Source organism: Nicotiana sylvestris, chromosome 1, assembly GCF_000393655.2.
Source record: "Nicotiana sylvestris chromosome 1, ASM39365v2, whole genome shotgun sequence".
Classification (NCBI taxonomy): Eukaryota; Viridiplantae; Streptophyta; class Magnoliopsida; order Solanales; family Solanaceae; genus Nicotiana; species Nicotiana sylvestris.
In genome coordinates this window covers 148529512-148601600 of record NC_091057.1, presented here as the reverse complement: position 1 = coordinate 148601600, position 72089 = coordinate 148529512, and the positions used below count along the sequence as shown (strand labels likewise).

Here is a 72089-nt window from a genome sequence, read left to right as displayed (position 1 = left end):
CTCTCATCACCATTCTAGACTCTGTGCCTCTCATCCCCCTTCTCTCTATCTATGTACTTTCTATTCTAGTTTTGTTGCTGTTATCTGTAATCACTAGCATTTTGAGTTGAGTTGTAATTCGATGAATTATCCGATTGGTTTAAAGATGCTATTCAGGAGCCAAATGCTATGCAGGAACCACATAAGGAGCTTATGCTGAGAACAGAGACTACTGAGACCCATTTCCCTAATGATTTAATGTATCATGGCGCTTCGACTGATGCGGCAAATGATAGTGCTAACATCATTGAAAATTCCATTTCCCTAATGATTCAATGTATCATGGCACTTCGACTGATGCGGCAAATGATAGTGCTAACATCGTTGAAAATGAAGGCAAGGATAATGAAGAGAAACTTGTTACTACAATCATAGAGAAGGCTCCAATATGGGTTGGTTCTGCGTTCTCTATTTCCAGTAACCTATTCATGATTGATGATCAATATGGACGTGAGCTAGCCCAAAACTTTGAGGCAATGTCTTGTATGCTTTCAGCTTGCACTTACGACCAACTTCTAAACAGAGGTATATTTAGTCACTTAAATAACTTTGGTCTTGCTGATCTTGTCTTGCCTTTGTATCCATTTCCACCTGATCATTTTGGATTAGACTTTCCTTTTGATCCTGGATCGAATTTTCTTACCACATACCTTGTAATTACAAGAAATTATATAGTGAATATGGGTCTTGTTCTTAGTAGAGATCTGGGGTCGAAGAGTGAATCTTGTCGGAATACCACTCTTCTTCTTGGAAACTATGGGCTTCCTTTTGTCTTTAACGAAGGTGAAGGTACAGTAATAACATACGGGGATGAGGAGAACTCCAGAATTGTCGTGGTTCAGGGGTTTTCTTATTGTTCTGAAAGAGCAGGGCACAATTTGATTGAAAATGAAATGAATAAATTATTGTGGAATAGTAATGATATCTTCATTATGGCTGGAATCAGATTGATGCATAAGAATATATTCCCTCTTTTTGATCCCAGTGAATTTAGCTATCGCAGAGAGAGAAATAATATGAAGGAAGTAACTAGAAACATTCATCCTTGGCCTCCAAAACTCCTGAAACCGCCTTTCTCTGCCTTCCTATTGGTTTTGCTAAACAAAGTCGTGTACTCTGTTGAACTGCAAACAAGTCTGGAGCATTGCGCTATGGATTCACGAATTGACAAATTGAACAATGCTGTTACGAGCCAAATGGTTCCAACAACTGAAGATAATTTGAACTCGATAATTATCCAGCGTGATTGTGGGAAGATCGCGAATGGACTAGCAATTGTTGGTGCTCTAAGGTGCGACTTTCTTGATGCGTTGGCAACTAGATTTAAGCATCACTCAAACGCCTATGACTCGTACCATCGGATTCATGTTCATGAGGGACATTCTCTCAAGTGTGAGCCTCATGCGGCATTGCAGAAGCTCAGTTTTCCACAAGGATGCCGATTCATCAACTTTGCTCAAGCACAAGGAGTTAGTTTATTGGCTTTGGCAGGAGAAGCACCTTTGCCATTCCTGGGTATGTATCAGATACTAGTGAAACTTTAAAGTTGCATCGTTCGAGTAATCATTTGGTTTTATATGATAAACCAGAAAGCTGTGAGGGCATAGAGGCAGTTTGTTTTTATTTCAGTGACTCGGACATCGCAACTCTGCAGCAAGATTTTGATCCAGGTGGAGTTCACCAAGAAATGAAATGTTATCTCTTTCAGGACAATGATGATAATAAAGCCAACCCGCTACAATGTAACACAAGAAGCAGTGCCCAACAAGCTCTTCCTTCTGGATATTTTTTTGTTGGTCAAGCTTCAACATGGTGTTGTGATGAGTTCTCCATTTTGCTTCCACGTACAACTAAAGTGAAGTGCCTAAGCGATGATGGTTGTTGGATCACTTTTTCTCTATTGGATGTTCCACTTTATCATGCTTGAATAGTTGGGGATCATGATAGTGCCATTGCTTTTAACTCAAAATCTGATACCACATTGATGGCCACGGAAGATTACATATGGGAATCCTTTTCAATGGTGCAAGCCAACACAAATGCTTTCTTTCATTAGAAATTTCTATCTTGAACCTTGAGGACAAGGTTTTTATTGGGATGAGAGTATTGTTATGAACCAGCCTAACTTGGTAAGGGATTATGGGCCAGAAGTGTGGAACGAGTCAAATCTAGTTGGGACCATTGGGCCAAGAGCTAAAGGCCCAACGAGTAAACATTCAAGTAGAATACTAGTATTATTTGACTCAAAAGATGTTAAGATCTTTTCGAACAAATCAATCAAAGATGAAGGAGTAAATCATAGTCAAACTTAATTGATTCCAGATCGAGAGATTTCATAATAATACATGTATAAGGGATGAAGAAAATATCAATGATCTCATTAAGATTCAATATCGCCTTCTTTCTCAGTCTTTGAGGAAAAGGGATTACAATTGCTTTTTCTCTAGGATACAGGGATGGAGCTTTTGCTTTTTTTTTCCTAGGTAAAACCCCTCAGCCCCGTTATGAAAGCCTTTGTGGGCTATATATATAGTCGAAACCTCTTCACCCTCACCGTGACTTGGCGCACTTGGGTCAGTGGTGCGTTCTGGTCGTGACTCTAGGCATTGCTCTTTTCGATGTGTCGGATATCTTAGAGGAGAAATGAAGCAGACTCTATTGACTTTCACTACCCGATTGCTAAAAAAAAGGGATGTGGGCAACCTAGTCGTGGCGGTCAGATTTTTACTAATACAGTTTGTCTCTCCGTCCGTCGGGGTCGTCCTTTGTCGGGCTCGACGGACGGATCATGTTTGCAGCGTAGTCGAGAGGAATCTGACCCCCAATTTTCCGTTCCTTAGTCGTGTTCAGTGAATTTTTTGGCGGAGTGGAGGTGTTCTTTCGATACTCATGGACCGTTGCGATGGTTTCGGAATCGAAACTCCGGTTGGCAATGAAGCGTTGGTTCGCGTATGCCACTATTATGACACACGTTCCTGGGAAACTGAAATGTTTCGTGCCCCATCAGATTCAAATGGCGACTCTTGGGTTTCGTGCTCGGGGAGTTTATGTCTCTTATAAATAGGGGAACTTGTCATTTGATTGATACACTTCATCATTCATTTGAGAGGGTTCTTCAGATATCGCTTTTTTTGATACCTCGAATTTTGGCTTACCTTCTTGCTCACCGAAACCTTTTATCTTTTCTTCATATCGCTTCTCTTGGAGAGTTTTCTGCTAAGAATGGCCGGCGATTCCTCTCGTGATAATCTCCACACCGCTAATCCGGTACCAGAGAGTTCTGTTCAGATCACCGGAGAAGTGGATGCGATGGAGGAAGAGGAAGTTCCCTCGGCAGATGAGATTCTGCCTCGCCCCGGGAGGGACGCGACTGACTTTAGTTTCGGCGGTGGAGCGGAGCCGGAACTCGTCGCCTCCGTTGTGAGAGAAAGGGGGATTGTAGATTTGAGGGAATGGTGGGGAATCCCTAATTTCGACGAGATGCGGCCAGCGGAGGGGGACGATAGAGTTCACTTCGACCGCCCCGGATATTGTGTGTTCTACTCCTACCCTTTATTGTAGGGTACACACTTCCTCTTCCCATGTTGGTGGAGATTTCTGCCATTACTACGAGGTGTGTCCTACTCAGTTTTCGCCTTATTTGTACAAGTTGTTTCTTATGCTGCTCAAGTATGTGGAACTTGCCGGTCGTGTGGTCACTTTGGGCCACATCCTTAGCATTTTTGCTCCACAACTGATTCGAGGTACGATGATTCACGTGCATCCTCGGGGATCGAGGGGTCTGGTGGTGAAGATGGACGACAGAACCAACCATCGTTTCTATGAAAATTAATTTTATGTGCGGACCAAGCATATTGTGGTGGACTCGATGAGATTCCCCAAGAGATGGAACTTTGTCCGTAAGTTTGCGTCTTTAATTAATGAAATGTTCAACCATTTTCTGTGGATGCTAAACTGCTCTATTTTTCTGCAGTTGAGAGATTGCCCCCGTCGCCTGTCGATGGGATTCATGAATGGGTGGAGGCCATTCTTCCCCACACAGTGGGAATTCGCACCTGGTCGACTTTTCACGAGAGGTTTGGACGCAGGCCTCTTTCAGGTGAGATGACGTCCTTATCTACTATTTTTCCTCTCTTCTTTTTTTTATTTAGCCTCTTATGTGTCATTCATCGTTGTGAGGGATGGTGCGAAGAGCAAGGTCCCCTCAGCTAGACTTTCGCAAACCGGCCGCATCTGCTTGTCTTGTCGTTGTACCCACTGTACGACCTTCGTCGAGGGCTGTTTCGGTCGAATCTGCGGCATTGGCTACTCCAGCGAGGGCTGTTTCTCAGGACGAGGTCCCGACCAATATCGTCTATCCTACGAACGAGTCACCGTCGACTGGAGAGGAAGAGGAGCCGTCGAAGAGACGGAGAGTAGAGTTTCAGACGGCACCCCCGACAGTGATTCACCTGGACGACTCTCCCCCGACGAGCTTGGGAGAAGGTGTTATTGCGGCTCCTCCCGTAGGGGAGGACCCAACTGTTGAAGTTGTTGGCGCCCGTGATCAGCGATCAGAAACTCCAGCCGCCACCTTGGCTCAACCAGAAGTCCCTGTTGTTACTGATGATCAACACCTTGTCGTGGTAGAGAACCAGACTTCTGGCGCTATTGTTGTGACTTCAGACGTGCCCTCATCTTCCGCAGTAGATCGTGCTCCTCCTTCAGTAGCGGAAAGGGGAAAAGGTGTGGTGGTTGATGAGTATGAATCTGAGTCAGACCTGGATCCTGATAATATTAGGATGTTCGAGGAGGGCCTCACTCATTCGGTAGTTCATGCGGGGGGCTCAGCCTGTATTCTTTAGATCCCTTCAAGCGTTAACCTCTTGGCAGAATGGGAGGATCTGGTGCCGTAGTTCAGCCTGTTATGTTCAGAAGTTGAGAATGAGTCCCTTCCGAATACCCCTGATGCCGAGTTGAGGGATGAGGTGGCCGTCATGGGCTTGAGGATACGTTGCCTTTGGTTCTTGCTTTAATCTTTTCCCTTGTTCGAAAGCATTAGCTTAACCCCGTCTTTATGATTTTCAGACATACATGGTGGAAGTGGAAAGCATTCGTAGGGTCAACGTCCGGGCAAGGATCTTCTTGAAGATGCTGGAGAAGTACCGTCGCTGCCGTGACAGATGTCACGAGATGCACGAGCGGTTGAGGACGGATCCCCGCAACCGGGCTCTTGGTGAGGAGTTGGAGAAAAAGGATCAGGAATTGATGCAGATGATCCGTAGCAAGAGCGAACTTGAGGAGCAACTCCGCATCAAAGACGAGGAGCTTGAATTGGGTAAGGGGATTGTTGCAGAGTGTGAGCATTTGCAGGGCAAGTTGAGGTCTATGCAGTCGGAGATGGACCAAAACTTGGTCCGAGTCGAGGCGATGAGCGTAGAGTGGAGAGGGAAGTTGACTGCGATGGAGAGCAAGGTTGCTGGTTTGGAGAATATTGAGAGAGCCTGGTCTAAGGCTTTGGCGAGGGTGGCGGCCCTAGAGGACATTATCCGCGTTCTCCAATCTGAATAGGAGTCGGAGAAAGCGACAACTACTCTTATGGAGGCGAGGCTCGAGGAACGGATTAGCACGATTGATCAGGAGGCTTCGGTTCTAGGTGATCGGGTCGCGGCCCTGGAGGCAGAGAATGAGCGACTAAAGGCTTAGGTTGAATCGTCTCCCGCTGTCATTCCCCGCCAAGTGCATGAGCTCTGGGTTTATGCCGAAGTCCAGTGGGACATTAATAAGGGTTTCTGGGAAGTAGGCACCGTGGCTGAGGCTGCTTATGAAGAAGTGCGAGCGAAAGCTCGTGAGGCTCGCATCAACTGTGGATACGACGCGGCGACACCTGAAGCTAATGGGGGTGCGGATGGTGATGATGATGAACCTCGTGGAGATGGTGGTGACAGTGGCAATGATGACGGCGGTGATGACGCCGAATGAAGAATGTTGTCTTTTGTTTTTATTTTTGTTTTGTTCGTTGTTTGTCGTTTGTTCGTTTCCCCCTTTTTTTCTTTTTTTATTGGTTGGCCTAGGACACATGTAGGCAGCGGTAGCCCGTGATATAACTTTGCATAAATGAAAGTTCTCTCATTCTATATTTTCCTTGTACCTTTTTTGTTTATCTCAACTGTTCATGGTTGTGGTGCAAGATAGAGATTCGCCTGACGAGTCCCGGTTTTAAAGGGTGTTATTTCAAACTTTTTGAAATAACAGCCCGTCGTCATTCGATCGAGGTCGAACCTTCCTTTTTCTGATGGCGAAGGCCCTTGGCCTTAAAGGGTGTTATTTTGAACTTATCGAAATAAAAACCCATTGTTGTTCGATCGAGGTCGAACCTTCCTTTTCCGGATGGAGAAGGCCCTTGGCCTTAAAGGGTATTATTTTGAACTTATCGAAATAACAACCCGTCATTGTTCGATCGAGGTTGAACCTTTCTTTTTCTCTGATGGCGAAGGCCCTTGGCCTGAAAGGGTGTTATTTCTAACTTATCAAAATAACAACCCGTTGTCGTTCGATCGAGGTCGAACCTTTTTTCTTCCGATGGCGAAGGCCCTTGGCCTTAAAGGGTGTTATTTTGAACTTATCGAAATAACAACCCATCGTTATTTGATCGAGGTTGAACCTTTCTTTTCCTGATGGTGAAGGCCCTTGGCCTTAAAAGGTGTTATTTCGAACTTATCGAAATAACAACCCGTCGTTGTTCGATCGAGGTCGAACCTTTCTTTTCCTGATGGCGAAGGCCCTTGGCCTTAAAGGGTGTTATTTAGAACTTATCGAAATAACAACCCGTCGTCGTTCGATCGAGGTCGAACCTTTCTTTTTCTCTGATGGCGAAGGCCCTTGGCCTTAAAGAGTGTTATTTCGAACTTATCGAATAACAACCCGCCGTCGTTCTATCGAGGTCGAGCCTTTCTTTTTCTAATGGATAAGGCCCTTCGCCTTAAAGGGTGTTATTTCGAACTTATCGAAATAACAACCTGTCGTTGTTCGATCGAGGTCGAACCTTTCTTTTTCTTTGATGGCGAAGCCCTTGGCCTTAAAGGGTGTTATGTGAAACTTGTCGAAATAACAACCCGTCATTGTTCGATCAAGGTCAAACCTTTCTTTTCCTGATGGCGAAGGCCCTTGGCCTTAAAGGGTGTTATTTCGAACTTATCGAAATAATAACCCGTCATCGTTCGATCGAGGTCGAACCTTTCTTTTCCTGATGGTGAAGGCCCTTGGCCTTAAAGGGTGTTATTTCGAACTTATCGAAATAACAACCCGTCGTCGTTCGATCAAGGTCAAACCTTCCTTTTCCTGATGGCGAAGGCCCTTGGCCTTAAAGGGTGTTATTTTGAACTTATCGAAATAACAACCCGTCATTGTTTGATCGAGGTCGAACCTTTATTTTTCTCTGATGGCGAAAGCCCTTGGCCTTAAAGGGTGTTATTTCGAACTTATCGAAATAACAACCTGTCGTTGTTCGATCGAGGTCGAACCTTTCTTTTCCTGATGGTGAAGGCCCTTGGACTTAAAGGGTGTTATTTCGAACTTATCGAAATAATAACTCATCGTTGTTCGATCGAGATTGAACCTTTGTTTTCCTGATGGCGAAGGCCCATTGCCTTAAAGGGTGTTATTTCGAACTTATCGAAATAACAACCCGTCGTCGTTCGATCGAGGCCGAACCTTTATTTTTCTGATGGCGAAGGCCCTTGGCCTTAAAGGGTGTTATTTCGAACTTATCGAAATAACAACCTGTCATTGTTCGATCGAGGTCGAACCTTTCTATTTCTCTGATGGCGAAGGCCCTTGGCCTTAAAAGGGTGTTATTTCGAACTTATCGAAATAACAAGCCATCGTTAGTCCCAGTTTCTGGAGAGTTGGGCATCCTCCGTTGGAATCCTAGTTTGTTTGGCGTTGCTTGCATCGGAGGGTGCAGCGTTGATGGACAGAAGGTGTCAACGTTTCATATAGGCTTGTGTTGTATGTGCATTATAGCTTTCTTGCCTGACTCCGGCTGTTCATCTGGGAGATGCTGTCGGCTGGGAGGGCTTCAGCTGTATCGTAGTACTTTTTGTTTTTCCATCTAGATTCCCTTGTGTTCGTTCGTTCGTGATCACGCCCAACTATGCCTTACAAAAGGACAATGCGGACGTTGCAAATATAACCTGAGTATTTATACCCAGAGTCGAATCCACAGAGAATTAACCTATCAATTACTTTCGTTAGACTTACTAAATTCTTTAGAATCAACTTCCCCAAACGTTGTGAATAACAGTTGATGGTATATTTAATAACTAAGATTGAAAGTCAATAAACAGTTGTAAACTAAATATGCTTAAGTTGTGAACAATAATGAGAAGGTTCTAAGGTAGTGATTTCCCCTATTGATTGAATCCCTTCTGTTTATGTTTTATATAGATTTACCAACACATCTCTATCAACCATGAACACTCAAATTATCGTGAATCTCTCCCGAGTAATCACGATAATTTACTAGACGCACTCTCCCGAGATACGCTAGCTGGCTTTGTTTATTACAGTTCACTTTAGATTGCACCCAAGACTTCGTTATCCCTAATCCCGCCTTTAAACCCGCAGTTATAGATCCCTCTTATACTTTGGGAGTGATGTTGTTCAACAATTACCTACATATGCACTCTCTCCCGAGTTATGCATACTAAATAGGCACAGCTAATTGAGGATCCTGTCAATTAACTACAACAAACACGTAGTTGAACAAATAGAGATTAAACTGGCAAACTATATTAACATAATCAAGAAGTTCATCCTTCAATAGGTTCCATCAAAACCCTAGACAAAGGATTTAGCTACTCATGATAATGGGTAAATAAACTATGAAAATATTCATGATCAAAATTGCAAGAAAAATAAAAAGAAGAAGAAAATATGATGTTTTGGGTTATCTCTCACACTTGTTTTTCTTGCCAAAGTACTTTCTAAAACATTGTCTGCTTTCCTTGGACGAGTTCTATTTTTTAATATAGGGTTTGGGGTTAAAAATCCCGTGTTTTGCACTTCAGTCCCTCAACTTTCCGCTTCTTGCCGCGGTCCTATCGCGGTTACGCCAGGACCGTGGCCAACTAGCCTCTCAGAATCCACAACAGCCTTCTGCCGTGGTCCGACAGCGGTTACGCCGGAACCACGGAAGTCCATCTCCAGTTCTGGTTTTGCTACCTTCGCGTGGTGCACTTAGCGGATATTGTAAGATTGGCCTCTTTTTCTCCGTAATTGATCCCAAAAGTACTCCATAGACTTCTTTTATTGTATATAGCCTGCAAAGCATAAAAAACACTAATCAGAGCATTTTGTTATCACTTTTTACCATAAAAATTATACAAGAAGGTGGTTCTTTAAGGCCTAATTATAGTCCAATTCACCTATTATCAGTTCGCGAGGGCTTTATGTGCTTGCCCTAGCGGAGGGTAGGAGGTGATGGTGAGGTTTTCTTCGCTCCCGTTCGGTGGTTCAGTGGGGGAGAGCTGGTTCCGGAGCACCGTTTGTCTAATTTAGAAGATTTACGTTGATGGGGCGAAGAGTTCTGGGTTCGATGGACTCACTCGGATTTCCTTCTCTTAACGCTCTGTATTCGTGTCTCGCGTGAGTTAGATTCTTCCTTCGTACTTCTTTCGGTGAATGATCGTGTTTCTCAGCTTTGATCTGGGAAAAACTAGGAGTTTTCACTAGGAAATCTCCACAGACAACGCCAAATTGTTTGACTCAAAAGATGTTAAGATCTTTTCGAACAAATTAATCAAAGATGAAGGGGTAAATCATAACCAAACTTAATTGATTCCAGATCGAGAGATTTCATAATAATACATGTATAAGGGATGAAGAAAATATCAATGATCTCATTAAGATTCAATATCGCCTTCTTTCTCTGTCTTTGAGGAAAAGGGATTACAATTGCTCTTTCTCTAGGATACAGGGATGGAGCTTTTGCTTCCTTTTTTCCCTAAGTAAAACCCCTCAGCCCCGTTATGAAAGCCTTCATGGGCTCTATATATAGTCGACACCTCTTCACCCCCACCGTGACTTGGCGCGCTTGGGTCAGTGGTGCGTTCTGGTCATGACTCTGGGCATTGCTCTTTTCGATGTGTCGGATATCTTGGAGGAGAAATGAAGCAGACTCTATTAACTTTCACTACCCGATTGCTAAAAAAAAGGGTCGTGGGCAACCTGGTCGTGGCGGTCAGATTTTGACCAATACAAGTACGCTATAATTGGGATTCATGGGGAGATGCGAGGCATGCACATTGTGAGTAAAATGTATGTTTCCTCTCATCACCATTCTAGACTTTGTGCCTCTCATCCCCCTTCTCTCCATCTATGTACTTTCTATTATAGTTCTGTTGATGTTATCTATAATCACTAGCATTTTGAGTTGAGTTGTAATTCGTATTTTGCTTGTGCGAGTAATAGAAAAGGGAATAGAATTGAGTTTGTTACACATTCAAAGCCACTAAAGCTCTTGCAAGACGTATTGCAGAAATGTAAAAGGCTTTGTGTGAAATGGAAATTCATGGGTCAATGATCTAGTTTCATTTATAAAAGTCAAATCAAATCAACTTGCTAGGAAGAAGGATGTGTATTTCGTAAAACTTAAAATAAAAGATTAGTTGATCTCGTTAACTAAATCATATAAACAAATAATGCATATAGAGATATGATTATTAAACCGACCTATTGGATAATTCCTAATAGTTAGAATTACAATAAATTGTCAATAGGATATTCTCTTGAAGAATGTGATGTAAGAGTTTCTTTTGACCTAAGATCATCATAGTAAGCGACAAGTTATTTTTTTTGCTTTGATAGTAGACACATATGGCCCTAGGGCGATAGTTGAAAGGATATTGGGTATGATTAAATACTTGTAGAATTAGTGATTGATCAAGATGGAATTTGTCAACTTTTGGTATGAATTTAAGCTCCATATTGTCATGAATTATAAACGACCAAACTAAGACCTTGGTCTGGGCAATTGAATGAAAGAACAAAAGAATTTCATAGATCATTCAATGGCCGATTATATTTTACATGAACACATAGTTGGTCGCCTATTAGAATTTGACAGTTGAACCATATCCTATGGTGACTCAGAGCTATAAGGACAGAAGAAATTAATACATTATTCTTCTACAGATCCGTGAGAGTAAATTGTATACTTCATGCTATCTGGTCGTTAAGGAGTGTTGCTAGACGCCGCCCATGAATTAGTATATTGATGTGATCAATTTACTACCGACTTAGTATTGGACCTATGGGTCGCACACTAACTAGTGTACTGATTTTTGCTAAAGGATTAATTACTTTATTATTTGATAATTAAATTAAAGAATTTAATTAGTCAAATAAATTTAGTTATCAGTTTAAATAAAATATTATTATATTATTTGCTAGCACATAAGATATAATTAATATTATGGACAAGTTGAAGTTTTCTATTTGGAATAGAAATTTAAATTATATCCCTTGGTTAAAATATATATGTGATATATATATATATATATATATATATATATATATATATATATATATATATATATATATATATATAATTAATGACTTAATTGTGAAATTCAATTAGGAATTGAATTTCTAAAGAGTTCGGCAAATTCAACCCATTGGGATGAGATTTGAATTTTATAATAGGAAAATATTTCTAAATTAGAATCCAAGTTTGAATTGGATTAGTAACGTGAATTTTTCAGAAAATGAGGATTCTGTGAAGTCCTAATTGAAATGGACTTTGAAAGAAAAAGAAAAGGAAGTCGTCGCCATCTTTTATTTGCCCTATTAGAAAAGTGTTTTCACTTCATGTATATATACACATATTTGTGAACATGAAGAAGGGATGATTGTGAAAAATTACTAGGTGTATGAACCGCAGGAAATTCTAAAAGAAATACATTCTTCACAAGAAAATAGTTTTCTTTGTTCTTCTTGGCTGAAAGTTTTTAGAAAATTTTCAGCACACAATTTCATTCAATTTGTTCACGAGTTTCTTTGATCAAAGAGTTGATAGCAAAGATCGGTCTCTTTGCACTATCGAAGAAATTTTTGAAACCAGATTCTCTTCACCAAGTACGTCTTAGATCCGATCTTTGATATGTAAATAAATTTTAAACACGAAAAGATCTGCCTAAAATTGTTAATGTCTTCCGTTGCATGTTACGAATACCTATATACAATTCTACACTAAGTCTAGACACGAGCATTGAATTATCGAGATCACTTCAAACACATAAAAGCTTAGCTAGCAATCGACAATGTACTTGGTTTAATGAGAATCAAATACCAACTAATATTTCACGATAATATTATTGACCTACTATACAAGAGAATCGCGCTGTAAACCTAATAAGATAACAATTCATGCATAAAACAAGTTTTAAAGTTATTTTTACTTATTTGCACTTACAGGAAATAATGCTATTGGAATAAATTCAACAAAATGAATGAAAGTATAGCAATTCGTGTTATGTTGTTGCCTATTGTTTTCTAGTTTTAGTCGTCTTATACATCATTCATGGAAAATACTCATTTTTCTCTCGGTACATGAACCAATCAATTAGTGACATATATCTTTTACATAAGGACTATTACTTAATTATGGTTAATATAATATGTTGGGTTTTTATGTATTTAATATATTAAATACATAAAAGAGAGTGAATGGGAAATGGAGGAAAATGAAATTTTTTTGAGTGAAATTTTAAGTTCCCTCCTTGGCAAATGGACATTGTCCCATATTGAAAGAGGAAGAGGTTTTTTATGGGTATATAAGCAATTGCTCTTCTTCTAGCTCTTAAAAAGTTGAGAAGAAGGCAAGCCTCGCGCCGTCGTCGTCGTCGTCGCTCGGCTCGGCTTCGGCTTAATTGATTAAAACATTAATTGATTAACTTGTTTTAATAACAGAATATTAATATTAAAATAAATATTAATATTAAATTCTCCAATCCTTTTTTTTCTGTTTTTGTAACAGAAAATTAACTACTCTCTTCAATTTTCCCTCTTTATTGTTGAGTAAATAGTAATTTATGTAATGACATTTATGTTGTGGCCGTTTTGCATAAACAGTCATTCTGAAGAGTTGCACCTCTTCAGATTTCAGCCCAACTTTGGCTATAAATATAAGGCTATTCTGCTCAGAATTTTCATACGAATTTTTTGAGTTTTTCTCCTTTCTTCTGCATATTTTAACTTCAAAGAAAGCAATAGTAAGTGTGATTTGCTACCAAACTTTGTGTTCGTTGAAACACTGGGGTTTGAAGTACCACTACACCAGTGTGTCATTCGTTCTATCCTGGGAGAAAATAATCCATAACCTTGGGTACGGAGGGGATTAAATTCCTTAAGGAAACACTATGAATTCAGTGGGCTCGAATTGGTTTTTGTTATTTCGTTTACTATTCTATTTATATATTATTCTGCTTTGTTTTTCCAGAATTAGTTTATAAATACAGTTTACTAACAAGCTTAAGGAATTTAATATATTTTTTGTAATTGTACTCACTGTTTCTGGAGAGTAAAACCTTTGTGGTTTTGTACTCTATTGAAGATTAAAATCTATGTGATTTTAACGTTTGTGTCATTCTTTTACAGAAATAACTAATGATAACGGAAACCAAGCTGTTTTGATGGTGACTTCCAATGCCTCAACGAGCCGAACAACACCGGCAGCATTGGCACCGGCGGAGAAACCTAAAAAAAATTTCGGGATTGATTTCAAGCGCTGGCAGCAAAAGATGTTCTTCTACTTGACTACTCTAAGTCTCCAGAAGTTCATCAAGGAAGATGTTCCTGTGCTGTCCGATAAAACTCCAGAAACTGAACGTTTTCTCGTGATTGAGGTATGGAAGCATTCAGATTTTTTGTGTAAGAATTATATTCTAAGCGGGCTGGAGGATGATTTGTATAACGTCTACAGTGGCTTGGAAACATCAAAAGAATTGTGGACTGCGCTTGAAAAGAAATACAAAATCGAAGATGCCGGGTTGAAGAAGTTCGTTGCTGCAAAGTTTTTGGACTACAAAATGGTAGATAGCAAGGCTGTTATTACCCAAGTCTAGGAATTGCAAGTGATTATTCACGATCTCCTTGCTGAAGGTATAAATAAAACTAATATTGATGTTGAAAGTAGTAATCTTAGTATTTTTACTAACAGAAATTTCATTGAAGGTCTTGTCATCAATGAAGCATTCCAAGTAGCAGTGATGATTGAGAAGTTGCCTCCTTTGTGGAAGGACTTCAAAAACTACTTGAAACACAAACGCAAGGAGATGTCCCTTGAAGATCTCATTGTTCGGTTGAGAATCAAAGAGGACAACAAAGCTGCTAAAAAGAGAGGCTGTGGAAACTCAACAATAATGGGAGCAAATATTGTTGAAAAGAACAAAAAGAGGAAGAAGGTTTCTGGACCGAAATACAACCCAAGCAAGAAGCGGTTCAGTGGAAACTGCTACAACTGTGGAAAAAACTGGACACAATTTACGGAGTGTCGTGCTCCGAAGAAAGACAAGAAGAAGGTTCAAGCAAACATGGTTGAAAAGCATGATGATGTTGATGACTTATGTGTCATGCTTTCCGAATGCAATTTGGTGGGCAATCCTAAAGAGTGGTGAATTGATTCTGGAGCCACTCGCCATGTTTGTGCTGTTAGAGAAGCTTTTGCTACTTATGCTCTTGTTGGACCTGATGAGATGATTTCTATAGGAAATGCTGCAAAGGCCAAGATTGAAGGATGTGGGAAGATATTTCTCAAAATGACTTTCCGGCAAAGTGGTGACTTTGAACAACGTCCTTCATGTTCTTAAGATTAGGAAGAATTTAGTCTCTACTGGACTTCTTGTTAAGAATGATTTTAAATGTGTATTTGTATCCGATAAGGTTGTAATAAGTAAGAACGAGTTGTTTGTAGGAAAAGGTTACCTCACTGAGGGCCTTTTCAAGTTGAATGTAATGGTTGTTGAAAATAATAATAAAATTTCAGCTTTGTCTTACTTACTTGAGTCAAATGAATTATGGCATATACATTTGGGTCATGTTAATTATAAAACCTTGCGGAAAATGATTAATTTGGAAGTATTGCCTAAGTTTGAATGTGACAACTCAAAATGTCAAGTATGTGTGGAATCTAAGTATGTTAAACATCCTTATAAGTCAGTTGAAAGGAATTCAAATCCTTTAGACTTAATTCACACAGATATTTGTGACATGAAGTCAATATCATCTCGTGGTGGAAAGAAGTATTTCATAACTTTTATTGACGTACTCAATATTGCTATGTTTACTTACTTAATAGTAAAGATGAAGCAATAAACGCATTCAAGCAATACAAAAATGAAGTTGAAACGCAACTTAACAAGAAAATCAAAATGATAAGAAGTGATAGGGGTGGTGAATATGAATCTCCTTTTGAAAAAATATGTTTAGAATATGGAATTATTCATCAAGCAACGGCCCCTTACACGCCCTAATCCAATGGGATTTCAGAAAGAAAGAATCGTTCATTAAAGGAGATGATGAACGTATTATTGATAAGTTCTGGTTTGCCACAGAACTTGTGAGGGGAAGCCATTATTACGGCTAGCCGAATACTAAATCGAGTACCCCATAGCAAAACACAATCCATTCCATATGAAAAATGGAAAGGAAAGGAAGCCCAACTTGAATTATTGTAAAGTGTGGGAGTGTTTGGCTAAAGTGCAAGTTCCTAAACCCAAAAGGGTAAAAATATGACCGAAAATTGTGTTTTCATAGGATATACGACTAATAGTAAACCATATCGATTTCTGGTTCATAAATCAGAAAATCCCGACATTCATAATAATACGGTTATAAAATCAGATATTGCTGAGTTCTTTGAAAATATATATCCGTATAAAAAGGAATTGTGAGTCGATTGGTGAAGGATCTAAACGACCTCGGGAAGAAACAAAAGAAAGTACACTTAACCAGGAGGATCCAAGACGTAGTAAACGTCAAAGAACGTCTACTTCATTTAGACCAGATTTTGTGACTTTCTTATTGGAAAATGAGCCTCAAACATTTAAAGAAGCTATGTCTTCTTCGGAATCATTGTTATGGAAAATGACAATCTATAGTGAAATAGAATCCATATTGAACAACCATACATGGGAATTGGTTATCTTCCTCCTGTAAATAAACCGTTGGGTTCTAAATGGATCTTTACGAGGAAAATGAAAGATGATAGCACTATTGACAAATATAAAGCAAGACTTGTGGTCAAAGGGTATAGACAACGAGAAAGTCTTGACTATTTTGATACATACTCTCCAGTTACAAGAATTACGTCCATACAAACGTTAGTAGCGTTAGCTGCAGTTTATGGTCTTGAAATTCATCAAATGGATGTTAAGAAGACCTTCTTAAGTGGAGAGTTGGAGGAAGAAATCTACATGGAACAACCTGAAGGGTTTGTGGTTCCAGGTAAAGAAAAAAAGGTCTGTAGACTTGTTAAGTCCCTTTACGGATTAAAACAAGCACCCAAATAATGGCATGCAAAATTTGACCAAACAGTGTTGTCAAATGGATTTAAGATAAATGTGTGTACATTAAAAATGTTCCAAACACATAATCATTGTTTGCTTATATGTGGATGATATGCTTATAATGAGTAATGACATTGCCAACATAAATGTTACTAAGCGTATGCTAACTAGCAAGTTTGATATGAAAGGCTTGGGAGTTGCTGATTTAATTCTGGGAATTAAGATCCATAAGACTTCTCAAGGTCTGGCATTGTCACAATCTCATTATATTAAGACAGTACTTAAAAAATTTAAGCACTTGGGCTTTAAAGTTGCAAAGACTCCAATTGACGTGAATCTTGCATTAGCAAAAAACAAAGGCCAAAGCATATCACAATTGGATTATGCTCATGTGTTGGGTTACTTAATGTACATCATGAATTGTACACGACCAGATATAGCTTATGCTATAAGTAAATTGAGTCAATATACGAGCAATCCAGGTCAATCTCATTGGATGGCCATGAAACGAGTTTTGGGGTATTTAGTACATACCCAGGACTTTGCTTTACACTACAGTAAATATCCTGCGGTCATTGAGGGATACTGTGATGCAAATTAGATCACTAGATCAACTGATTCCAAGTCCACAAGTGGATATATATATTGGTGTAGGAGCGGTATCTTGAAAGTCGTCCAAACAAACTTGTATTGCCCGCTCTACAATGGAAGCTGAATTCATAGCCTTAGATAAAGCTGGTGAAGAAGCTGAATGACTCCAGAATTTCTTGGAAGATACTCCATTTTGGCCCAAACTGTTGGCACCAATATGCATACATTGCTATAGTCAAGCGGCAATTGGAAGGGCTGAGAGTACGGGTGTCAATGGATATTCGAAAACCGACTAAATCGACCGAACCGTACCGCACCAAACCGATTTTTAGGTTTCTTTTTAAGAAACCGTAGGTTTTTATATAAATTTATAACCGCACCGATAATTAGGGTAGGCTTTTTATTTTATAAAAGTAAACCGAAAAAATACCGAACCGTACCGAATAAATTTTACATGTGAAAAATATATTTATCTAGTAAGTATAAAAATAATAATGCATTAAATTTTTCTTTGGGCCTTGGAATTATAAAAAAATTTATAAGCCAACAAGTAATTAAACTCAAAATACTAATTCCTAAAGCTTATTATGGTACTTCTATTTAAACTAAGTTATTTCAAGTATCTTTATTAGCAAGTCACAAAATATTATAGCGATTACGAGTAGCAATTTACAATGTATTGAATATGTTTCATTTCATATAATTTAAATTTATCTTTTTGAATATTTAATCTTCTATAGACTTTATTCTTGAGTCCTAACTTGGTTAATATCTTTCTACTTGTGTGATTTATATTTTCTTTGACTTTGCTTGATTTCTTTTACGTTGTTGTACAATAGTTGATGGATCTATACTCTAGTCATCTTTCATTTTTTTTTAATTCATCATCCTTTAAATAGTAAAAATATCTAAAGAGTGGTGCTAAGTCCTATAAAAGAATGTATGTTATTGCATTTTACTTCTATCGGTGAATTTTACATGATATTTAAAAAAATATCGAAAATTAACCAAACCATACCGATATCGAAGAGAAACCGGCATGATTGGTATGGTTTCGAAAAGTCTAATTTTGGTTATACATAATAGAATAACCGAAAAATTGGTATGATACAAATTTTATAAAATAATCGGCCGAACCGAACCATTGACACCCCTAGCTGGGAGCGTTATGTATACCAGTAAATCTCGTCATATATGACGAAGACATAAAACCGTTAGGCAATTACTCTCTAGAGGAATTACCACAATTAATTATGTAAAGTCAAGTGATAATGTGTCGGATCCACTTACAAAAGCCCTAACTAGAGAGGTAGTTGAGAAATCATCAAGGAGAATGGGACTGTGGCCGAGAACAAGTCGTAGTGGCGGTAACTCTACCTAGAAGACTGGAGATCCCAAGATATAGGTTCAAGGAGATCAAACAAAGTCATTAATGACGGTTCAACATTATCAACTAAACTTTTGGTCCATTCTCGTGATGAGACAATGTTCAGTACCAAGAATAAAGCATTAAGGCTTTTTAATGATTTCTAAATTTGATACGGGGTATATCAAATAGCGTATATACGGGATGACACGTTTAGGAATCACCTATGTAAGTGTGAAGTGTTAGCCACTTTAAGGAGAACTTTGTAAGACCAGTTCTCTACGAACTTATGAAACCAGGCGGTATTCATGGCTGAAACGAACACAACAATGAGAACCAAAGATGGTTAAGGGTTGGTTGTGTGACTTGTGGTTGTATAGGTATACACCAAAGTTCGACAGTTCAAAGATATCAAATCTACCGATTGATCGAGTATATCTGACATAAGTTCACTACGGAAAGTTCAAAGGAAAATCTACTTATCCAGATGCAATTAATTCTTGCTTGCGAATCACACAGTTTTCCTGCATACTTCCGTGATATAGCCATTCCCCATTCATGTGGGGGATTGTTGGGTTTTTATGTATTTAATATATTAAATACATAAAAGAGGGTGAATGGAAAATGGAGGGAAATGAAATTTTTGAGTGAAATTTTAAGTTCCCCCCCTTGGCAAATGGACATTGTCCCATATTGGAAGAGGAAGAGGTTTTTTATGGGTATATAAGCAATTGCTCTTCTTCTAGCTCTTAACGAGTTGAGAAAAAGACAAGCCTCGCGCCGTAGTCGTCGCTCGCTCGGCTTCGGCTTCTGCTTCGAATTTGGTCAATTGATTGATTAACTTTTTGGACCAAATTTATTTGTTAATAATAAAATATTAATAGAAATGTTATTAAATATTTGTTTTAATTACAGAATATTAATATTAATATTAAATCCTTCAATCCTTTTTTCTGTTTTGGTAACAGAAAATTAACTATCGTCTTCAATTTTCCCTCTTTATTTTTGAGTAAATAGTCACTTATGTAATGACATTTATGTTGTGGCCGTTTTGCATAAACAGCCGCTCTGAAGAGTTGTACCTCTTTAGATTTCAGCCCAACTTTGGCTAAATACAAGGCTATTCTGCTCAGAATTTCCATACGAATTTTCTGAGTTCTTCTCCTTTCTTCTGCATATTTTAACTTTAAAGAAAACAACAGTAAGTGTGATTTGCTATCGAACTTTGTGTTCGCTGAAACATTGAGGTTTGAAGTACCACTACACCAATGTGTAATTCGTTTTATCCTGGGAGGAAATAATCCATAACCTTGGGTACTAGGAGAGGATTAAATTCCTTAAGGAAACACTGTGAATTTAGTGGGCTCGAATTGATTTTTATTATTTCGTTTACTATTCTGTTTATATATTATTCTGCTTTGTTTTTTCAGAATTAGTTTGCAAATACAGTTTACTAAAATAATATGCATAAATTTCTTAATTAACCACACTTTATTGCATGCTCCGAGTAAAAAATTGCCTGTAATTTTCTCTAAGTTATCAAAATTTTCCTTCCATAAATATACTATATTACAACTTTGTGGATGAATAAAGTTCCGCATCCTACACAAACATAAAAAGAACCTCTAACCTCAAAACAAATGACATATATTCAAAAGATACAAAGAGAACTAATTAATGAAAAAGACCAATAAGCTCTCTACTATGTATTTTGTGTTTCAACTAAGAATGGTTTGAATGTCATCAACACACCAATTGCCTCAATCACATTCAGCACAAAGAAAACCACCTGATCACCTGCATTTGAGATGACACAAATTTACTTATATGGAGTCAAACATAAATAAAGGAGAGAGCAAACAACTTGAAAGCGAAAATTTGGCAATATAATTCTTTGAAAGGAAGCTGAATAAATTACTATGTGCAGTATAAACGAGTATCTGTCTTATGTAATATGGAATTAAGAAGGGGCAAGAGAAGTGACAGAGTTAGCATTTTGCAGTCAGCGCAAAACCAGTACAACGCTACAAAACTACTAGTGTCACATTAGAAAATCTCTTTCTTTGTATCTCTTCATCGCTGACAGCTGACAGGACAAAGGTTCCAGGATTCAGAGGTCAACGATCCTGGCCTCAGCGATACATTGAAAAGATTCTAACAGTTAAAAATATGCTCTCTGAATAAATATTTGGATAAAGATCTTGAAATATTCAAAGCTATACTCATACAGTTCACACCATTGCTGATCTGCAGTGTGTAATATTATCCACCCATGACAGTTTTATGCTTCTAGCAAAAGCCACCACCCCTCATTCCACCAAGCAGAGGCAAAAACTCTAGGTACTGTAGAAATATGATTTTAGCAATGAGTCATTACCTGGAAGAATGGAAGCGTCAAGCCTTTTTTGTGCCCAAGAAAAGCTGCACAAATCAAGAAAAAAGGCGACAATTTTAGCTGCAAGCAAATAGATGAGGCGTTCCTATTTCTAAAGCAAAACCAGGTAATCTGAAAGTTTCCAAAGCAAATAAGTAAAACACATTCTGATTTTCCAACCCCCGGTATTATCACCGGAAAAAGAAGATAGTCTGTCTTAGACAACAAGATCTATCACTATACTACGTTCTTAAGTCCAATTTGCATCTTATTCTTAAATGTCATAGTTGTGTCTTCGAGGATCGGAATCAAACTGTTCAGTAAACCTTCCACTGCTTTCGGCCGATCTCTTTGAGGTGAAATCTTAGAGGTGCTTTTTCTTCTTGGATATTTATTTTTACCATGTAGATCATATGAATAAGTTTATATAGATTGCAGATTCCAATTTTAATGATCTTACAACGACGGAAATAAAAGCAGGTGGTTGCTACAATTTAGTTGTTTCGATACACGATGCTTCAATATTGGCCACTACAACTTGCCATGATCACAATAACTTGAGCTATTGCATTAATATGGTTCTACTAGTTAAATGATTATTAAACCATAGCAAATCTGGAGAATAATTTTGTAGTAAAAATTTTTTGTCGCATCCTCAACCATATGCTACAGTATGTATTAACACCATTTGAAAAGGTTCCATCTTTATTAATGTCTTCACAAGACTAAAATGGAAAAGCATCTTTTCATCCACATCATAAATAATAGAATTTTTTTTAATCTAATCAATTAGAACTAATACAATTTATAATTAGCAGAAACAAATGCTGATTGATAAAACAAGTAAACTCACAGTGCTCCTCCCCCTGCAGGACCGAGAGCTTTAAAAATTGACATTGCTGTCATGGCAATTCCATTAGCAGCTCCCCTTTGTCGCTGGTTCTGTGGTTGTTAATCATTTAACATCAGATCGAGACCAAGCGAAGCATATTGCATAATGACACAGTGCTTCTGCAATTGACAGTTAATCTTTTAAAGGAGAGAGCAAAGAAGAATTTACCACAGCTTTGTTTTGCAATATGAACAACCCTGTTATGATAGAGATCTGGAGACAATTCAAAGTCAATGTTAGAACTTGAGGTTATGAATTTCAACACTAGGATGTAGAATATAGTTCAAGTATAGTAATTTTGCTTCCTTATGAGTGGTGTACCATATACTCGTGATAATAGAGAGGTCTACTTCTCTAAGAATATCACATTCACTTCCATATTTCATTCATCATCTCATTTTTAGTCTTGCACAAAGTAAATTACAGAAACCAGAAAATCACTTACAGACAAAGCATTCTTCATTACGGATGCAAAATTTATTGCCAAAGAGAGAGCGATCCCAGACAGCATAGCGATATAAGGGTAACTTGTCAACAAGGGAATTGACAAAACCTGATCATATCAGGGAAATTAAGTTAACCTTTCAAGATTTTCTGGAAGCCTGGATAGAACTCACAAGTTATCAGATTGTACAAGTCAAGTGCTTACTCCTGCAACTCGAGCAGCGATGATAGGGCCAACATACCTCTCAACCAACGGATATAGAGTTAGTTGGAAAACTAGAAGGCCAAACCCTGAAACACCACCATCAATCCAGTATCCAGTATCGTATAATTATATGAAACGAAATATATTAATAGGGCAGCAGATAATTCAGATGCTTTAAATAACTTTCTGCCTGAGCTAATTCAACAGATCACCAATATAAAAATAAAATCCCTAATTGTAATTGACCTTATAGTGAATGATAATACACTAACATTATGGAAACACAATTGTGGTCTAGTATTCGTTTCAAGAACAAAAATGTTAGCATAAATAACTGATAACTATGAAAACTAATCATGTGTGTTGCAATCACAGCCTACATTGAATTAGTTCTCATTTAAGTGAAAAGACCTTGACATAGACAAATCTTACAACAGGGGGCTTAAAGAGAGAGGAACTAACAAGTTATTTTGTACTATCATAGAATTTGACTAGCTATATTCATAGATAATTTGGAAAAAGAAGACAGAAACCTAAAAGAATTAGTAAGAGTGCTTCTGAATTTCTTACCAATCTATGTACTTTAGCCACATTTGATGGATCAAATGTTACTTTGGTGAAATACATAACACAAACTCATTTCTTTTAAACTTTTGATTAGATATGACAAGCATAAACAAATAATTTTAGCGGTTACAACATCTATAGGGGTGAATGTTGGAAGAGATTGGTTGGAAAAAGAAAAGCAAGCAAGGTTCATATATCTGTAAAAGAATATGAATTACTAGAAAATCAGCATGTACCTGAGATTGATAATACTTCACCAACATCAGCAGTTGAATAGCTTAAGCCCCCAAACTTTCTGGGGCTCACAGCCCATAATGAGAAAATCTGCAGAAGCAAGTATGTTTGGGATGATAGAATAAATTAGTTATGTAATGTCCCCGGTGCCAGAAGATTGAAAGACAATCATGATAACAATCATGATATACGTATTAATTAAGTTTACACGGGTGGAATCTCAAAAACCTACAAACAAATTGAACAGGATCTTTGTATTTTGCAACTCATGATAAATGATACACAAAGATGTTCTTAGAAGTCGTAAATCCTCTTGATATGATCATTTTGTTGTTTGCTTTCGTCATATACCCCTAGAGTTGCAAATAGCATAAAAAGGGCAGCCCGGTGCACTAAGCTCCCGCTATGCACGGGGTCCGTGGAAAGGCCGGACCACAAGGTCTATCTTACGCAGCCTTAAATCAATGAACAAAACAATGACTACACAGCACCAGGAATTTGCAATCTTCAACAGATTAAAACTTGAACGTCAGAACTCAGCACTCATAATATCTTCATAGATATGGAAAAAGCACTTTACTAAAAAAGTTTACAGTGGAATGTTGGGGCCAAAAACTTTATACTGGTAGAATATTGGTAATGGAACATTGCCCATTGCTGTTGCTCACCTATCCTCAGAATGAGTAGTAAGTAGAATGTTTATTAAGCTTCTGAAAGCTAATGAACCTAGGCTTTCTACGCAGAAGACAGAGCTGCAGAATTGTAAAAGAGACGGTTCTTTTGTCGTCAAAAAGAGAAACCCTTTACTTTCATAGTATTACTGTGCAGCAGAAAAAAATTTGGCACATAAATAACATGTACGCCTCAATCCCAAACAAGTTGGGGTCGACTAATATGTTTATAAAATTTGAAGAACAATTTACACATCCGAACAACCGAACCCCGGTCAGTACTGTCGGAGGGTTCTATGATACAACCCACCAGATCAGCATAAAACATAAACCAACATTGTCCCTTAGGAATATCTAATGCATTGCCTAAGGATGAAAGTACAATGTGTTTACAACAAAGTCATTGCATGAAAACATGCAACCAATGGGCTTTCGGACCAGAGATATGCATAGCTTTATCTTTCTTATAAAAGAAGATGCCTACCATAATCTGTTAATGCAATGATTTATCCTACAGTAACTTAATTTGGGTGAGAAAATATAGTATACCTCATTATAAGCCATATCATGAAGAGAGAAGACACAGTATAGTATGATAGATGACATCAATGGCCAGTTCTTAAAAAGGTTTTCTTTTGGGGCTGATTCATTTCCTTCTTTTGTATCAGGTGCAGCCTCCAGAGCCTCATATGAATCTTGAGGTGGCACGCTCGATTCATGAATGTGTAATGTTTCCTGCAATTCATGAGCATTAGGGATGAAATTCTATGATTTAACACAGTTCAACTAAAACTGGGAAAACCAGAAAAGATACTGAACAAAGTAATGAGAAACAGAAAAGGGAGAGAGAGACACAGATATTAATGTGGTTAGAGAAATTCAGAAACCTATATACATAGGTAAGATGAAGAAATGTTCCATTATGATTAAAGAGCTTCTCATCATTGAAACACCAGAAATACACCCTATTACAGCAACTCCTTACCCTACACAACACAATGCCACATATGTAGAGGCTGAAAATGAAACTCCCGACACATTCCTCCACTTCACCCTATTACAGCAACTCCTTACCCTACACAACACAATGCCACATATGTAGAGGCGGAAAATGAAACTCCCGACTCATTCCTCCACTCCACCACCCTATTAGAGGTATATAACGCATATTGAACATCCTAATTATTTTCACTTCTTTTAAATTTGAACACCCTTGGGGAAATTCTTAGTTTCGTCACTCCTTTCAACATGTTGTAGACTCCCAGCACAACAAGAAAAAGAACTAAGGCAAACCTTGATCTGTCTCAGGGGAAGTTTAAATCAGAAATGGAATTGCAACTAGAACAAGTCCTTCCCCACCCGCCTCACGAATGTACAGAAGCCAAAAATAACTCGAAATATTAAAAGGAAACAGATGTCTAGACGATTCTCATTCTCACCAACACTGGAAAATAAAGTAATATGGTTATCTGAAATGATATGTGATGATTGTCCATTAAGAGTTTATGCAAAATCCAAGTTAGTTTAGGAGGTGAAATACAAATTGTCTGACTGCTAACACGATTAAACAGTATGTGCCATAGACCCAGAAATTATTAACGTAATCATGTAGATTTACCGGCAGCCAAAATGAAGCAATAGCCACGACCAAGGAAAACAGTGATATGATTAAGCAAGGCAAGAAGTAGGGAAATCTGCAGAAAAATATCATATGTTGGAGTCAAGGAGCAATTCAAGCAGCAAAAGAAGATATACAATTGTGAAAAGAAAGAAGCATAATACCTCCCAAATATAGAATCCTTAGCGAATATTGACGGATATTTCTCTGCAGGCTTTGGTAAACAGGACATTTAGAGAGCATGTATATATGCTAAGATTTGCGGAGATACTTACAAGTAGAAACACAAAGAATTTTAGGCTATGAAATTTCTCTTACAATTGATCATAAAATGACTAAACTCTCTTTCCCCAACAGGAGGAAGGAATACAAAAAGAAAATAGCTAAGGAAAAGAAAGTACCTGGGCAAGGAAGCCTCCTAAAGCCGGGCCAATAATCAATCCGATTCCCCATGCAGTACTAATCTGAAACAATTCAAACATACAAGAAAAATAAAACAAAATTCCATAAAATCCACTGTCTAAATGGTCACTCAGAATTGCATTCTTGCCATTTCTTGTCTCTATAAAGTTGTCTACAATCCTCTCATTTGTTAGAAATTATTTGTATAACTGAAAATTAAGGGCATATTACCGTAGACATTCCCAGTGCTTGATATTCTTCACGGAATATTTCAGCAGCATATGCCTAAGAAGGTAAGCATCTTAAGAGAATAGCTTAGGATGCAGTACAGAATCGTATGATGGTATTAAACAGATAGAATACCTTTATTGGTCCAATCAAACCATTTAAAGAACCAAGAAGAAATCGTGTAATGATTGCCATCCAAAAGTTGACACTAAGACCAAAGAGAGTATTGAAAATAACCCTGAAGCACAATTATAGTAAGAAGGTATAAACTTCTCGTCATTTAAGTGAATGAAAAGAGAACATTTTCAATAACGATTGGTCATACACTACAAAAGTGCCGAAGATTATAACTGGTTTTCGGCCATATCGATCAGCCACTAGTCCCCAAAAGACAGATGTCAAAGCTCTTCCAAGCATATATGAAGAACCTTCAGTATTTCAGGAAATTGATAAGCAGTTTTTCGACAGACCTCTGTATGATCACATATCAACAAACAAATTATGGCATGAAATAAGCTTACCTACATAACCTGCATAGTAACTGATATCTTCCTCTCTCTTTGCAATGTGAAAGTCCCTTATCTGTAGGGAAAGCGAAAATTAGTAGTTTTATGCAATCAAGAAAATAACAAAGGGGACCAATTGCAATTCTGCTTCTTAAATAAAGATATCTTGTTTTACTTAGTTCTATGTATTCGACAAAACTTGAACTCAACGACAGGCCAAAAAGGTTGATTGATCTTACCATGAAATAAAGAAATGGAAAGAGAGATGATATTGGAAGTGCTGAAGTGTTGAATCCCATGAAACAGACAAAAAACAAAATGAGTCGGAATATCAACAGATAAAATCAAAGGAAGGATCCCCAAAGGAAGCTTTTAGCAATAACTATCAAAAACTTGTCTTCAAGTACAGCAATGAAGCAAACTTGCTAGCTAATATATGAACATACAAAGAAAAGCTCTAAGAAGCTAACCTAGAATTTTTGCATACAACGAAACACTTTGAAAAGGTAATATATGTTTTACACCGCGCTACCAAGGGACAGCTGAATATTAGCGGCAGACTACCATCAAACTAGACTAAAAATTCTTTCTTAATATTAGTATGAAACTACCACTGTTATTTCGAAATGTATTATACAAGTTAAGACGCAGCAGTTCTCTCTTCATATTAGTGGCAGACTACCATCGGATATAGACCAAAAATAAATGCATCCATCAAGAATGAGATCCATGGAGTAAAAAGGAATGGAATAAAACATGTGACGCATTATATCAGATAGTTTGATATGAGGATACCTTAGCATCTTATATTGTCATTGCTCCACCCATTGCCTTAAGATTGTGAGCTTGATGTTCATATTCTTTCATATAATATAACAATCAATATTTGATGAGACTATTTGAAAAGGTAATATAGGCTTCGCACTTCCAAGGGACAGCTAAAAAAGGCAGCCCGGTGCACTAAGCTCCCGCTATGCGCGAGGTCCGGGGAAGGGCCGGAACACAAGGGTCTATTGTACGTAGTCTTACCCTGCATTTCTACAAGAGTTTGTTTCCATGGCTTGACCTGTGACCTCTTGGTTATATAGCAGCAACTTTACTAGTTACGCCAAAGCTCCTTCCAAGGGACAACTACCCATCAAAATAGACCAAAAAGTCATTCTTAATATTAGTATGAAAACTACCACTGATATTTCAAAATGAATTACACAAGTTAAGAAAACAGCAATTCTCTCTTCATATTAGTGGCGGACTACTATACGAGTAGACCAAAAATAATTGCATCCGTCAAGAATGAAATCAGTGGAGTAAAACGGAATGCAATAAATCGTGTGAAACATTATATCAGATAACTTGATGTGAGGGACAACATAGATTCCTAATTAAGAGCTTAAATTGTTTCGCTATTCGATTTGAACATACTCATTACCACCCATTCTGGACTTTTAGAACATGAACTCATATTTAATTCCTAATAATATCAGATTTTCGACTAAGTAACTGTTACATAAAACAGTAACATGCTAAACATTGCGCAAACTCTACAAAATGTTACTGCACCCATGTCAGATCCTTCAAAATACATTACTTTTGGAGGATATGACATGCCCGGTGTACTAAACCCCTGCTATGCGCGGGATCAGGGGAAGGGCTAGACCACAAGGGTTTATTTTACGCACCCTTACCCTGCATTTCTGCAAGAGGCTATTTCCACAGCAATTTTACCAGTTAGGTCAAGGCTCCCCTTTACTTGGAGGATTGCACCTGGCTATATTTGGGAGAGTCCGAGCAACATAGGTAACATGGCGTCTGATACAAGAATTTCCAGAAACTGATGAATAAATCAGAACTTTTTCTATGTCAAGTGGTGTAAATAACAACATGGCAAGTAAAAATTATTAGAACTTTCGGATAATCAGAGCAATTGCTCGAGTTTTAGACAATTTTTGCTTATGCGATAGACATAGTACTCCAAAGCAAACAGTTGGATTTTGTGGCACTCAAAACTTGATAATTAACCACAAAATATCGGTCATTTCTGAGTTTGCATAAATATATCAATCGGTTTCCTTCTGGAAAAGTTTCTAAAAGGTCATGTTGACGTGTAACTGGTTGATTTGATTTGAAATATATTAAACAAAAAATAATCCAGGTTGACATATAAATATATTTAATTAGATAAAATAAATTGGTAGTTTTAATTTTCTTTAGAAGCTTGTCATTCGTAATTCTTGCTTTGGAGATGTTACTCCTTTTTATATTTAGCAATCTTCTTTCTGTAGTTTTAACGAGGGAAAACATTTAGAATTTAGAAGTAGCAATTTTAAATCTTCGAAATTCAAGAGAATGAATTTGGACTTGCGAAGTGATATATACCAATCAGATTAGAATAAAGCCTTCATTTAGAACGCGATATCATAATCATGATTAATAATAATGATTTTAATAACGAGTTAAATAAAGAGGATTAAAAAGAAAACTGATGATCGGAAAACATTATACAACACAAGCGGCATATGATAAAAGTTTTCTTAAGTGACCGAATAATACTACGTAGTAATTTTTTTGTCCGCATGAAAACGAATTACTTTGAAATGGTAAACTTTTGCTTGCTTTCTCCACCACATAAAACTAAATTCCCAGCAAAACAAAGAACAGAAAAAACACAAAGGACATGCTACTATACGATAAAAACTTACTCCTGTATGTATGTCAAATCAAATCAAATAATTTATGCTTAACATTTAAAGATTAAAGTGAGAAATATCACTCATAAAAAAGGAATATCACTCCTGACTTTTTTTTTTTGGTTGCTATTTCATGACTCTCACTCAACCATGATCAAGTCATAAATGTAAGTAAGAAAACAACATTATCTTGTATTTTTTATTCGAGTACATTTTGAGAAAATGATACAACTACTAAAAGCTTGGCCACTTTCTTCTTTTTCAGCTCACCGCAAAGCATGGTAAGGGAGCTGATGAAGTAACCAATGACGATATACTAGGTTATTTTCTTTTTATTTATATCTAAGTCTTGGTGGATAGAGTTATTATATATTTTATTGATAAATTAATCGAGATGTGTGCAAGCCGTCATTATATTAAAAAAATGATGATGAAATGAATGGCTATTGATTACCTGTGCCAAGTATCACAATCCATATAGTGAAGAGCTCCTTAATGGGCAAGCCACGTTGCCCAGCTTTGTGCAGATCCACTTTACAACCTGGGCAATTCTCGTAGTACTCTTTCTTATTCAGCAGCGTCTCCTTAACTCCCTCTAATTTGCCCGCCATTTTTGATGAGAGGAGAGAGGCAAAAGAAGAAGCGTTATTCTCTTCGTCTCTCATGCACCAATATATATCCACGCTGATATTTTGGAGAGAGAGAAGTATGCTAATACTTCCAATTCATTTTAACTATATTTAAATACTTACTCTCACCAAATATTTATGTCATAAAAATGAATATAAAACATGAAGGGGAGGCTTGACATATGTGATCAAGAGGTCATGGATTCGAGCCGTGGAAACAGCCTCTTGCAGAGATGCAGGGTAAGGTTGTGTACGATAGACCCTTGTAATCCGGCCCTTCCCCGAACCCCGCGCATAGTGGGAGCTTAGTGCACCGGACTGCCCTTTTTAATAAATGTAAAACATGTCTTAACTCCTATATATGTAACTTTATCACTTAACTATGGTTAATTAATATGCAGATTCACTTTAATTTTTAACTGCTAAAATTAACTTACTTGAGTTGATATAAGCTCTTGTGAGGTTTTGATATATTCATTATATGGCATTTTTTGTCTCCCCTAAAAATGATTATTGAACCATTAAGAGAAGAAAAAGAAAAAAGAAGGCAGTGTGGTGCACGAAACATTTCATGTTCACGCAATTCGAGAGGACCTCACCCCAAAAAGTGTGATATAAATAATCTACCCTAATACAAGTATCAGTGGTTGATTTCACTGTTTGAACCCATAACCTATAAAGTATACGGAGATAACTTTACCGTTCTAAGACTCCCCTTCTATTGAACTATTAAGAGATTACTTAGAAAATTGTACAATCAATTATTAAAGTACTGGTTGACTTGAAGAAAAACAACAAATGCTTTTTTAGTTTCTTAAAAGGATACTAGTGCACTTATTTTGGACCTATGTGAAGAGTGCATAAACAACTTTGGTACATGAACCAAAAATTCAAGCTTGGCAATCACTCAACTAGGAGAAACTAACTAATGACGTAAAGACGCCAAAAGTGACTGCGACAAAACTTTGTTTTGCGGCCACAAAGTAGTTACAGGTCGCCTTCGATGGATAATAAATAATTACTATAACAAAGCAAACAAAAGCAAATCAGACAACAGCAAAAGGTATATCTCTGGACCCTGGTACAAGAGAAGTATGACACGGAATTATTGATGGCTTTGTTTATAGAGTAGTTATTTGATTTTGGAAATTTAATCGGAATTATTTAGTGAGTATATTTTTATTAATAAACGTATTGATTTATTAAAATTAAAATAAAACATATGGGGTTTAATATAAAATATGTATTTGATTTTACCCGAAATTAATTGGGATAAACTTTTATTCTCAAGTTTAATGGCTAAGTAATGATTATTTAAGATAAATTACTACATAAAAAAATTTAAAAGTAAGCATGAGGTAATTTCAAAATATACTTGATTAAGACTTCCAAATGAAATTTCTACTTGTTAAAAAATCTAGTTGTAAGACATGTGGTGGCTTGAGAGAAAGAGGAAGGAGTAAAACAACACCTTCATTACACTGGGCAAGAGTTATCCCATACAAACCTTTGGGTTTTAAGTAGTGTAAACTATAAAATTAACCGATTGCTAGCCTAACGGTGTATAAAATATATATTATATGTACATAATGCACATATAAACAAACAAAATATATATTTTGTCAGCTACTATACTATTTTTGAAAACGACTAAAAATTATACATTTTTCTTTTAAAAGAGTATCCAAATTAAGGGGTAACTTGAATCTATACCCAATGTAATGTAAATTACCCAGTAACAAAACAAAAGCTAATCTAGTATCAACAGTTTCGAGCTAAAAGTAATGAATACAACTAGTTGAACTCATAGAACCTACCGTAAATTTGTCCTTTGTGAACCGAATATTCAATTGAATTTTGGGAATTTTTCATAAAGCACCATCTTTTTGGTCTAATTAGCCATTTATAGATACCATTTGCTATATTACGTGTTATAGATACCTTTTATGTTTTTATACAATGTATTCCATGTATTTAAGCTGTTGTATTCATTAATACAACCAAAAATATAGGCGTAAAAACTGGAATTCCAGCTAAGTTTGACATGTATTTAGCTGTATTCAAGCGACATTAACATTAAATACAGTAACATATCTGCGCTAAAAACGGAAGAAAATCAAATCACATGATATTCTCCTAAATTAACTCAACGAACTAAAAGGATCCCTCATTAATCTATATTTGAAAGATACATAATAAAGATTATAGTTGAATAAAGAGAAATACATATGAATAATACAGTTGAATACAACAAAATACACCTTAATTCATCTGAATAAAACACTTGAATACAACAAAAATACAACTGAATACAGCTGAATAAACTCTTGAATGTAACAAAATACAACTAACTTCTGCTGAATAAAATAGTTGAATATAACTAACTACAACTGAATACAACTGAATACAGTTGTATAAAACACTTGAATACAACTAACTACTGCTGAATAAAATAGTTAAATACAACTGATTAAACCTAAATACAAGTGAATACAGCTGAAGAATACGTTCAAATACAACTGAATACAAATAGGCGATTTGAGCGATCTAGAGAGAGAAACAGCCATATGGCTTCGCCGGCCGGCGGCCAGCCATTAATTCCGGCTGGTCAGCCATGAGGCAAATTCATAGAAATCCTCATTGATTTTAGGGTAAGCGTCCAAATTCCGAAGCTTACTGAACACTCTTTCCATTTCCACCGAATACCTTAATTCATAACCGAACTTTTACAACAATTGAGAGCACGGAACTTTGAAAGCTCCGAAGCTATCTCCGGTTCAGATCAGTTTGTAGGCCGCTGGTGCCGGAGAGCAAAAACGTTGCCTTGGGTTTAAGATTGGGCCTGGGGCTTTACTTGGATGGAGGAGGTGGAAGAAGAGTTAAGAAACTAGGGTTTGTGAGAGAAGATAGTCTGGTTGTATGCAAACAGAGAGAGATTGTATTGGGGTTTGGGTAATTATGTGAGAGAAAATACAAAAAGGGAGAGAAAAATAATATTTAGCATATATGGTGCCTTAATTGTAGGATGTAACTATATTTAAATTTTTTGCTATAAAGGATAAAAGGTATTTATAGGATGTCATATTTTAAAATGGTATTTATTTAAAATAAATAGGGTACTAAGGTTTTCTATAGAGTGTAAAAATTCCTTGAATTTTACCCCCTTTATCCAACTCCTAATCCACAAATCAAGATTGAATGGCTAGGGCTGTCAATCTTGGCTCCAGCCCAAATGACCCACCCAACCCGTCCAAAATTGGGTTGGTCATTGATCCACCCATTTATTGATCTCAGCACTTATTGATTCAATTCAACTTAATCTAAGTAACTTTATGACCCGCCCAATTATTGACCCCCAAAATCGGCTCAACCCATCCATCGATGGTCTTCTTAGAACTAGAACTAAAATTTATACTAAAAGGTTATCCAAGAATATTGCAATGGTCATCTCGAAAAGTACAAGAAGGAAAAAGTTAATATTAACAGTTATTAGATGAAAGTGATAAAACAAGTGTAACATGTTTAAAGCAACTCTCCACGTTATCGACCGACGACTCCAAATTGTGACTCAAACGAGTGCCAATGGTCGCCATCAATGAATAAATATAATAAAGCAAACAAAATCAATTTACATACAACTGCTCTAACAAGTATAAAATATAGCATTGGTATACAAAAAGAGTTGATACTGTGTAAAAAGAGATAATAGTCCAAAAATTAGGCTGCTAAATATATGAATCTCATCGAAACAGAAAGGACTTAGAATGAACAAAGTTCATTTTACCTATCTAATTTGATTCACGGTGATCAAATCATCTGGCCAGTCCGTATATGTTTGCATGAATTGATCGATAGTCAGAAAGAGGGCAACTTCTTGCTTACCCACTTCTTTAATACGGGGTTTCAAGTCCACAGTTACACACAGCTAGTTGTGGAGTTCAATTTCTAATTATTGCGAAGCGTAATATAGAATACTAAAAAATAATCATAATTGCAATACATAAGCTCTCTACTACGTATTTTGTCGGACGACTAGGAATGGTTTGAATGTCAACAACAAGCCAATTGCTTCAATCACATTCAGCACAAAGAAAACCACCTGATTACCTGCATTTGAGTAGAACACAACAGAAATAAAGATAGGAGAGAGCAACGAGCAACGCATGTAGAGGTGATAATTACTAGAGTATAGAACATGTTGAGTTCCCACATCGGTAAGCGATGGGTTACTAGGTCTCCTTATATAGTCCTGGGCAATCCTTACTTTATGAGCCGACTTCAAAATGCATTTTATTATCATGGTATCAGAGCAGACCCACCCTTAATTCGTGATTTACTCGATCTGAGGCTCACATCTTATATTGTCCATGCTCCAGATGTCTAGTTCAAAGCGGTTTCCGAACAAATTACTACGGGCAGTATATTATGAAATGTCACTTGCTCAGACTCCTAATAAATTTTATATATTTGACCCTAGTTTCCATATTTTTGACACTTATTTATTCCAGATACCATTTCACAAAGCTTATGGCTTATAACAATCACTGTCGTCACGCTGATCTGCGATGTGTCGAAATTTCGCAGCAATAAGGCAAAGTCCACCACCCATTCCATACAAACCAAGGCACAACAAATTCCTAGCTATTGTAGAAATATGATTTGAGAAATGAGTTTGATCATTACCTGGAAGAAAGGAAGCATCAAGCCTTTTCTGTGCCCAAGAGAAGCTGCACAAAACAAAACAAAACAAAAAGGGACAACTTTAGCTGTAAGAAAACAGATGCATGTTTTTTCTAAAGCAAAACCAGGTAATCTGCGAGTTCTCAAGCAAAGATGTGAAACACATTCAATTCCCAACCCTGCTATCATTAACAGAAAAGAAGGTAGTCTGTCTAGGACAAGAAGATCAATCGCTATATTGCGTTCTAAAGTCAAACATTCAATTTGGAAACAGCGATCCAGTTTCCCTCTCATTTTCTCAAATGTAATAGATAGTTTATTCGAAGATCAGAATCGAAAGTGTCTACTGATACTAAGACGATGTTGGACCTACGTTTTCTGATTTATGGCTCAACATTCAGAGAGCCAATGCAGTCTGTTCTACTCCTACAATGGTTTCTGCTGCTACTATGAACTCTGCTTCATTAATGCAGACTTGCAGGTACATCGGGTCACTAAAAACAATTATGACTGACCAAATGCCTCGCAAGGAAATTAGGCTCATGGTTTAATAATATAGATAAGAATAGATCGGTCTGTTGATCCATATATCGAGTCTTAACACTTTCCTTCCTATTTTTTTCTTCTCTTTTTGGTAATCTCATACGTCTGACAAAACAAACTTGCCGTAAGTTCAAAATAACAAATTAATATTCACTATGTTTTCTGTCTAGGGATGCCAGGCCATCATCACAGGCACTCATGAATGATGCATGTAAATGGGGAAAACCAAGAGACTTTATGTATGAAAATCATTATGTCCACTCAACTGAAAGGATTGAATCCACACTGTATGTCCAAAACATTCTTCTGTTGAGGTATATATTTAGACTACCTTCTAGACGACCTCTGTTGAGGTGGAACATTGGATGTGCTATTCCTTCATGGATTACAATCATATGAACAAGTTCATGCACACTGCTGATTCCAATCTTCATGATTTTACAACAATGGGAATAATGGTTACGATGATTTAGTTGGATAAGGGGCAGTGCTATTCTTTTAATACAAGATTTCGACTATTGGCCAGTGGCCAACTGGCCATTAGCACTTGAGATGGTCATAAGGTTATAGCCTTTAACAGGTTCACTTGAAAATGTGAAGGTTAACCACCATATTACAGGGTTACATTAGTATGCTTCTCCTAGTTAAAGATCACGAAAACCATATTATATCAGGAGAATTTGAAACAATGAAGTAAGAAGAAATTCGTCTGCATCCTAGCCTATTTGCTCTAGTATGCAATAACACTTTAAACAAGTTCTCTTAAATTAATGTCTTTACTCTTTACTGAGGCTGAAAAGGAGAATGCTTCTACTTCTTTCACATCATAAATGATAAAAGTTTAAAGTTTATTTAATTCTAATAAATTAGAAATTGAGAAGTAGCTAGGAAACAAGTGAACTCACAGTGCTCCACCCCCTGCTGGGCCAAGAGCTTTAAAAAATGACATTCCTGTCATGGCAAGTCCATTAGCAGCTCCCCTTTGTCGCTGGTCCTGCGGTTGTAAATTACTCGACGTCAATCAAAGACCAAACAAAGCATATTGCATGGACAATATAATGCTTCTGCAGTTGACAATTACAAGATCTAGCTTTCAAAGGAGGGAGTAAAGATAAATTTACCACTGCGTTGTTTTGTAATATGAACAACCCGGTTATGATAGAGATCTGGAGGCAATTCAAAGTAAATGTTAGAATCTGGGACAATAAATTTCAATATTTGGATGTAGAGTATTGTCCAAGTATATAATTTTTGCTTCCCACATGATTGGCATATAATATTCTTGTGACAAATTACTAGTTCAAAACGCAAATAGATTTCCTTTTTTTTTATTGGGTTCTTCCGATCATTTTTCTAAAGAACATTTACTAATTTGAAAAGTAGACAAAACTTCTTCCTATTTCACCAGAGGTGAAGCATATGGGACAGTTCCAATAGTACTTGTTCCCAACAAGACGAGAAACAGAAGTCCTCCAAAAGCATTCTCTTAAAACGTTGACTACCAAGTGGTTAAGTAAATTTACTATGCTAAATGCACTAAAAGACTAAGAATCTCACATTCACTTCCATATATCATGCATAATCTTGATTGTGGTCTTGAACTTTGTATGCAAGTCAACAATAGATTGAGTGGTAAGATAAATTACTGACACCAGAAAAGCACTTACAGACAACGCATTCTTCATCATGGATGCAAAATTAATCACCACAGAGAGGGTGATCCCAGACAGCATAGCGATATAAGGGTAACTCGCCAGTAACGGAATTGACAAAACCTGATCATATTACAAGCCTTTCAGGAAACCTGGTCATAGAACTCAAGAATTTAACATATTGAACAAATCAAGGGCTTACTCCTGCAACTCGAGCAGTGATGATAGGGCCAAAATACTTGGCAACCAACGGATACAAAAAAAGTTGAAAGACGAGAAGGCCAAACCCTGAAATTGCCACCATTTCAGTATCCAACATCGTACAATAATATGAAATGAGATGTACTCTGTATGTCAAACAAGTCAGCACAGGATTCGGTAAGATAATTCTTCTATAAACTATCAATCTAAAAATCCCTAGTTATGCTTGACTTTCTCGAGAATGGTAATATTCTCGCTACAGAGATGTGCTCTAGCATGTATTCAAGAATGAAACCTGAACAAACAATCCAAATAAAGACCATTCTACAGAGATATTGGCATAAGTAACTGATGATTATCAAGAATGATCACGTGTTCCGCAATCACGGCCAACATAGAGTAAGTTTCAGTTTAAGTTAAAAAGACCTTGATATCGACAAATCTTCCAACTGGAGGCATAAGCAGAGAGAGGAACTAACGAGTTACTCTGTTACTATCATAGGATTCGATAAAGTAATAAAGTAGTCGTCATAAACATAAAAGTTGGAACAAGAATGCCTCTGAATAACATTTTATGTACTTTAGACATATTTGATGGATCAGGAGTTACTTTGGTGCAATAAATCACACAAGTTTCTTTCTCAAACTCTTGATTAGATATGACAAGCATAAAAGAATAATTAGTTGTTACAACATCTGTAGGGGAGAATGTGGGGCTGAAACTTTAAGGCAATAACCATTGACAGCACCAGCCTACGGTGTGCCTAAACCACAGAGAATATTCATGTTTCTTTATTAAGTTTTACAGTAAATTCATTACGTACGGGTTTATAGATCAAATACTGCGCTCCCTTTTTCTTTTTCACCAATTTTGTGCTTCCTTTAACTCTTTTCTTTACTATTTATTTAGTTGGCATTAATAGGTCTAACAGTAATTATTTGAAAGGATTGTATCAAACTATCTTTTCATAGATCAAGATTCCTAATTTCATAAGGTGTTAATTTGATTGTGTGATGCATTGCATTACAACAAGGCGCTTCTTCCAAATCTCATTTAGAGATGGAGAATAGACGAAGAAAAAAATTGGGAAGAGATTAATTCGAAAAAGAAATGTCAAATAAGATTCATCTATCCATAAAAAGAATAGAAATTATGAGAAGATTGGCTTGCACCTGAGAACGATAGTACTTCACCAACATCAGCAGTTGAATAATTTAAGCCGCCAAACTTTCTGGGGCTCACAGCCCATAATGAGAAAATCTGCAGAAGCAAATAGGTTCGGAATGATGCAATGAATTGTTATGCAATAACCCTTGGGCCTGAGAATTGAAAGAACTACGCATTTCCTCATAGGAACATCTGCAAATTAGATCAATTACTCTATGGATCATACGTATTAATTGAGAATGCCAAAAACCTACTAAGTAATTAAATAGAATGCATTTGTGTTTTACATTACAACACTTTATAACTAATAATAGCCAAAAGGTAAAGCAAAAAGTGGAGGTTTTTTGAAGTCTTAAGTCCTCTTGATATGATCAATTTGTCGTTCTTCTTTCTTCATATACCCCAAAAGTTGCTAATAACATATGAATTAAGATTAACAAATGGAACAATGACCACACAGCACCAGGAATCAGGAATTAGGAATTTGGAAACTTAAACAAATAAAGATTGAAGTGAGAATTTAGCACTTAAGTTTTCAAAGAAAGAATTAAGCTACAAAAGTTTACAACGAAGGCAGGGGCTGAAACATTGTACCGGTCCACTATTGGTAAACGGAACAGTATCCATTGTTGTTACTCAGATACCCTCTAAAGCAATGAGTAACATGTATATTCAGCTTTCAATAGCCATGAGCCTAGGATTTTTATGCAGAAGGTTGAGCTGCAGAACTCTAAAAGAGACACTTATCTCGTTGTCGTAGAGACGACACATTCACTTTCATAGTTACCATGCAGTAGAAAATAATTGAGCAGATATCAACATAAAACATAAACCAATGAGGATCTGAGATATTCCTAAGGATGAAAGAAAGTTGTTTCAACAATGTCATTGCAATTACACTGTGCAATCAACTAGATGTCAAACTATATAGATGCATATCTTTTACTTTTTGATAAAAGAGAGATGTGTTCATAATCATGATGCGGTGATTATATCCTATGCTTATTAGTGGATATGGAATACCTCTGAGTAAGCCATATCGTGAAGAGCGAAGATGCAGTATAGTATGATTGATGACATCAATGCCCAGTTCTTGAAAAGATTTTCCTTTGGGATTGATTCATTTCCTTCTTTTGTATCTGATGCAGCTTCCAGAGCCTTATAAGAATCTTGAGGTGGCATTTCTGAATCATGAATGTGTAGTGTTTCCTGCAATCCATAAGCTGTAGGGATGAAAATTCTACAATTTTCCAGTTCAGCTAAAACTGGGAAATCGGAGAAGACACCTGACAAACTGACTGTTGAAGTTTGGCAAAATGCCAAAGTCCCACATTGGTTGGGAGTTAAGTTTGGAGGGGATTTTTCCCCTATAAAAGAAAGCCTAATGTTTAGGATTGATACACACCTCTCATTTGCCTTCTCATCTGTTTAAGGCATTTGTATCTTCTCTCTTTAGTATTATTTCACTTGTATTTTTGGAGTGGAATAAAATATTGGTTGTGTCCGAGGAGTAGGCAAAATTAGCCGAACCTCGTAAATTCTGGTGTTCCCTTTATTATTGCTTTATTGTCTTATTTATTATTTGGTGGCTGTCATAATTTTTGGTATAGTAGTTGTGACTTATTCACACTCTATACATTTGGCTTCCGCAACAATTGGTATCAGAGCCAAGGTACTGTCTAAGTATGCTCTGTGGTTGCAGCATAGTCTGATCTTCCACATCAGAAAAGATTTATCTTGGTAACTGAGTCAAGGTTCTGTCTGAGTATGCTCTGTAGTTGCAGCTTAGTCTGATCTTCTACATCAGAAAGGAAATAATCTTGATTTGTGTCGTCAGCTATTAAATAATATTTGTGTCAAATATGGGAGACAATAAACAAGAAGAATCTACATCAAGTGTCAACAATACGTCATCATTGGCATCTTCGCTTATGACAAGAATTGTGTCAAATGCGAAATTTGCGGTAGAAATTTTTGACGGGTCCGGACATTTTGGGATGTGGCAAGGCGAGGTTCTAGATGTCCTTTTTCAACAAGGGCTAGATCTGGCCATTGAAGAAAAGAAACCAGATGTTATTGGAGAAGAAGATTGGAGAATTATCAACCGTGTTGCTTGCGGTACCATTCGATCCTACCTTGCTAGAGAGCAGAAATATCCATACACAAAGGAAACTTCTGCAAGTAAATTATGGAAAGCACTGGAGGATAAATTTTTGAAGAAAAACAGTCAAAATAAATTGTACATGAAGAAGAGACTGTTTCACTTCACCTATGTTCCTGGTACCACGATGAATGAACATATCACCAGTTTCAATAAGTTGGTCACAGATTTGCAAAATATGGATACAACTTATGATGATGGTGACTTGGCCTTAATGTTGTTGGCGTCACTTCCTGATGAGTACGAGCACCTTGAAACTACTCTACTCCATGGAAATGACGAAATTTCTCTCAGAGAAGTTTGTTCAGCTTTGTACAGCTATGAACAAAGAAAGCGAGAAAAACAGAAGGGCGGAGAAGGAGAAGCACTGTTTGTGAGGGGTCGTCCTCAAAATCAAACGAGGACAAAGAAGGGAAGATCCAAGTCAAGATCCAGACCCAGCAAAGATGAATGTGCCTTTTGTCGAGAAAAAGGGCACTGGAAGAAAGACTGTCCGAAGTTGAAGAATAAGGCCAAACATAACAATGGAAAGGCTATTATGGATTCAAATGTAGCTGATTGTGATGATTCAGACTTCTCATTAGTTACAACAGAGTCATCAACATCATCAGACATATGGTTGATGGACTCGGCTTGTAGCTATCATATGTGTCCCAACAGGGACTGGTTCGTGGAATTTCAAGAAGGAGAATATGGAGTCATCCACACAGCGGATAACAGCCCTCTTACCTCATATGGCATTGGTTCAATACGATTAAGGAACCATGATGGAATGATCAGAACATTGATAGATGTTCGATATGTACCGGATTTGAAGAAGAATCTCATCTCTGTGGGAGCCCTAGAATCAAAAGGGTTCAAAATCATTGCAGAAAATGGAGTGATGAGAGTATGCTCCGGTGCACTAGTGGTAATGAAGGCTAATCGGAAGAATAATAATATGTATCGCTATCGTGGCAGTACAGTTATTGGGACAGCGACAGTGACATCCAGTGACGACAAAGAGGCAGAAGCAACCAAGCTATGGCACATGCGCTTGGGACATGCTGGAGGAAAATCCTTGAAAACTCTATCAGATCAAGGATTGTTAAAAGGAGTAAAGGCTTGCAACTTGGAGTTTTGTGAGCATTGTGTCAAAGGGAAACAGACAAGGGTTAAATTTGGTACAGCGATCCATAATACTAAAGGCATTTTGGATTATGTACACTCTGATGTTTGGGGTCCTTCCAAAACACCTTCATTGGGTGGGAAGCACTATTTTGTAACCTTTGTTGATGATTTTTCTCGAAGAGTGTGGGTGTATACAATGAAAAACAAAGATGAAGTGCTGGGAATTTTTCTCAAATGGAAGACGATGGTGGAGAATCAAACAGGCAGGAGGATCAAGTGTATTCGCACAGACAATGGAGGTGAATACAAAAATGATCATTTCAATAAGGTCTGTGAAAATGATGGCATCGTCCGACACTTCACTGTTAGACATACACCACAACAGAATGGAGTGGCAGAACGTATGAACCGGACCTTGCTGGAGAAGGTACGGTGTATGTTGTCCAATGCTGGCTTGGGCAAAGAATTTTGGGCTGAGGCAATTACATATGCATGCCACCTCATTAATCGTCTACCATCTGCTGCTATTGATGGCAAAACACCATTTGAAAAATGGTACGGAAAACCTGCTGTAGATTATAACTCTTTGCACGTGTTTGGCTCAACTGCATATTATCATGTGACGGAGTCAAAATTGGATCCAAGGGCAAAGAAGGCTATTTTTATGGGAATTACTTCTGGAGTCAAAGGATATCGCTTATGGTGTCCTATGACAAAGAAAGTAATATTCAGCAGAGATGTTACCTTTGATGAATTTGCTATGGTAAATAAGGTAACAGAAGATACCAAACAAAATGAAGGTGCTTCTAAGCAGGTGGAGTTTGAGGGAAAATTTATTTTTCCTACACAAGAAGCAGAGGAGGAAACAAATGAAGATTACCCTCTGGAAGGAGAGCCAGTAGAGGAGATTCCAACTCAGGAATCTCAACAACAACTTGAATCAATAGCAACCAGCAGGCCAAAAAGAACAATAACGAAACCTGTTCGTCTCATAGAGACGGTTGCTTGTGCAACCTCAATTGTAGCTGATGATGTTCCTACTACTTATAAAGACGCTGTTCAAAGTTCAGAAGAAGATAAGTGGAGGATTGCCATGAATGATGAGATACAGTCCCTTCATCAGAATCATACATGGAGATTGGCCAATCTCCCGAAGGGAAAGAAAGCAATTGGGTGCAAATGGGTATTTGCAAAGAAGGAAGGATTTCCTAACCAAGTAGATGTTCGCTACAAAGCAAGATTGGTGGCCAAAGGATATGCTCAAAAGGAGGGAATTGATTACAATGAAGTGTTTTCTCCAGTTGTAAAACATTCCTCCATTAGAATTATGTTGGCTTTGGTAGCACAATTGGATTTGGAACTAGTTCAGATGGATGTAAAAACTGCGTTTTTACATGGAAACTTGGAGGAGGAAATCTACATGACTCAGCCAGAAGGATTCAAAGTTGCTGGAAAAGAAAATATGGTGTGCAAACTTGAAAAATCGTTGTACGGATTGAAACAATCTTCTAGACAATGGTACAAGCGATTTGACGAGTTTATGTTGCGGCAAGGGTACAAGAGAAGCAAATACGATCATTGTGTGTATTTGCACAAGCTTAAAGATGGTTCCTTTGTATATCTTCTCCTATATGTTGATGATATGTTGATAGCTTCCAAGAATTTGGAAGAAATTGATAAGTTGAAGATTCAACTGAAGAAGGAGTTCGAGATGAAGGATTTGGGTGAGGCAAAGAAAATTCTTGGCATGGAGATAATTAGAGATAGACGTTCAAAGAAACTCTGTTTATCTCAAAAGGAATATTTGAAGAGAGTACTTCAACGTTTTGGCATAGATGACAAGACTAAGCCAGTTAGTACTCCACTTGCTTCCCATTTTAAGCTAAGTACTACTATGTCGCCAATGGATGAAGCTGAACGAGAGTATATGTCAAAGGTACCATACGCAAATGTTGTTGGTAGCTTGATGTATGCAATGGTTTGCACAAGGCCTGACATTTCACAAGCTGTTGGAGTTATTAGCAGATATATGCACAATCCAGGGAAGGAGCATTGGCAAGCTGTGAAGTGGATTCTACGGTATATTCATAATACTGTAGATGTCGGGTTAGTTTTTGAGCAGGAAGACAATCAGTCTGTAGTTGGATATTGTGACTCAGATTTTGCGGGTGATATGGACAAACGAAGATCAACTACTGGTTATGTGTTTACTTTTGCAAAGGCACCAGTTAGTTGGAAGTCTACTTTGCAGTCAACAGTTGCTTTGTCTACAACAGAGGCAGAGTACATGGCTATTACAGATGCTGTGAAAGAGGCAATTTGGCTTCAAGGATTGCTAAAGGAGCTTGGTGTTGAACAAAAAGGTATCACAATTTTTTGTGATAGTCAAAGTGCTATTCAATTAGCGAAGAACCAAGTTTATCATGCAAGGACGAAGCACATTGATGTTCGGTATCATTTCGTACGAGAAATCATAGAAGAAGGTGGAGTCACGGTGAAGAAAATTCATACTACAGAGAATCCTGCTGATATGCTGACAAAGGTGGTGACTGCGGTCAAGTTTCAACATTGTTTGGATTTGATCAACATTGTTGAACACTGAAGATTGAAGATGAAGACACAACCAAAATTTGTTATTGAGAGAGAATTGAAAATGTGGAATTTTGCCAAGGTGGAGATTTGTTGAAGTTTGGCAAAATGCCAAAGTCCCACATTGGTTGGGAGTTAAGTTTGGAGGGGATTTTTCCCCTATAAAAGAAGGCCTAATGTTTAGGATTGAAACACACCTCTCATTTGCCTTCTCATCTGTTTAAGGCATTTGTATCTTCTCTCTTTAGTATTATTTCACTTGTATTTTTGGAGTGGAATAAAATATTGGTTGTGTCCGAGGAGTAGGCAAAATTAGCCGAACCTCGTAAATTCTGGTGTTCCCTTTATTATTGCTTTATTGTCTTATTTATTATTTGGTGGCTGTCATAATTTTTGGTATAGTAGTTGTGACTTATTCACACTCTATACATTTGGCTTCCGCAACACTGACAAAGTAATATCAAAACGAAAAGAGAGAAAGACACGCGGACTGATGTGGTCCGTGAAACCAGGTAAGATGAAGAATTGAATCCTTAATAATTAAGTGTTCATTCAACCCCGAAACACCAGAACTTCCCTCTTATAGCAACTCCTTATCCTACTCAATACGGTCCCAAAAATGTAAGGGCAACAAACTTTCCACTCAATCCTCCACTTACCAAATTGAGGCTTAGTTTTCCTCTCCTTCAATATGTTATAGGCTCCCAACTCTAACAACGAAAAAGAAAAGAACAAACCTCAATTTCTAGGATTCAGTTTGAAGTGCAACTAGAACTGCCCCTACCCCATCCTGCATCACCAAATGCACCAAAGCTGAAAAACAACTTGGAAGGATCAAAAGGGAAAAGATGGCTAGACAAATCTCACTCTCAACAATAAAGTAAAACGAATATCTGAAACTATACGTAATCATATCCATTAAAAATTTATGCAAAGTTCCATTTGGCCCCGGAGGTGAAATACTGACTCTTTCATGTAAACCGGAAGGATACATGATTTGACAGAAACAGTGTGTGCCTTGACAAAACCCAAAAGGAATTAACATAATCATAATATAGATTTACCGGCAGCCAAAATGAACCAATAGCCACGACCAAGGAAAACAGTGATATGCATAGGCAAGGCAAGAAGTAGGGAAATCTGCAGAAAAAATATCAAATGTTGGAGCCAGGGAGCACTTCAAGCAACAGAAGAAGATACACAATCATGAAAAGCAAGAGGGCAATATACCTTCCAAATACAGAATCCTTTGAGAATGTGGCTGGATATTTCTCTGCAGGCTAGGGAAAATACAACATTTAGTGAACAGGCATGTAAATTGCCTAAAGCTAAAGGAAATTCTCTTGCTACGATTTGCAGAGAATACTGAAAAATAGAAACACGAAGAATTCAAGGCTAAGAAACTTTCTTCTATCTATGAAAAGAATACCACTTCAAATTCTGTTTTCTGGCAATGCTAGATTTAGCAAATGCGTCTTACAGTTTATCATAAAATGACTGACTCTCTTCCCCTAGCAGAAGGAAGGAATAAAAAAAGGAAATAACTAAGTAAGAAAATAAATACCTGGGCAAGGAAGCCTCCTAAAGCTGGTCCAATAATCAATCCAATGCCCCATGCAGTACTAATCTGAAGTATTCAAACATATAAGAAAAAATAAAATAAAATTCTACAAAAGCCACGGTGTAAATGGTCATTCGGAAATGCATTCTAGTCGCTTTTGTTGTTGGTCTTCCATTATGTACAATCTTGTCATATGTTACAAATCGTTTGCATCACTGAAAAGTGAGAAGTAAGGACATATTACCGTTGACATTCCTAGTGCTTGATATTCTTCACGAAAAATTTCGGCAGCATATGCCTAAACATGGAAGGTCAGTATCTTAACAGAAAAGCTGAGGATGCAGTACTGACGTATAATGGTATCAAACTGATAGATACCTTTATTGGTCCAAGCAAACCATTTAAACTACCGAGAAGAAATCTTGTTATGACTGCCATCCAAAAGTTGATACTAAGACCAAAGAGAGTATTGAAAACAACCCTGAAGCCAAACCAAAGCAAAAAGTATAAAGTTGTATTCTTTGAAATGAATGAAACCTACAAGAAAACATTTCTATAAAGATTAGACATACACTGTAAAAGTGCCGATAATTATTACTGGTTTTCGTCCATATCGATCAGCCACGATTCCCCAAAAGACAGATGTTAAAGCTCTTCCAAGCATATATGCAGAACCTTAAGTATTTCAGGAAATTTATAAGTATTTTCGGACAGAGACTCTATTTGATTATATATCAAGATACAAATCACGGCATGAAATAAGCTTACCTACATAACCTGCATAGGAACCAATATCTTCCTCTCTCTTTGCAATGTGAAAGTCTCTTATCTGTAACATGAGCCAAAATCAGTAAGTCAATGACTGCCACTATAGCATAAACATTATCTTCACAAGAAGGGTGTCATGCACAATTGTATGCATGGTAAATGTGATACTATCAAATAAGCTAAGACTTCAAGCTTACTATCAGATTTTTACTGCTGACTGGAAATAACAGTAGTTAAAAGAATATAACTATACAAACAAAAGTTATATGCAATCAAAAAAAGAACAAAGGAGACCAATAGCAAGTAGCAGAATCTACAATCTTCAATTTGAGGATAGAAAGCCAAACTTCGGCCAAATCTCTACAATGACAATCTTACACAAACACCTTGTTAAGGCCAGTCACTAAGATTAGCAATTATGTTAACATTTATTATAAGGATTGAGTAGACTCACTCCAATCCTGAAAATCAAATAAAAATATCTGAATTTCACTAAAAGCATGTGTATTTCGTAAAACTTGAAATAAAAGAACAGAAAAAAGAGTAGATTAATCTTACCATGAAATAAAGGAATGGAAAGAGAGATGATATTGGAAGTGCTGAAGTGTTGAATCACATGAAAACAAGAAAAAGAATAAAATCATGAGTCTGAATATCAACAGATAAAATCAAAAGCAAAGATACAATTACACATTACAAGGAAAAGCTCTGAGACTTTACACATCTGCATGAATCCAACATACTGATTGTTTGCTGTGGTGACCAGGAAAGCATCAGCCATAGATTACTGTTTGGTGGTGGTTGTCCATAATTATACAGTACATAGGACATGGACCGCATTGAAACAGGAAGTAGGTTTCTCCTTTGACGTTATTTTTATTTCCTGCCATTGGGGTAAAACCTCGGCGGACTCCATGAACAAAGCTTTTTTTATTCTCGATCTACCTTATAAAGGAACTGAACGCGCATAGATTTGTCCGTTTGAAACAAGGTTTCGAAATGTCGAGAAAGCACTTTCTAAACTTCTCTTTAATCACCTACTAACACCTTGTTTGGATTGTTATTACCTATTGTCTCGAATTGTTACTTTAAACATAAATATTTTATTTTGATTGTTACTTGTATTTTGTTATATTGTATCATTAAATTTGTCGTTGTGTAATGACGAAAAATATCACTTTATAGAATGACCAATTTGATGTGGTGGCATTGTTACCTTATTTTTTCTCTCATCTGGCCCCTCCTTATTATTAAAAAATTATATTTTATCTTTTACCCTACATTTTTATATAACAATTCGATTCTATATCATATTTTTTCTTAGTAATACCACGTTTATTCTTCATATTGTTGGTGTGTGACATTATGAAACGACGATAAACGATACAATCTATCCAATTGTTGTATTCACCAAACAATACTGTACAATACAATACAATACGATACATTATGAAACGACGAGTAACAACAATTCAAACAAGTTGTAAGTAGGCTTTTGGACATAAAATTATAATTTTTGAAAAAAAATAGTATTTAGAGTTAAGTTGAAAATGATATTTGAAATTTAAAACTATGTTTGCAGTTTTGTGATTGAAGAATTAGGGTTTTTTTTTAAAAAAAAAAAACTCATTTTTGATTTTTTTTTTTAAAAAACTTACAAAATTTAATGGACAAACACATTTCTAGAAAAGAAATTTTGAAAAAAAAAGAAAAAAAGAACGAGGCCTTAAGTGAATAGACAATTCACGGTAGATGAACCCTTTTAATTTTCCTTCAACTTTACAACGCCCTTTAATACATTTTTTTTTAACTTTATTTTTCTGGGAATCAAGAAGCACCAAACTTGATGAGTTATTAAGGGCAAGGTGAAGTAAGAGCATACTATTGCTATTGAAGACGTTTTCATACAGTTGAAAATGTTAAAAGAAAGGATAATTTTAAAAATTATGTTATGAAACAATAAAAGAAGAAAGAAGAGTTTTGCAGAGAAAAGTAGGGAGGGAGAACTCTTATTGATTTTGGGATGATTTAAAATGAAATAGAACCCTCTATTTATAGGGAGAGGGTGACTTAGTCACCAAGTAATAAACCCTAGAATCTCTCTAGAATATAGACATTCATATTAAATAGAATTATATTTATAACACTCCCCCTTGAATATCTATTCAACAGATAATGTGCCTCGTTAAAACCTTAACTAAATAAAACCCAATGGGAAAAAAAATCTAGAAAAGGAAAAAGAGTACACATATCTAACAATACGCCTTTTGATTGCCTCGTTAAAAACCTTGCAAGGAAAACCCAGTGGGACAAAACTTTGTAAGAGAAAAAGGGTACAACGTGTATTAACTCCCCCTGATGAGAGCATTAATTCACATCTTTAAGTATTTGCATTCCAATCTTGTGCACCATCTTTAAACGATCTTTGGTAGAGACTTGATAAACAAATCAACTATATTAACTTGAATGAATATATTGCATCTTGAAATCATCATTCTTGATAGAGATGTAATGTCTTCATAAACTGCCGTAGAATGGCCTTTTCAATATCTCCATAGAGGTATTCTCGCTATCACATTATCGTGCTTATAGTTATAGCAAAATACATATGTGCACAAATTACACTTATCATACAGTACTTCGGGACCAAGTATTGTATATGCTTCAAGCGATTTAAATCCTTCAAGGATTGTCATATAAGTTAAGTCATATAAGACATATAATAGACTTTAGATGCATATCAAGTTTTTATGTTATGCTAGATATATAAGATATCAAAAACTGATTGCACATACCATTGACTTTATACTTTCAAGTATTTGAACAACATAGACAAAATTATATGTCTTTCATATGGAATCAATTCTACTTGAATTATGTCTCTTCCATTTGGCCAATACTTTTGTGTCTATATTCGATAGACTTAAGATCCTCATCTATACTTAGCGCTATGATAGATGTCGTCGACAAACATTTTATATCGGTTCCAATATTTTTTCATAAAGACATAACATAGATATCTCTTCATTCATATATTCAGGTACATGAATATCTCATGAGACTTTATGAAGTGTTATGTCATGTGATCTTCTAGATCACTTGCCTCCTTTATTATGATCATTTTGATCATTTGCTCATCTTCTTTATCAAGAAGTTCTATTTGAAACCGATTTGTCTATACGCTTTAAGTATACCATAAACTTTGTCCTTCTAGGACTTAATATGAGCATTTGCAACGAGAATATAGTTACTTTCTTTGGGTCAGCAAATGTGTTTGGCATGCTTTGCAATATATTGCAGATGAATTATCTATTTATGAACTTCAAGTTCATATTATCTTATTCGAGGATCGAGATGTATAAATAATAATTCATTCCACGTAACTTTTTCTCAATTGTTTATCTTGTCTCCCCCTCATGTTAGAAAAACTAACTTTTTCCCTCAATTTTGGGAATCCATCTTTGTGCGTTATGGTGTTAATCAATATATACAACGCACATCAATAATAACAAGATGGAATTATTTGGTTCCTGACCCAAACAACTTGTGATGGGAGAATATAATATATTTTCGTATATAACGTATATCAAACTGATATAGATAACTTCGTTCTCATAAGCAATATTTTAGCAGTTAAGTGGAGGCACTAAATAAATCATTTTGCTAAACCAACTGTGATGTAACCCAACTTATTAAGATAAAATATCTTGGATAGAAAATCTGGAAATTAAGCTCTAATTTAAATTATTGAGCAAATTACCTCGCAAACACCAAGTTGCAGGTTAATAATAATCGCACATGTAACCATCTCATAGATGCATCTTATGTGGTATATATGGCAGGTGAATGAGCCCATATTCACTTTTGATATTTCCAGCATTCATGGGATTCAATCCCAATATTAGTTGGTCAATTAATTAACGAGAACAAGCAATATAAGAGAATTCGTAAAGAACTTTCTAGTTCTTTAATATTTACCCATGTGAATTCTCTATTATTTTTGCACATCATACTTAAATTGATATGGCCAAACCAATTATGCCAACTGAATAAATTATCAATATTGATAAAGTTCAGGTTTACAGCATGACGTGTGCAATTATCGATAAACACCAAGTTTATTATGATATGGGTTTTTATATCAATAAACATCCACTTTAGTGTGGTATTCTATTATTTGTGTAGTACAAACTGGAGAATAAAGCGGGTAGCTTTTCACATACATATTATCCCGCTACAAGTTGTAGTAATAAAAGATATTAAATCTTTCCTTTATTTATAGTCTCAATATAATCAACCGTTTTCGCGTGTACTTTGGAACTGAATAAGTTTCTTTGAGATTTACTACAACACAATACCTTATTGGTAATTAATTGTGTTTCTCCAAAATAGTAATAATTGGCTCTTCCAGAGCTCTCAATTAATTCGATACTACCACATATTCATCAACATCCATATGATGAATATCTTTTTTAAAGAGAAAGTTATACCATTATGGTTATGGTCAAAATTATATGCAAGATCTGTTTCTTGCATTACCGTTGTCTTTTAATAATTACATTGCCAAAATATTTTGGCGTACAATAAGTACGTGATTCTGAACCATAGATGAAGGATATTTTTCATAATAAGTCATTAATATAAATATCTTCATTTTTACATAAATTTGATGAGCACGTTGTTAGTCTCAGCAAGAAACTCGTTCCTCTTAAATGGTTTCCACCTATTCTTTTTCTTAAATTTTACTTTCTTATTTATTATTTACCCTGACTTTTAATTGCTGTGCAACAAAGCTTCGGTTTCCAACAATGTCTTATCAAACCAAAAAAGTGAAACCAATCCATACACACACAAGCACGTACTAATGAATTCAAATGAATATAAATATTGATTTTTATAGAGATTTTTGAGAATAGAGTTATATATTTTTCTCATAAAAACGTTATCAGAACATATTCATGATACTTGTTTGAATTTTTTATTCTTCTATATAGAATTATTTTGGAGGCATTTGTTTATTATTTTATTAATGAAAGGTTAGTCAAGTTTGAAACCATAGTAAGGACGTTATTAGATCTATGAAAGGACTAATTCTCATATCTCATGGTACAGTGAAACTTTTAACATATGGATGTACATTAATAGGTTCTGGATGTGTGTGTTTTTTGATAGGAAAATATTTTTCAATTTTTTCATGTTTGTTGATTTAAATATTTAAAAAAAAGTTTGAGAAAAATATTTTTCCTACAAAAGGAGGAAAAAAAACTCTTTTTCAACTTTCTCCACCAACCTTCACCCTCACCCACCATCCACCCCTACCCCCACCCCCACCCCCACCGCCGAGGACATGACCCCGCCATCCCTCGCACCCATTACCCACGCCTCACCCCCCCTAACTCCGCCACCCTCACCCTATAGCATTTGCCGAAATTATATACTTTCCAAAAAAAAAATTACTCATTAACCAATTATTAAAAAAAAATTCCGAAATTTTTTTCCACTCACCAGCCAAATATAAAAAAATAAGTGATAAAATCACTCATTTTCTAGAAAAATATTTTCAAAGAAAACTTTTTCAGAAGAATATTCTCTTCGTACCAAACACACCCTCTATGTTCATTCATTTGTTGAATTCTCGCAAAAATATATATTGACATATCGAATATTTCATATGTAACTCTAATAAGTTAAATGAATTGAAGGTGCGTTTAATGTGAACAGAAAAAGAGGGATTACAAAAAATATTTGGTGAAATTCATTTTATATATATCCAACAAACCAACGTAACCGATTTATTTCTATATGTAAAAATAAAATCAAGTCGAACTAAGAACCCTTATCCCCCACATAAAGCCTCGTCTAGAGTGTGTTAGGTGTGAAAAATTTATTTTCATGGAAAACGAAACTCCAAAAAATTTCATGCAAAATGTTTTTTGATATTTAGTTGGTGAGTGAAACTTTTTTTTTATAAAAATACATTAAATATTTATAATATATTAGCAAAGTGATTTTTCCTGTTTTGATGAAAAATATTTTTTTCATAACTAAACACTAGAAAATGACTTCCTTAAGTAAAAACAAAATGTCTGAAATTTTCAGACAAGCCAAATACACCTTAAGATAAAGAAAACGGAAAAAATGACAGACAGTACGCATACTAAACAATCAAACACCAGCAGTAGACACTTGCTTTTGTGATCTCTGAAAAATATTTTCATTTGATTTTCGTAAAAGTCTCTTTTGAACTTAAGCAGATGACTTGGTTTAAAAAGCTTTCTAGAAAGTGCGCCCTTTTTATTTAGCCATCTTTTTTTTTTTCTTTTTTGTAAATTTATTTTTTTTTAAAAAGAGAAATTAATAAATCATCCATATCCAAGAGGACTTGCTAAATGATGCTAATCAGATAAGAAGTATTCATTTGGAAAGAAATATCATAATCAACATGAAATTACTATAATAATGATGTTAATAGTAAGATAATGAGAAGATTAAAGTTAGATTATATTACCAAAGATGATGATGGGAAAACATTTTAGAACCAAAAATAATAAAACTTCTATGAAGTATTCTGAGTAGTATGTAGTGCCATCAAAATGGTAAACTTTTGCTCACATCTTCACCACTTAGAACCAAATTCCCAATAAAAGAAATGGAAAAAAAAAATCACACAAGAGCGCATAGTACTAAACAAACTAAGAAAATTAAATGAAATTAGTGTCGTATTAAGATTAATTTGGCCGCAAAACATGGTATTATTAATTGGCAAAACATATTACTTCCTCCTTTCCGGTTCAGGTGAACTTGTTTCCTTTTTGGTTCGTTTAAAAAAAAATGGCCTCTTTCTAAATTTGGTAACAATTTAGCTTAAACTTACAATTCTATCCTTAATGAGAAACTTTTATAACCATACAAATACTCTGGGCCTTTTTTTAATTTGTTTAGGACCACAAATTCCAAAAGTCTTTATTTTTTCTTAAACTCTGTGTCCAGTCATACAAATTCACATAAATTAAAACGGAGAGAGTATGTGATTTTATTTTGGTTGGCATAATTATCCAATACTTATACAAAGATAACAATTATCCAATAGAATAGTCGAGAAGGACGCTAACTGCCTGGACAGCATCGTCGTAATAAAATTAAGAATAAAAAGTGAAAGGTAATTAATTACCTGTGCCAAGGACCACAACCCATACAGTGAAGAGCTCTTTAATGGGCAAACCACGTTGGCCTGCCTTGTGCAGATCCACCTTACAACCGGGGCAATTCTCATAGTATCTTTTATTCAGCAGCGTCTCCTTAATTCCCTCTTCGCCGCCCTCCATTTTTGTTTAACTACCAAGCTTTAATTGGGGAGAGAGGAGGAAGAAGAATAGTAGAAAACGAAAGCGTTTATCTCTCACATGCACCACATCTTTCTTTTTTGGCTCATTTCTAGTCACGTGTACATATATCGATGCAATTTTCTGATCATGTAAATCGTGGATTTTCTCCGTCTCTCTATCTCTCTGTGTCCTTTTTTTTTTCTTAATAATTACTCGTTCAACTGCGCAACCAAATTTACAGCTTGTTTGGACGGTTATTATGTATGGTATTGTTTTTTTAATATTATTACTTATTTTAATTATTATTTAAATTGTATTACATCGTATTATTAAATTCGTCGTTATATAATATTTTTGGAGATTTAGTGTGGCGGGTTTCTCATCTTGCCTTCCTTATTAGTATTAAATAATTTTTAACATTTTTTTTATTTTTTTTATAATAATTCTACCCCTTATTTTTATAATATTATAAGTTTATTCTTTATATTGTTAGTATTTATCATCATAAAATGATAACAAATAATATAATATATTTAAATGTTATATTCGTTAAAATAATGTAATATAATGAAATATAATATGATAAAATTATATGTAACATCGATCTTATGTAACATCGATCCAATCAAGACGCCATATTGGTAGACATTTCTCATTAAGCTTCTTTTCCGAACCAGCATATGGGACTGTGGGGCCTGTTATACTTTTACTTCTTACCAATCTCTGTCCGGATTTATGTGGTAATTTTTGCCTTTTGATTCAAATTGCGTAAATTTTGATAAATATTTTAAAATATATTTTTATCATCATGACATGAGAAAATTATAATATATATATATATATATTTATAGTTTTTGAATATTTACATTTTATTTTTAAAATATTGAGTTGTTTAATTCAGTTTAAATTTAAAGATTAGTCAACTTGACTTTCATGAAGTGAAAAATACCACATATAAATTGGGGCGGAAGGAATAGTTTATTTCTTCGATTGAGGATTCTTCACATCATATATAAAATTTAATCTATTATAATATATGTTACTTATTATATCTATTTTGGCATACCAACAACAGTTTTCTTAGAGATGTCTAATGCATTTTAAAATCATGTGTTTAAGATTTTATTTTCCACAATTTTGTATTTTATTGAATTTGACCAGACACACTTTATCACTAGTATATCAGTCGGGTTAATAAGACGTATTCACGTTAATACTACGCAATATTTGAGATTGCCTTCTCTTAAGTTAAGAATTTCACTAAAGCAAATGTGATGCCTTTAAGGCCGATAAGGGTGAGTCAAGCGGGAATCATAGACTTTTAGGCTGGCAAGCTTTTGAAAAATGGGTGTATACCTTAGGCGAGTTCCACATCGCAATGGGAGAGGAAGTGAAGAGCTTTATAAGGCATGACACAAGTTCACATGGTACATGCACTTTTGGTGAAAAACAAAAAATACTAGTAATTGATAAATAGCCACAGTTTCAAAAATAATCGAAATTTAGCCACTTTTTTCATGTAAAGATAAAATATGAACAAAAATCCGGAATATATATATATATATAAACTTCCAGTATTATAATGTGCTGGAATTTCATAATACTGGAATTTTATACGAGGAGCTCCATAATCCAGCATATTATGCTGAAACTTTTCGTGTGCTAGAATTCCAACATAATATGCTGGAAGTTTATACGTATGAGCTTCATAATCCAGCATATTATGCTGGAACTTTCCATGTTTCAACAAAATAGTGGCTATTTTTCAATTACTAGTTCGAAAAGTGGCTAGCCCGTGCTATTTTCACCGCGCTTTTGAGGCTCGAGATGGCGTAACATGTGGGCCTAGACCCAAAGTGAACAATATATACCATAGACTTGGGTCGTGACATCAAAATTCACTTATATATATATATCGAACAAATCTTTTTTATACTCTAATTGAATTTTGTTATCTTGAATTACAAAAAAAATAATCTGCGAAATAAGAAATAATACTCCATAACATACAAGTATATATTTTAGATGCAAAAGTATTTCCGTTGTAGCAGAAACATTTAAAGCTTAAAAAATTGTTAATTGTAAGGCGAAGACAGAAAAATATATACTATGAAATTAAACGACAAAACCTTGCGTCATTCATCACGTAGATTTGTGTAGGGCTCGAGGTTCAAACATTCGTTCACATGATTACAGAATAAAGGTGTTTATTAATATTTCAGTCTCACGTACACTGCATGACAAAATGGACAACAAATGGCTGCATCAAAGAATCCAAATCTAATGTCATTTTGTGTTTGGATCCTACTTGGTTTTGGGCAGGCATGAATAAAGTGTTAAACCTAATTTTGTGGTTTTATATTGGTAGGAAATTTTGCAGGTAACTTGTGAGTTATATCGATTTAGATCTAGACTAATGCTAAACCCGATTGAGAAACAAGATATATATGCATGAGATCCAATTTGCTACGAGCATCTCCAACCCTTAGCACTATTTTTTACATTAAAATGGTACAAATTAACTCTAACTTTTACACTATTTTTTATACCAAAAAGAATATTTATTTTATATTCTTCTCTCTTCTATATTATATTATTATTTTTTATTTAATTTTTTTTATTTCATAAAACAAATCCTTTTTTAAAAAAAATATTCATCCCAAATAATTCATATTCTTTTCTTCTATAACTATTTAATATAAAATTGTTTTATACCATAAATTTTTAAATAATATATATTGTAAGAAAATATTATACATTATACATATTAATGGATAATTCAAATAAAAATGGCATTGATAAGATATAATTAAATAAATATTACATTATATTAAAATTTAGTTTAATTTCTACATAAATATTCAACTTTCAGGATTAGTATGTTGCTCCCATAAATGTCCTATTAATGCATTATGAAGTGAAAATGAGCATCTTTATCCTTAATTTTTTTGTGTCGAGCTAAAACTTATTCAAATCGATAATTTTCATCTACTACCATTTCTACTGTTGGAGTTAAACTTTCCCAAGCATCTTGAATTGGTGCATTAAGATCACGTTCATCTTCAATTATCATGTTGTGCAGTATAATACATATAGTTAATATATCATGTAGCACTTCTTTTCTCCAAAAAGATGACGGCCCTGCAATAATTGCAAAACAAGATTGCAAAATTCCGAATGCATGTTCAACATCTTTTCGACATGATTCTTGTTTCATCGCGAAATATTTCATCTTTTGAAAACATGGTTCACGAATAATTTACACAATAGTAGATCATTTTGGATATATACCATCAGCTAAATAATAACTCACATTATATTCTTTTCCTTGAATAATATAATGGGCGGGGAGAGAAATACTTTTAGCAATATTAGAAAATAAATGTCATGAGTCTAAAACATTAATATTATTATTGGTGCAGGGCAACCAAAATATGCATGCCATATCCAAAGGTCATAATCAACTACAGCTTCAAGAATAATTATTGGGGATCCACTACGACCTGCATATTGTCTGACCCATGTTGTTGGATAATTTTTTCCATCTCCAATACATGCAATCTAGACTACCTAGCATTCCTGAAAAACTACGCTGCTTGCCGAAGTGAAGAAGCCTTGCAACATCGTTAGCTGTTGGCGATCTCAAATACTGCTCACCAAAAACCTCTACGATAGCTTGACGAAATCTCTTAATGCTTTCAATAGTAGTTGACTCTATAATTTTCACATATTCGTCAGTGGCATCCGCTGATGTAATTTTTTGTAAAGTAGATAATCCAATTCTACGCAGCGCAACAGCGTGTTGTCCGAAGTACGTTCATTTTTATAGATTGAATAATGTGTAGAGATGTTTTACATAAAGATAAATTTGAGATAAGAATGATATCCATCCGACGGTTGAGATTAGGATGAAATTCTTCCGACGATTGAGATTGAGATAAAATCTATCATATTACATGTAAAATTAATATTATAAAGATATTACATAAAAAGTACAAGTAATTATAAAATTTATAATGTGTTAAATTAAAAGTGTTATATAATAAAAAATAATAATAAAATATTGATGAATAATAATGATGTTAATAAATACTGTTATACCAAAGTTTTGCACCAAATTTAATGTAACATTATTCACACACCAAAATGGTGCTAGAAATGATGTTGGGTTGGAACACCAAAACACCAATCTTATAACAAAATAGCATCTGGCGTAAAAATTAGCACATGGTTGGAGATAGTCTAAATACCCCAAACATAAAAACAAGAATGGTGTTAATTTCTTTTCTTTTTCTTGCTTTTTACTAAGTAGGGAATAAATGATGTTAATATGCTTGTTCAAAAGTGTAGCTGCGTAACAAGAACAGACGTCATTGAGTATTTAATTTGAAGTTAAAATAGTAAATTACTAATTCTTAATCGCTTTTCAATCCAATCGTTATAATTTATTTATAACTCTTATTTGTCAAGGAAAATTTTAGAAAAGAAAAGGGTGTTTACAAAATTAATTAAATAAGAAGGGCAAATTAGTCAAACCCTACTGGTTGTACATCAATAATAAATAGTTTAAGAGAATTACTACAACAACAAAATTAAGAAAGGGTGTGGAACAACTAGGTCGCTGAAATAAAAACCGAGGTACATATTCGTGAAATTCCAAGAACACCCCCACCCTCTCCTGGTCATTCGATCCTTCAACTTTTCCCGGCAACTATTTGCTTTCCCCAGGCGCCATATTTTCCTCTCCTTATCGCCTTCCGTTTTCTCTACCTAATTCGCCATAGACGGCGAGCTCGATTTTAACCCCTAATTGAATTTTTGTGGACATTCAATTCAAAAGATACATTAATATTTAACATATTTTGATTTGAAATATGTCTCAGTCATGTTTTAGGACTATTTATTCGTTGATATTGAGTGAAAATTTGATGGTAATTGCTGCACCATATTTAAAAAATCTTATTTAGAAAGTCCAAAAAATAACTCTTCAGGGTCAAACGAAAGAAAAAGGAACCAGCATCGAAGCTTTAGCAGTGGCAGGAAGTAGATCTTGGGGATTCAAAAATAAAATAAAAAATAAACACCTGAATAAGCTAAGGAAATTTTATATTTAATATAAATAAATAACAAAAAAGTTAATCTTATTATAAATAGTATTTTATTTATGGTGAATGTCTATATTTAGATAGATTTTAAAGTTTGTTAATTTGTGGCTACGTCACTTTTTCTCTATAAATAGAGAGATTCTATTCCATTGTAAATTATCTCAAAAATAAATAAAACTTCTCTCTTTCTTCTTTTCTCTGTAATACCCTTATTCTTCTTTTATTGTTTCATAATATGTTATCAGCACGAGACTCTACCGTCTCAAAAGCTCTTTAAGAAGACTAAGGTATAGTTTTTCTGCTCTTTTAATAATGACTAATATTATGAAATGAAAGTTCGTTGCCCTTGAAATTTCGGGCAAGAACTATATGTCATGCATCTTTGTCCTTAATTTTTTTGTGTCGAGCTAAACATGATTCAAATCGGTAATTGTTATCTACTACCATTTCTACTGTTAGAGTTGGACCTTCCCAAGCATCTTGAATTCGTGCATTAAGATCATGCTCATCCTCGATTACCATGTTGTGCAATATAATACATATAGTTAATATATGGCAAAATACATAGATTACCATCTGACCTTGTCCCCAATTCCCTATTACATACTTGTAGACTAAGGAATAATTTTATACACTCAACCTTTTAAAAATGTGTTTATGACACACCACTTTTATATTTGACCACTTCTTTTAAATAGGTATATGTCACGCACTAATTAAATCGTGACACGTGTCATGAAGTTAAAAGAAAAAGAAAAAGAAACCCATCTTCTTCCTCGATGAAAACCAACCATCATGGCTGCTACAACCTCCATCTCATTTTCAAGGTCAGAGAACATGAACACAAATCAACAACCAAAGTTTTAAACATCGACCTTAGATTTCTTCAAGTTTAACCCAACTCAAAAATTTAAAGCACTCTTCTTCGGCCTTCTTAAACAAATTTCGATCCAACTACTTAGTTCATCTCTAAATGAGGTTCAACTTATTAGAAAGGCCAGAGATAGGTGCAGAAGAAGGGTAAGGGGTCTAGGATTGCAGCGGGCTGGGGTTCAAGAGAAGATGAAGGGCAATATTTGAGAAAAAATATTTTGTAATGGATTTGGGGTAATATTCAGGTTCATGAGTTAGAGGAAGAGTTGTTGAAGTTATTAAAAATATTCTTTATGAGCAAAAATAGAGGAATTGGCTAAAACTTGATTTATAAAAATGAAGAAGATGACCAAAAATGAAAAAAAATGAAAAAGTGAAAAACTGGACATGTGGCGTCCAAATTAGGCTTTAGATACAAAAAATTTGAAGTTCATGTGCCTTATTTGTGCGTAAAATACGCGCGTGCCACGTATTTAAAATAGTGTTTCATAGATATACTTTTTAAAGATTGGGTGTGTAAAGTTATTCTCGTAATCAACAAGTATGTAACAAAAATTTGGGAACAAGGTCAGGTGGTATTTTATGTATTTCGCCTTAATATATCATGTAACGCTTCTTTTCTCCAAAAATGTGACGGCACTACAATAATTGCAAAACGAGATTGCAAAACTTTGAATGCATGTTCAACATTTTTTTGACATAATTTGTGTTTCATCACGAAATATTTCTTCTTTTGAGAACGTAATTTACAACTAGTTTGCACAATTATAGACCATTTTGGATATATACCATCAGTTAAATAATAACCCACATTATTTTTTTTCCTTGAATAACATCATGGGCGGGGAGAGCAATACCTTTAGCAAGATTGGAAAATAAATATAATGAGTCTAAAATATTGATGTCATTATTGGTGTCGGGCATACCAAAATATGCATGCCATATCCAAATGTCATAATAAGCTACAACTTCAAGAATAATTGTTGGGATCCACTGCGACCTGCATTGTTACGACCCGACTGGTCATTTTGCTTTCTAGAATCCCGTTCTCCTAAATGACTTTTCGTACTTGCTTTTACTGATTTATGACTTGCGGGGATGGTTGGTTCGGGATTTGAAAGAGTTTGGGTTGAAATCGAAATACTTGGTTCTTTAAGGTTGACTTAAAAGGCCAAGTTTGACTTCGGTCAATATTTTGAGTAAATGACCTCGGAATCGGGATTTGAAGGTTCCAACAGGTTTGTATGATAATTTCGGACTTGGACACAAAGGAGATTGGTGGTGGAATGCAGTTGTCCAAGGTAAAGTGGAAGCAAAGAAGGCGGCTTACCTAAGGTTAGTAGGGAGCACTGACGAGGAGGAGAAGAGAGAGAACAGTCAAAGGTATAAGGTAGCTAGGAAGGAGGCGAAGATGGCAGTGACGGAGGCTAAGACGACAGCTTTTGCTCGTCTGTATGAGGAACTAAGGAACAAAGGTGGGGAGAAGAAGTTATTCCGACTCGCTAAGGCGAGAGAGAGGACAACTCGGGATCTGGACCAAGTGAGGTGCATAAAAGATGATGACGACAAAGTTTTGATGGGAGATGACCAGATTAAGAGGAGGTGGCAGACCTACTTTCATAAACTTCTAAGTGAAGAAGGGGATCAGGATATTATACTTGGGGAATCGAGGAATGCCGACAGTCACCATGAAGTAAGTAATTGTAGGGACATTGAGATCGATGAAGTCATGGAGGCAATGCGTAAGATGAGAAGGGGCAGAGCTACCGGGCCAGACGAAATTCCGGTTGAACTGTGGAGGTGTGTGGGTAGAGCAGGCTTGGAATGGCTTACTGCATTGTTTAGTGTTATATTCAAGACTAATAGGATGCCTGAAGAGTGGAGGTGGAGTACAATGGTCCCGTTGTATAAGAACAAAGGTGATGTCCAGAGCTGTAACAACTATAGGGGCATCAAATTACTAAGTCATACCATGAAAGTTTGGGAGAGAGTGGTAGAAATGAGAGTGCGAAGGACGGTGTCTATTTCAGACAACCAGTTCGGGTTCATGCCGGGGCGATCTACCACAGAAGCTATCCACCTTATTAGGAGGATGGTGGAACAGTACAGGGATAGGAAGAAGGATCTCCACATGGTGTTTATTGATCTGGAGAAAGCGTACGATAGGGTTCCTAGGGAGGTCTTATGGAGCTGCTTAGAGGATAAAGGGGTCCCGGTTGACTATATTAGGGTGATTAAAGACATGTATGCTGGAGCTAAGACTCGGGTTAGGACAGTAGGAGGCGACTCTGAACACTTTCCAGTTATTACGGGGTTGCACCAAGGGTCTGCGCTCAGCCCATTCCTATTTGCCCTGGTGATGGATGCACTGACTCATCATATTCAAGGGGAGGTGCCATGGTGCATGCTATTTGCTGATGACATTATTCTAATTGACGAGACACGAGGCGGCGTCAACGAGAGGCTAGAGATTTGGAGACATGCTCTTGAGTCTAAAGGTTTCAAGTTGAGCAGGACGAAGACGGAATACCTCGAGTGCAAATTTGGAGTTGAGCCGACGGAAGCGGGAGTTGAAGTGAGGCTTGACTCTCAAGTCATTCCCAAGAGGGGTAGTTTCAAGTACCTTGGATCGGTTATTCAGGGGATCGGGGAGATTGACGAGGATGTCACACACCGTATAGGGGTGGGGTGGATGAAGTGGAGGTTAGCGTCGGGAGTCTTGTGTGACAAGAAAGTGCCACCGTTACTAAAAGGTAAGTTTTATAGAGCAGTGGTTAGGCCTGCCATGTTATATGGAACTGAATGTTGGCCGGTAAAGAACTCACACATCCAGAAGATGAAAGTAGCAGAGATGAGGATGTTGAGGTGGATGTGCGGGCATACAAGGATGGATAAGATTAGGAATGAAGATATTCGAGAGAAGGTGGGCGTGGCCCCCATGGAGGACAAGATGCGGGAAGTAAGACTCAGATGGTTCGGGCACATTCAGAGGAGGAGCACTGATGCACCGGTGAGGAGGTGTGAGCGACTGGCTGTAGTGGGCACGCGGAGAGGTAGAGGGCGACCTAAGAAGTATTGGGGAGAGGTGATCAGACAGGACATGGCGCGACTTAGGATTACTGAGGACATGGCCCTTGACAGGGAATTATGGAGGTCGAGCATTAAGGTTGTAGGTTAGGGGAAAGTTGTGAATATTTCTACAGCACAATAGAGTGAGACTAGCCAGTTAGGAGTTAGACTAAGAATGTCATTGGTCGTCTATTGATGCAGGGCTTTACCTGCTAGTTTTACTATACCAGCCATCTATTTCGTATTTCGTATTATGTATTTCATATCTCTTATATTGCTGTTATTTTATTATGCATTTTTATGGTACTAATATATCGGCTCCTGTTGCTTTTTTTGAGTGGAGGGTCTCCTGGAAACAGCCTCTCTACCCTTCGGGGTAGGGGTAAGGTCTGCATACATATTACCCTCCCCAGACCCCACTTGTGGGATTATACTGGGTCGTTGTTGTTGTTGTTTTTAAATTTGGGTTGGAGTGGAATTTTGTGATATCGAGGTCCGAATAGAGTTTCGAGATAGAGAATAGTTTCGTAGTGTCATTTAATACTTGCACGCAAAATTTGGTATCGTTCCGAGTAGTATAAGTACGTTTTGGCTCATTGGAAGTAGATTGAAGAACTTGAAATTCACCAATTTAATTCAATTGATTTTAGGGTGTGATTCTTAGTTTTAATGTTCTTTCGGCATTCCGAGGGTTCGAGGGAGTCCGTTTTATGATTCCAAACTTGTCGGTATGCTCGGGAGGGGCCCCGGGGGCCCTGAGCGTCAATCGGACGAGGCTCGAACTAAGTTGAAAATTTGAGAAGGAGTTGAAACTCTAGTTGCTGTCATAACCGCACCTGCAGTTGGCCAGCCGCAGGTGCGAGCTCGCAGATGTGGCCCAAGGAGAGGAGCCCAGGTTCGGCAAAAGTGGCTCCTCTTCTGTAGAAGCAGAACCGTAGGAGCGGTCTCCTGTCCGCAGGTTCGACCCCAGCTGGCCTAGCCTATTTTCACAGAAGCGGACAGTCATCCGCAGAAGCGGGACCGCAGATGCGGTTAACGCACCGCAGGTGTGGAAATCGCTGAAGGCAGTGGCCTTCATTTAATATGGGAGTTAGTCATTTTTAACTCATTTCACTCTATTGTTGGGCGATTTTAGGGCTTCTTGAGAGGGGTTTTCCACCAAGCTTTTGGAGGTAAGTAATTCCTACATAATGTGAGTTTAATACATAGTTTATGGGTATATTACAATATATAAATTAGTGAAAATTATGGATTTAAAGTAAAACCTAGGTTTTTGATAAAAATGATATTTAACCACGAAATTTGTTACAGAATGTAGTAGAAATCATATATTCTTGATCCTAAGGTTATGGATAACAACTTTCTTCGAAAATTTCCGGAATCCGAGCATGTGGGTTTGGGGGTGAATTTTAGGAATCTTGCAATATGGGTTGGGTAATCACTCTAATAGCGGGAATATGAACTTTTGAGCCTATATCGATTAGTTTTTACGCTATTTGGATAGTTTCGGATTGTTCGACACTAAATTGAGGATTTGGGCTTAAGCTTGGACCGAAAAGTAGACCTTGAAGCAAGGTAAGTCTCCTTTCTAACCTTATAAGAGGGAATTAACCCCAAAGGTGAATTAAATAAATGTATGTACCTATCTATGGGGGATACCTACGTACGTGGTGACGAGAGTCCGTACGTAGCTACTATTATGCTAATTGTTCGGGTAGTTTAGGACCCGTATCATGTTATACTTGCAATTCTTGCATCCTTACTTGTTACTACAATCACTTAAGTCATGCTGGATATTGGTAAAACAAACATATGCGGTTATACTCACTTACATAAGAATTTGTATGTAATACTTGAGGGTAAATGGGCAAATATGTGTTTTCTTGAAAATAAATTATTATTTGTGGATTGAGTTGAACGCCTCGGTAGTAAATAGATGCATCTATGGTTTGCGCCATTCAACCCTCTAGCAGTGCACAATTTAATATTATGTTGGACCAGGTTGTACGACCTTGCCATAAATTGCGCATGTTATTTATTTGGGACTTCTCGTGATTTATACTACTTAAATGCTTTGAAATGTGAGTTGTTACATGATATGACTGAAATTGACATGTGTTTATGAAAGAATATCTTACTTCTCCATGTTCTTAAACTATCATTATTATTCATGTTATTCATGCTTAACGTAACACTTAAATTATATTATTATTGGCCCTAGTAAGTGTCAAGTCGACCCCTCGTCACCACTTCTTTGAGGTTAGACTTGATACTTACTGGGTACATATTGTTTATGTACTCATACTACGCTTCTGTACTTAATTATACAGGATCTAAGGCAGGTGCATATAGTTTTCTGGCAGGTGCGCATACTTGATTCGAACTGAGACTTACGGTGAGCTGCCCCCACCCTAGACGTTCAGCAGTATACCATAGTTTCTTTTTTGCTTGTATTTGTCTACTTATTCCAGACAGTATCTTTTGTATATTCTACTAGTTACCCACACACTTGTGACACTAGATCCTTGGCACTTATTAGTAGACTTGATTTTGGTTGTATTCCTATAATTATGATTTCCTTTAGTCATTTCCGTTATAGTTGCCTTATAAATTCATTATTTATCGAATGTGTTAAATTTAAGTTAAGTAAATGTTGGGATTATTTAATAAAATAAATGAGAACTCACTAATTGATCGGTGTTGCCTTGCTTAACAATGGTGTTGAGCGCCATCACGACCTATAATGGAATTTGGGTCGTGATAACATGGTATCAAAGCACTAGGTTCACGTAGGTCTCACAAGTGATGGGCATGCCTAATAGAGTCTTGCGGATCGGTACGGAGACATCTGTACTTATCTTCGAGAGGCCATAAGGTGTTAGAAAACTACTCTTTATTCATCTTCTATCGTGCAGTTGATGGTATACTAAATTTCCTTCTTCTATTCTCTCACAGATGGTGAGACGCGTACGACTGACATTCCAGACCTAAGGGGGAGGAAGGGGCCGAGGTAGAGGCCGGGGGAGGGCACCGACCCAAGGTAGGGGACGAAGGCATCCTAGAGCTGCCTCCGTTGCACCACCAGTAGATCCAATAGGGGATCCTATTGTTGAGGAGCAGGGCGAGGTGCCCACAGCAGAGCCTGCCCTGGTGGATTTCATGACAGCGCCAGGCTTTCAGGAGGTCATGGGCCGTATGATACGGTGCATGGATTCTATGACCCAGGCTGGTTTATTTCCAGCAGACCCAGCCACATCTCAAGCGGGAGGGGGAGCACAGACCCCTACTACCCAAGCTTCTAGACATGCAGTTGCGGTGTATCAGACTCCAGGTACAATACCCGCGGATGGGGCTCAGCCAGTTACAGCAGTGGCACCTGAGCCTAGACCAGCTGCGGACGGCGATTCACATAAGTTATTGGACAGATGGACTAGGCTACACCCTCCTATCTTCGGAGGTGAGTGTCATGAGGATTCCCAGGATTTCATTGATAGGTGCAGGGACATGCTGCACAACATGAGGATATTGGAGTCTCATGGGGTTGACTTCACTATTTTCCAGCTGGAGGGGAGGGCCCATAGATGGTGGCAGTCTTATGTTCATGGCAGACCAACAGGTTCCCCTCCCATTACTTAGGGCCAGTTCACACAACTTTTCTTAGATAGTTACACCCTCCGAGAGGGAAGAGTTGCGGTATCAGTTTGAGCAGCTTGAGTAGGGTCAGATGTCAGTGACCGACTATGAAGCGAGATTTTCTAAGTTGTCTCGCCATTCACTCATGATACTTTCTATGGACGCAGAGAGAATGCAGATATTTGTTGCAGGGTTGCACTATAGTATTAGGGCCAACATGGCCCGAGAGGTTGAGATAGGGACTTCTTATCAATTAGTAGTGGAGATTGCTCGAAGGATTAAGGGCTACCATTAGATGGGTAGAGAGCAGATGCAGCAGGACAAGAGGGCCCGTTTCTCTAGAGAGTTTAGAGGTGCCCTAGGTAGGGGAAGAGGTCAGTTTGGGAGGGGTCAGCCTAGCAGGCCCCTATATTTAGGACCACCACCTCCTTGAGGTGCTCCAATGTGCCCCTATTTTAGCGTCATACCAGAGAATTCTTATCGCCCACCAGCCATCCAGGGTTCTTCCAGTGGGTACTCAGGTCACCAAGGTTCTTCCAGCTCCTATTTTAGTGCTATACCGGAGAGTTCATACCACCCACCGGCTATTCAGGCTTCTTCCAGTGGGTCTACAGGCTATCAGGGTCAAACATCAAAGTAGTAGGTCACCGCACCGAGGGGTTATTTCGAGTGTAGAGATCTCGGTCATATGAGGAGATACTGCCCCAGAATTTAGGGCAAGGCGGTGTAGCAAGGTCAGTAGCCCATGATTACAGCACCGGCTGTCCGGCCACCCAAAGGCGGAGGGCAGACTGGTAAGGGCTGTCCTAAAGGTGGAGGCCAGACAAGGAGGTCATCCAGCTACTGTTCTGTCAGGTGGAGGCCAGCCAGCCAGCGCTCCAACCAGATTCTATGCTTTTCTGGCCAGATCAGATACATTGGCCTCAGATGCCATTATCACTGGTATTATTTCTGTCTACGGTAAGGATGCTTCAGTACTATTTGATCCAGGGTCTACCTATTCATATGTATCATCTCTATTTCCTCATTTCCTGGATATTCCTTGTGAGTCTTTTCGTACTCTTATTTATGTGTCCACTCTTGTGGGCAATTCTGTGGTTGTGGATTGGATCTATTGGTCCTGTGTGGTCACATTCTGTGGTTTCGAGATCAGAGAAAATCTCCTGTCACTTGATATGACCGGCTTTGAGATCATCCTGGGGATGAACTGGTTATCCCCATATCATGCCATTCTAGATTGCCATGCCAAGACTATTACTTTAGCGATGCTAGAGTTGCCGAGGTTGGAGTGGAAGGGTTCCTCAATTAGTACATCTAGTCGGGTTATCTCTTTTCTAAAGGCTCGACATATGGTCGAGAAGGGTTGTTTGGCTTATCTGGCTTATGTTCGGGACACCACCATAGAGTCTTCGACGATGGATTCAGTGCCAGTAGTCCGGGAATTTGCTGATGTGTTTTCTTCTAACCTTCCAAGCATGCCACTGGATCGTAATATTTATTTCTGTATTGATTTGGCTCTAGGTACCCAACCTATATCTATCTTACTGTACCATATGGCTCCGAAAGAGTTGAAGGAGTTGAAAGAGCAACTTGAGGATAATGTTAGCAAAGGGGTTTGTGAGACCAAGTATGTCACCTTGGGGTGCAGCAGTGTTGTTTGTGAAGAAGAATGATGGGACTATGCAGATGTGCATTGATTACCGCCAGTTGAAAAAGGTTACCATCAAGCACAAGTACCCGTTGTCAGGACTCAGATGTCCCGAAGACTGCTTTCCGTACTAGATATAGCCATTATGAGTTTCTGGTAATGTCCTTCAGCTTGACTAATGCCCCAGCGACGTTCATGGATTTGATGAATAGGGTGTTCAGACCTTATATTGATTCCTTTGTTATTGTCTTCATTGATGACATCTTGATCTACTCACATAGCCTAGGGAAGCACGAGCAGCATTTGAGAGTAGTGCTTCTGACATTGCGAGAGAAGAAGCTATATGCTAAGTTCTCCAAGTGTGAGTTTTGGCTAGAGTTAGTAGCATTCATGGGGAATGTTGTATTGGGAGAGGGTATTAAGATCGATCCCAAGAAGATTGAGGCAATTCAGAGTTGGCCATGTCCCACTTTAGTGACTGAGATCAAGAGTTTCCTGAGGTTACCAGGTTATTATCGCCGATTTGTGCAGGGCGTTTCATCCATTGCAACACCTTTGACTAGATTGACCCAGAAGGGTGCTCCTTTCTGTTGGTATGATAATTGTGAGGCGAGATTTCAGAAGCTTAAGACAACCTTGACTATAGCACTAGTTCTAGTGTTGCCTTCTGGTTCGGGGATGTATACGGTATATTGCGACGATTCACGCGTTGGCTTGGGTTGTGTATTGATGCAGGAGGGGCGAGTTATTGCATATGCTTCGCGTCAGCTGAAGATTCATGAGAAGAATTACCCTATGCACAACCTAAAGTTAGCCGCGACTGTTGCGACCAAAACACTCACGCAAGTGTACGCGATCGACAAGTAATATAATAGTAAGTAGCGTATCGTTCCCACGAGGAATTGTGATCAACTTCTCGACTGATGAAGACTCAAACAATTATCAATTCAAGCTAAATTATCACAAACTATATAAAGAACCATTTTATAATTTACCTAGTAATTAAACAATAATTCAACACAAAATTACTACACCAATTTCACAATATTTTAATAACAATTTGGGTAAATATATTCTCGGGTCATGGACTTGCTAGAGATCATGCTACTATTTTAGCTTAAGATTGATTTATTGAATTATCCGGGTTATTGATTATAGGGTTAATAATATTCATAAGAATCTTTCGAGTTCTTATGCATCTATTCAAGTTAAATTAATACCTATATGTCTATGGTATTAATATTAACTCAAATGCATTTACAAATCCTATTTCTCAACCAAGCAAGGCAATTAAGTATAGTTCTATCTTAATTGCGAATCTTTCACCCGATGACCAGGATCCGGATCTTGCTCTATTTGATTCTATATGCAATCAAGAATTTCCTTTTTCAAGTTTAACTCAAGATCTGTAAATAATATGTCACTGTTAGCTACGCAATAAAATAATTAGAAGCAGAATCAAATAAACAACTCATAACGATAGATTCAAGATCTTCAATCTAAGCTTCAAACAACAAGATCATCTAACATCCATGACCCAAGAATACTAGAGTTTTTAGCTACTCATAATCATACAAAAATCAACAATAAAAGTCTTAAACATAATATAAACAAACAAATAGAAGAAAGTTTAGAAGAACTCTTTGAATCCTTGCTCCAAGATGTTGTTCTTCTTCTCCTTTCTTAGCTCCAAGATGAAGCTCCTCAAAAAGTTCCTCTCTCTAAAACTCTTTCTCTAAAATCTGATCTTCTATCAATAATGGAGCTTTTGCTTTATGTATATTGAGTGGGATTAAGAATTAATTCTAATTTTACCCTTAAATAATGTTTTTCCGGGTTGGTAGTGCGCGAACTATTGCGCGAACTACAGAGTTCGCGCACTACTTCGCGCAGTATCTGCCTCGGTTCCTTATACGCGCGAACTACCGCGCGAACTTTGTAATTCGCGCGTTTTCGCCCTGTTCCATTTCGAATTTGGAAAAACGTAAAACATGAATATTGTAGCCCTTTGAGTTAGCTTTCCAACCATATATTGTGAAGCCCAAATGGATTCCTGAGCAAAAAGTTATGTGTATTTTACTAGACAGTGCGCAGTATGCCTGCTCGATTCTTCGTTTGCTCTAACTATCATCCGTTGACCCCCAAACGCGATCTCGGCTTAATTCCTTGAGCTTTTACACAGATTTCAAAGCTCCAAATCACTTGAATTCATTCCATAACATCTATATAGCTCGGAATCACTCCTACAACGCATAAAACACACAGTTAGTGCAAGGCACTAGCGATTAAAGCGCAAACTCAACTAAAGTGCAGTAAATTAGAGTGTAATAATCAACTAAAATACGCAATTATAGCCTATCATCAACACCCCACACCTATCGAGCAATCAAAAATTTACTCTATCTATGAGAATCCTTCACTCAACAATTTCCCTTAAAGCATTACACCTAGAACAATGTACATATATTACGCCTAGCAGTGAACAATCCTAGCCTCAAAGTCAACTCTCAAGTGCCATGCAATATTTACACTTCCTCATAGTACTCTACACAGAAATCAAGACTTGCTTCTCTGTCACGATTCATATGCCCTCACAATTACATCAACAAATTCAATCCCCCACATTCAATTCATATATTCATATATATCAAGGAAATCACTCACTCTCACAAAAGAAGTCACATGCATGCAATTGGTACCATAAGCTTGCCCTTAATGTAAATCTCTACTAATGTAGGCTAGCTCAATCCAAAATCAATTAGGACCTTTTCATGGTTGTAATGTGGGCTAAGGGATGGGTAGGATGTATTTAGGAATAGTGACTCAACCCCTAATCACTTTAACACATCACACGAGCAATTTTCAGCATAAATTCTTCAACCCACTTCTCATTTATACACAATATCATCCCAAAAATATGCCCTTCTTCTTTAAGCACTCTATTAATTCATTCCCACTAGCTAGAGCAAAACACAATGTAATTTTTCTTGTCACTCAATTTCTAATAGTGGTGTATTCGTTTACAACATAAGTGCCCCTTTCATCTTTTTATTGGTTCCACTCAAAAGCCACCCCACACTTATTTCCTTCTTACTTCTTTTAGCTCTCCTCTCATAATTAACGTGCTTTAAGAGGTAAAAGGATCAAGACAATGTCAATTAAGAACAAAAGGGTATAGACTTGTAATGCGGGTGCCAAACAAAAGTCTAAAGGCTCAAAAGGGTTAACTAGGGACAAATTTTATTTGTGATAAGCAATTAAGCTCAAAAAAGGTCAAAGAAAGCCTAACATCATTTTTCAAACCAAGCATCACCTCAAATTTCGCTTCAACTCACATACCGGGCAAGTTCTAGACACAAGTACAATACATGGACTACACAAATACTCACCACACATGGCATATGACTCATTCCAGATCAGCTCATCAAGACACTCCATTACGAGCATTCAATTCAGTACAAACATACAAATTAAGGCACTTTCAGTGAGATTCAACAATTAAGACTAAGCGCGTTACACTCTAGGGTCTATTGTGTTCAGGTGTGTCAACGCTATGGGTTCACTTTTCTATAGCTTATAACTCCTTATTTTAGTCTACCTATCAAAAAGAAAATGCAAACGGAAATTAAAAACTACATATGCCCGGTTCAAGATAAACCCTTGGAAAAGAACCGCGGCTTAAAGAAAAATCAAGGGGGAATTGCTACACCACCCTAAAAAAAATAAAAAAAAATAAAAATCTTTTTTTTTTTTTCGTTTTCTTTAGACTCACTTCCCTCAAGAAAATTCGTCTAAAATATGCGTCGTAGGGAAAAGTCTAATTTTTCTACCATTTTTTTTCACATAGAAAAAAAATTAATCTTCTAAAATACTACACAACTACGAAGAAAAGAAATAAGAAGCTAAAATACTAAAAAGCTAATTATCAAAAGGAATTCTCCCACCCCACACTTAAAAGAGTGCAATTTCCCCAATGCACAATAAAGGAAAAATAACAAGGGTG

The 72089-nt window shown here is 36.7% G+C and overlaps 3 protein-coding genes across 7 annotated transcripts in view; 1 reads left to right on the top strand and 2 right to left on the bottom strand.

Moving 5' to 3' along the window:
- The window catches only part of LOC104226148 (uncharacterized), a 3232-nt gene extending 912 nt beyond the window's left edge, over positions 1-2320 (top strand). Inside the window, exons 1-2 of the mRNA XM_009778047.2 lie at positions 1-1554; positions 1629-2320. The exon at positions 1-1554 is cut by the window's left edge and continues 912 nt beyond it. Of these exons, the coding sequence (XP_009776349.1) occupies positions 315-1554; positions 1629-1966 (1578 nt within the window). The 5' untranslated portion in view covers positions 1-314 and the 3' untranslated portion in view covers positions 1967-2320. The remainder of the gene's footprint in view (positions 1555-1628) is intronic.
- Positions 2321-20068: 17748 nt separating this feature from the next.
- On the bottom strand, positions 20069-30079 carry LOC104226146 (protein ZINC INDUCED FACILITATOR-LIKE 1-like). 5 transcript variants are annotated; one of them, XM_070169173.1, is made up of 18 exons: positions 29826-30078; positions 27714-27815; positions 26924-26964; positions 26700-26760; positions 26504-26606; positions 26314-26416; positions 26182-26235; positions 25950-26012; positions 25713-25762; positions 25549-25624; positions 24480-24665; positions 23262-23349; positions 22459-22544; positions 22255-22362; positions 21978-22022; positions 21771-21859; positions 20921-20964; positions 20069-20340 (listed from the first exon to the last, which is right to left on the bottom strand). In XM_070169173.1, exons 2-18 carry the CDS (start codon positions 27718-27720, stop codon positions 20246-20248), a joined length of 1299 nt encoding a protein of 432 aa, XP_070025274.1. In that variant the 5' UTR covers positions 27721-27815; positions 29826-30078; the 3' UTR covers positions 20069-20245. The 5 variants fall into 5 exon arrangements, with proteins under 5 accessions (XP_070025274.1, XP_070025280.1, XP_009776344.1 ...); XM_070169179.1 differs by having other exon boundaries at positions 27480-27815; positions 29826-30077; XM_009778042.2 differs by lacking the exon at positions 27714-27815 and having other exon boundaries at positions 29826-30079.
- Positions 30080-33644: 3565 nt separating this feature from the next.
- Positions 33645-53883, bottom strand: LOC104226145 (protein ZINC INDUCED FACILITATOR-LIKE 1-like). Its single transcript, XM_009778040.2, has 17 exons — positions 53605-53883; positions 46992-47032; positions 46434-46494; positions 46238-46340; positions 46044-46146; positions 45910-45963; positions 45669-45731; positions 45335-45384; positions 45169-45244; positions 39268-39453; positions 38250-38337; positions 37078-37163; positions 36891-36998; positions 36345-36389; positions 36129-36217; positions 34684-34727; positions 33645-34107 (listed from the first exon to the last, which is right to left on the bottom strand). Exons 1-17 carry the CDS (start codon positions 53756-53758, stop codon positions 34013-34015), a joined length of 1446 nt encoding a protein of 481 aa, XP_009776342.1. The 5' UTR covers positions 53759-53883; the 3' UTR covers positions 33645-34012.
- Positions 53884-72089: the final 18206 nt, after the last annotated feature.

Bases quoted from the DNA above. Each gene is read 5' to 3' on its own strand.
- LOC104226145 (XM_009778040.2), bottom strand. From the start codon at position 53,758: ATGGAGGGCGGCGAAGAGGGAATTAAGGAGACGCTGCTGAATAAAAGA. The intron at 38,338-39,267 runs GTATTCCATATC...TTGCTTCTGCAG, and splicing joins ACGATATGGCTTACTCAGAG to ATTTTCTCATTATGGGCTGT. The intron at 34,728-36,128 runs GTGAGTTCACTT...TGTTTTGTGCAG, and splicing joins CCAGCAGGGGGTGGAGCACT to CTTCTCTTGGGCACAGAAAA.
- LOC104226146 (XM_009778042.2), bottom strand. From the start codon at position 30,036: ATGAGAGACGAAGAGAATAACGCTTCTTCTTTTGCCTCTCTCCTCTCA. The intron at 26,607-26,699 runs GTAAGCTTATTT...GAAATACTGAAG, and splicing joins TTACTATGCAGGTTATGTAG to GTTCTTCATATATGCTTGGA. The intron at 25,625-25,712 runs GTATTATGCTTC...ATTTTTCTGCAG, and splicing joins AAGGATTCTATATTTGGGAG to ATTTCCCTACTTCTTGCCTT.